Source organism: Zea mays, chromosome 5 (genome assembly GCF_902167145.1).
Source record: "Zea mays cultivar B73 chromosome 5, Zm-B73-REFERENCE-NAM-5.0, whole genome shotgun sequence".
NCBI lineage: Eukaryota > Viridiplantae > Streptophyta > Magnoliopsida > Poales > Poaceae > Zea > Zea mays.
The window spans coordinates 166,352,315-166,423,411 of NC_050100.1; the positions used below are offsets into that span (position 1 = coordinate 166,352,315).

The 71,097-nt window shown below is 48.5% G+C and overlaps 3 protein-coding genes across 3 annotated transcripts; 2 read left to right on the forward strand and 1 right to left on the reverse strand.

The window, feature by feature from the left end:
* Positions 1-31,258: 31,258 nt before the first annotated feature.
* LOC100282133 (60S ribosomal protein L35) lies at positions 31,259-33,040 on the forward strand. The gene is made up of 4 exons (NM_001294264.1): positions 31,259-31,330; positions 31,412-31,547; positions 31,637-31,793; positions 32,833-33,040. The coding sequence occupies exons 1-4, from the start codon at positions 31,327-31,329 to the stop codon at positions 32,905-32,907; spliced, it is 372 nt and encodes a 123-aa protein (NP_001281193.1). The 5' UTR covers positions 31,259-31,326; the 3' UTR covers positions 32,908-33,040.
* Positions 33,041-33,430: 390 nt separating this feature from the next.
* LOC100274506 (uncharacterized) lies at positions 33,431-38,228 on the reverse strand. The gene is made up of 11 exons (NM_001360603.1): positions 38,042-38,228; positions 37,554-37,696; positions 37,298-37,351; positions 35,956-36,036; positions 35,803-35,848; positions 35,627-35,721; positions 35,501-35,533; positions 35,292-35,426; positions 35,116-35,209; positions 33,801-33,883; positions 33,431-33,712 (listed from the first exon to the last, which is right to left on the reverse strand). Exons 1-11 carry the CDS (start codon positions 38,181-38,183, stop codon positions 33,680-33,682), a joined length of 939 nt encoding a protein of 312 aa, NP_001347532.1. The 5' UTR covers positions 38,184-38,228; the 3' UTR covers positions 33,431-33,679.
* A 261-nt stretch (positions 38,229-38,489) lies between these two features.
* Positions 38,490-41,923, forward strand: LOC103627183 (leucine aminopeptidase 2, chloroplastic). Its single transcript, XM_020538538.1, has 10 exons — positions 38,490-38,829; positions 39,064-39,493; positions 39,568-39,762; positions 39,842-40,070; positions 40,136-40,262; positions 40,446-40,541; positions 40,653-40,730; positions 41,033-41,093; positions 41,237-41,430; positions 41,535-41,923. Exons 1-10 carry the CDS (start codon positions 38,755-38,757, stop codon positions 41,664-41,666), a joined length of 1,617 nt encoding a protein of 538 aa, XP_020394127.1. The 5' UTR covers positions 38,490-38,754; the 3' UTR covers positions 41,667-41,923.
* The last annotated feature ends 29,174 nt before the right edge of the window (positions 41,924-71,097 follow it).

The window sequence follows — 71,097 nt, forward strand, 5'->3', positions numbered from 1 at the left end:
ATGCCAACACAACATAAAGCAACTAGAACAAGTGCAAAATCACTTCAAATAAAAACTGACTTTGAGTTTTATTCAATTTTGACATATATGGATCATCCTTTGCCACCACTTGGTTTGTTTTTGCAAATCAAACTCAAATCTCTATCTCTAAGTCAAACACACATATTGAAGCATAAAGAGAGTCATTCCAAAAGAGATTGACCAAGGATTTCAAAAACTCCCCCTATTTCCCATAATCAACACTTCTCCCCACAAGAAACCAACTTTTGACAATAGAGACAATAAGAGACAATAAAGGCTTTTGACAAAACAAAAACTCTATTCTACTATTTTCAAAATCTCTCAAGTGGTAGCTGATCCATTTATCACTTTGGCCTTTATTTTCTCCCCCTTTGGCATCAAGCACCAAAACGGGATTAATCTTGGCCTTTTTAACCCCATTGCCTCACCAAAGTCTTCAATTAAGAGCAAATGGCAATAAGATTTCATGAGATGAACTTGGAATTAGTTACCCTCTCATCGGAGTGCAGTGGAAGTCTTTCATGGTCCAAGTCCACCTTTCCCTTTCAATTCACCGTCGAGACTAAATCAAGCAAACTCAAGCAAATGGTTAGTCTCAAAGGGTCAAGTTGTAACACATCTCCCCCTAAACATGTGCATCACTTTGCAACGGACTTGTTAGGTCCAGGGAGTGTTTGTACAACTTGAGCACCACAATAAGCAACAAAATGCAGAATGAACCTGATCGAATGCATAAGTACATGTATGCTACAATTCAATCCAGGTTCCGCGAATCTAAGACATTTAGCTCACTACGCAACCTGCAAAAGGTCTTCTCATCTAGAGGCTTAGTGAAGATATCGGCTAGCTGGTTCTCGGTGCTAACATGAAACACTTCGATATCTCCCTTTTGCTGGTGGTCTCTCAAAAAATGATGCCGGATGTCTATGTGCTTTGTGCGGCTGTGTTCAACAGGATTTTCTGCCATGCGGATAGCACTCTCATTATCACATAGGAGTGGGACTTTGCTCAGATTGTAGCCAAAGTCCCGGAGGGTTTGCCTCATCCAAAGTAGTTGCGCGCAACACTGACCTGCGGCAACGTACTCGGCCTCGGCGGTGGATAGGGCAACGGATGTTTGTTTCTTAGAGTTCCATGACACCAGGGACCTTCCTAAGAATTGGCACGTCCCCAATGTACTCTTCCTATCGACCTTACATCCAGCATAGTCGGAGTCTGAGTATCCAACTAAGTCAAAGGTAGACCCCTTTGGATACCAGAGCCCGAAGCAAGGCGTAGCAACTAAATATCTAAGGATTCGCTTCACCGCCACTAAGTGACACTCCTTAGGATCGGATTGAAATCTAGCACACATGCATACGCTAAGCATAATATCCGGTCTACTAGCACATAAATAAAGCAAGGAACCTATCATTGACCGGTATGCTTTTTGATCAACGGACTTACCTCCTTTGTTGAGGTCGGTGTGTCCGTCGGTCCCCATCGGAGTCTTTGCGGGCTTGGCGTCCTTCATCCCAAACCGCTTTAGCAGATCTTGCGTGTACTTCGTTTGGGAGATGAAGGTGCCGTCCTTGAGTTGCTTCACTTGGAACCCAAGGAAGTAGTGCAACTCGCCCATCATTGACATCTCGAATTTCTGCGTCATCACCCTGCTAAACTCTTCACAAGACTTTTGGTTAGTAGAACCAAATATTATGTCATCGACATAAATTTGGCACACAAACAAATCACCATCACATGTCTTTGTAAAAAGAGTTGGATCGGTCTTCCCAACCTTGAAAGCATTAGCAATTAGAAAGTCTCTAAGGCATTCATACCATGCTCTTGGGGCTTGCTTAAGTCCATAGAGCGCCTTAGAGAGCTTACACACATGGTCGGGGTACCGTTCATCCTCGAAGCCAGGGGGTTGCTCCACGTACACCTCCTCCTTGATTGGCCCGTTGAGGAAAGCGCTCTTCACGTCCATTTGGTACAACCTGAAAGAATGGTGAGCGGCATATGCTAGCAAGATTCGAATTGACTCTAGCCTAGCCACAGGAGCAAAGGTCTCCTCGAAATCCAAACCTGCGACTTGGGCATAACCTTTTGCCACAAGTCGAGCCTTGTTCCTCGTCACCACCCCGTGCTCGTCCTGTTTGTTGCGGAACACCCACTTGGTTCCCACAACATTTTGCTTTGGACGAGGCACCAGTGTCCAAACTTCATTGCGCTTGAAGTTGTTTAACTCCTCTTGCATGGCCAACACCCAGTCCGGATCTAGCAAGGCCTCTTCTACCCTGAAAGGCTCAATAGAAGAGACAAAGGAGTAATGCTCACAAAAATTAACTAATCGAGATCGAGTAGTTACTCCCTTGCTAATGTCACCCAGAATTTAGTCGACGGGATGATCCCTTTGAATCATCGCTCGAACTTGGGTTGGAGGTGCCGGTTGCGCTTCTTCTTCCATCACTTGATCATCTTGTGCTCCCCCTTGATCAAGCGCCTCCACTTGAGGTACCTGTTCGTCATCTTGAGGTGGGGGTAACACCATGGTCGAGGAAGAAGGTTGATCTCGTTCATCTTGTTCCTGTGGCCGTACTTCTCCAATCGCCATGGTTCTTATAGCGGCTGTCGGAACATCTTCTTCATCTACATCATCACCATCAACAACTTGCTCTCTTGGAGAGCCATTAGTCTCATCAAATACAACGTCGCTAGAGACTTCAACCAAACCCGATGATTTGTTGAAGACTCTATACGCCTTTGTATTTGAGTCATAACCTAATAAAAACCCTTCTACAGCTTTGGGAGCAAACTTAGAATTTCTACCCTTCTTCACTAGAATGTAGCATTTACTCCCAAAAACACGAAAGTACGATACATTGGGTTTGTTACCGGTTAGTAGCTCATACGACGTCTTCTTGAGGAGGCGATGAAGGTAGACCCTGTTGATGGCGTGGCAAGCAGTGTTAACGGCTTCCGTCCAAAAGCACTCGGGGGTCTTGAACTCTCCTAGCATCGTCCTTGCCATATCGATGAGCGTCCTGTTCTTCCTCTCTACCACACCATTTTGCTGTGGTGTGTAGGGAGCGGAGAACTCGTGCTTGATCCCTTCCTCTTCAAGGAACTCCTCCACTTGAAGGTTCTTGAACTCGGACCCGTTGTCGCTCCTTATCTTTTTCACTTTGAGCTCAAACTCATTTTGAGCCCTCCTGAGGAAGCGCTTGAGGGTCCCTTGGGTTTCAGACTTATCCTGCAAAAAGAACACCCAAGTGAAGCGGGAAAAGTCATCAACAATAACTAGACCATACTTACTTCCCCCTATGCTTAGATAGGCGACGGGTCCGAAGAGGTCCATATGCAGCAGCTCCAGGGGTCTTGAAGTGGTCATCACATTCTTGCTGTGATGCGCTCCTCCTACCTGTTTCCCTGCTTGACAAGCTGCACAAGGTCTATCTTTTTCGAAATGAACATTGGTTAGACCTATCACATGTTCTCCCTTTAGAAGCTTGTGAAGGTTCTTCATCCCCACATGTGCTAAGCGGCGATGCCACAGCCAGCCCATGCAAGTCTTAGCCATTAAGCATGCATCTAGACCGGCCTCTTCTTTTGCAAAGTCAACTAAATAAAGTTTGCCGTCTAATACACCCTTAAAAGCTAGTGAACCATCACTTCTTCTAAAGACAGACACATCTATATTTGTAAACAGACAGTTATATCCCATATTGCACAATTGACTAACAGATAGTAAATTGTAACCAAGAGACTCTACTAAAAACACATTGGAAATAGAATGCTCATTGGAAATTGCAATTTTACCTAACCCTTTTACCTTGCCTTGATTCCCATCACCGAATATGATTGAATCTTGGGAATCTTTATTCTTGACGTAGGAGGTGAACATTTTCTTCTCCCCCGTCATATGGTTTGTGCATCCGCTGTCGATAATCCAGCTTGAACCCCCGGATGCATAAACCTGCAAGGCAAATTTAGGCTTGGGTCTTAGGTACCCAACTCATGTTGGGTCCTACAAGGTTAGCACAAATCTTCTTAGGGACCCAAATGCAAGTTTTATCACCTTTGCATTTAGCCCCTAACTTCCTAGCAATTATCTTTCTATTCTTTCTACAAATTGCAAAGGAAGCATTCAAAGCATGATATATTGTAGAAAATTCATTTACTACTTTCCTAGGAGCATTATGAACTACATTTTTCCTAGGCATTTGGTGAACAACATTTCTTCTATCATGCATAACATGAGAACTAGAAGCAGTCATAGCATAAGAGTCATAGGCATGTGAATCAAAAACATCATTTCTAGTATGTCTTCTTTCATGATACAAAAAGGCATGGTTCCTCTTAGCACTAGTAGCCATAGGGGCCTTCCCTTTCTCCTTGGCGGGAATGGGAGCCTTATGGCTTGTTAAGTTCTTGGCTTCCCTCTTGAAGCCAAGTCCATCCTTAATTGAGGGGTGTCTACCAACCGTGTAGGCATCCCTAGCAAATTTTAGTTTTTCAAAATCACTTTTGCTAGTCTTAAGTTGAGCATTAAGACTAGCCACTTCATCACTTAATTTTGAAATGGAAACTAAGTGTTCACTACAAGCATTAACATCAAAATCCTTACACCTAGTGCAAATTGTAATATTTTCAACATACGAGTTACTTGCTACTTCTAGTTTAGTAGTTAAATCTTTAATTTCACCTTTTAAAGAAGAAATGGTTTCATTACAAGTAGAAAGTTCACAAGAAAGTATTCCATTTCTTTTAACTTCTAGAGCAAGTGAATTTTGAGCACTAACAAATTTATCATGTTCTTCATATAAGAGATCTTCTTGTTTCTCTAAGGTTCTATCCTTTTCATTTAAGGCATCAATCAACTCATTAATCTTAGCTATCTTAGTTCTATCCAATCCCTTGAATAAGCTAGAGTAATCAATTTCATCCTCACTAGATTCATCATCACTAGAAGAATCATAAGTATTAGCATTACGAGTGATTACCTTCTTTTCCCTTGCCATGAGGCAAGTGTGATGCTCGTTGGGGAAGAGAGCCGATTTGTTGAAGGCGGTGGCGGCGAGTCCTTCATTGTCGGAGTCGGACGAGGAGCAATCCGAGTCCCACTCCTTGCCTAGATGCGCCTCGCCCTTTGCCTTCTTGTAATGCTTCTTCTTTTCCCTCTTGTTTCCCTTTTCCTGGTCACTATCATTATCGGGACAGTTAGCAATAAAATGACCAAGCTTACCGCATTTGAAGCATGATCGCTTCCCCTTGGTCTTAGTCTTGCTCGGCTGTCCATTGCGACCCTTTAGCACCGTCTTGAATCTCTTGATAATGAGGGCCATTTCTTCTTCATTAAGACCGGCCGCCTCAATTTGCGCCACCTTGCTAGGAAGCGACTCCTTGCTCCTCGTTGCCTTTAGAGCAATGGGTTGAGGCTCGTGGAGTGGACCGTTCAATGCGTCGTCAACGTATCTTGCCTCCTTGATCATCATCCGCCCGCTCACGAATTTTCCAAGCACTTCCTCGGGCGTCATCATCGTGTACCTGGGATTCTCACGAATATTGTTCACGAGATGAGGATCAAGAACGGTAAAGGACCTGAGCATTAGGCGGACGACGTCGTGATCCGTCCAACGCGTGCTTCCGTAGCTCCTTATTTTGTTGATAAGGGTCTTGAGCCGGTTGTAGGTTTGAGTTGGCTCCTCTCCCCTTATCATGGCGAATCGTCCAAGCTCGCCCTCCACCAACTCCATCTTGGTGAGCATGGTGATTTCGTTCCCCTCGTGAGAGATCTTGAGGGTGTCCCATATCTGCTTGGCATTGTCCAAGCCACTCACCTTATTGTATTCTTCCCTGTACAAAGATGCTAAGAGAACAGTAGTAGCTTGTGCATTTCTATGAATTTGTTCATTTATAAGCATAGGGCTATCCGAGCTATCAAATTTCATTCCATTCTCCACAATCTCCCATATGCTTGGATGGAGAGAGAATAAGTGACTACGCATTTTGTGACTCCAAAATCCGTAGTCCTCCCCATCAAAGTGTGGGGGTTTGCCAAGAGGAATGGAAAGCAAATGCGAATTCGAACTATGTTGAATACGAGAATAATCAAATGAAAAGTTCGAATTGACCGTCTTTTTGTAGTCGTGGTCGTCGTCCTTTTGGGAAGAAGAGGACTCATCGCTGTCGTAGTAGACGATCTCCTTGATGCGTCTTGTCTTCTTCTTCTTTCCATCTTTTCGCTTGTGGCCCGAGCCCGAGTCATTGGACTTGTCATCCATTGGCTCGTTGACGAAGGACTCCTTTTCCTTGTCGTTGATCACAATTCCCTTCCCCTTAGGATCCATCTCTTCGGGCGGTTAGTCCCTTTCTTGAAGAGAACGGCTCTGATACCAATTGAGAGCACCTAGAGGGGGGGTGAATAGGTGATCCTGTGAAACTTCAAAACTTAAGCCACAAAACTTGATTAGGCGTTAGCACAGTTTATGCCAAGTGGCTAGAGAGGAGTCAAAACACAATAACCACAAGAAAGCAATCACAGAGTTGACACGGTGGTTATCCCGTGGTTCGGCCAAGTACAAAACTTGCCTACTCCACGTTGTGGCGTCCCAACGGACGAGAGTTGCACTCAACTCCTCTCAAGTGATCCAATGATCAACTTGAATACCACGGTGTTTTTCTTTCCTTTGATCTTTTCCCGTTTGCGAGGAATCTCCACAACTTGGAGTCTCTCGCCCTTACAATTGAGTTCACAAAGAAATGCGGAGTAAGGTGGGAATGAGCAACGCACACAAGACTCGAAAATCAGAGCAACAACACGCACACAAGTCGCAACAAGAGCTCGCAACGCAACACAAAGAGTTCACAACTTCACAAGAGCTCTATATGCTATCACAATGAAACGAATGCGTGAGATTGATGTCTTGGTGCTTAGAAGAGTTGTAGGAATGCTTGGTGTACTCCTCCATGCGCCTAGGGGTCCCTTTTATAGCCCCAAGGCAGCTAGGAGCCGTTGAGAGCACATCTGGAAGGCTATCCTTGCCTTCTGTCGTCGGGCGCACCGGACAGTCCGGTGCACACCAGACACTGTCCGGTGCCCGATTTGTTTCCTTAAACAGCGCATCCGACCGTTGCTGTCTGAGTCAGATCTGCGCACCGTTGGCGCACCGGACATGTCCGGTGCACACCGGACAGTCCGGTGCTTCCTTCCGACCGTTGGCTCGGCCACGTGTCGCGCGCCGATCGCGCGGCCGACCGTTGGCCCGGCCGACGTTTGGCTCACCGGACAGTCCGGTGCACACCGGACAGTCCGGTGAATTTTAGCCGAAGTCGCCGGAGAAACACCCGAGAGCGGCCTGTTCGGCCGAGGCAGCCTGGTGCACCGGACACTGTCCGGTGCACCACCGGACACTGTCCGGTGCACCACCGGACAGTCCGGTGCCCCAGACCGAAGCAGTCCCTTGGCTGTACACAGCCAAGTCTTCCCTTATCTTCTTCTATCTGTATCTAACACTTAGACAAATATATTAGTACACAAAACCAATGTACTAAGGCTTAGAAACATACCTTAACTTGTGATTTGCACTTTGTTCATCCATGGGCATATTTTCACATTTAAGCACATGTGTTGACACTTAATCACCAAAATACTTAGAATTGGCCCAAGGGCACATTTCCCTTTCAATACCTCACTCATCACCTTCCGCGAAAAGTAACTCACGCTCGGATAAGCGATCCTGCTACCGAACAAGTCCTAACGCTCGGGTAGAAAACGACTTTCGTGCATTTTTTTTACTATAACGATAGCAGAGTCCTATGAACGGGTGAGAGAGCACGTAAGTGGCAAGGCCGACCGAGCCGAGGGACTCCTATACCGCCGGGATACGGATACCTCACTCATCACCTTTCGCGAAAAGTAACTCTCGCTTGGATAATGCGATTCTGCTACCGACGAACAAGTCCTAAATGCTCGAAACAAGAGGAAAGAAAACGCAGCTTTATAGTTTGAATGCTAAATATGTTTAGGCCTCGGTGGCCGCAAAAAATATACGCATACTTCAGACGAACTGTTCATGCAGGCTCAAACATCAGCAGGGGGAGGAGCGGCACCCTCGGCGTCGTTTCCACCCTCGGCAGAATCTGGCCCAGCCTCAGACGACGAAGCGAGTAGGTGCCTCGGTCAGCCGCTCCGAAGCCCTAGCTAGCCGTCCCCCGAGGATCTCAGCCCGGCTCACGGTTTCGGCGGCTTGGCTCCGGGATTGGCCCTGCTCGCAGGTGATCTGGCCAAACCCCAGCTACCGCTGCTGCACCTTCCCGGCCTGGGAAGCCACCTGCTCCCACGCCGAGAAAGCCTCTGTCCGAGCCGACATCGCCTCTGTCCACGCCACCGCTGCCTTCAGCTTCGGCTCATCGCAGAGCAGACGAAGGTTCTAAAACCGAGCAAGAGAGGCTTTAAGCGGCAAGGCCGACCGAGCCGAGGGACTCCTACGCCTCCGGGATACGGATACCTCACTCGTCACCTTCCGCGCAAGGCAACTCACACTCGGTTAAGTGGTTCGGCCACCGACAGGCAAGTCCTAGTGCTCGAAATGAGGAAGAAACACAGCTTTATACTCGAATACCCAAATGTTCAAGCCCCGACAGCCACGAAGAACAAATACATATGCTGGGGGTAACTATGCTACATAGACTTAGACGCCGGCAGGACCCTCGGCGGTTCTCCCGGCCTACGACAAATGTCTAAGTCCTTGAAGCAGTTACATTTTGCTCAGGCAAAAACCTAGTATATTCCCCCTACAAACGGGACTCCGGTTCCAATCCCGCAGGTATGAACAACCTCCACACCAGGGGGCCCGCGGGATAACAAACTCCAAGCGGCTCGCCGACGACCTCTGCAACAGCAGAGACAACGACCTCCACCTCGGGCGGCTAAACAGCAGCAGCGATGTCCTCAGGACAGACGCTGCTGTGAAAAGGCCCTCGCCCACGTCCCCACACGAGGGGCGAGGACAAGCCGTTGAGGCCGAAGAGTCGGAGGGAGCCGTCCGTGGGGATCGAACCCACCGACACCGCGCCGGCGAACAGCGGCCGCCCCAAAGCGCACCGGCAGGTCCTCACTCCCGTCCTTGCCGAGGCCGTCCCAGAACACGAGTACCGCCCTCGCGGTGTACGATGTGCTGAGCGACACCCCAGCGCAACTGACGGTGCGAGGAGGACCTGGACGTGGCCGGCCCACGCGCGGCACGACCGCCGCCCGGGTGGAGGACGGAAAGCTGCACCCTGGCCAGGGAGCAGCAGTTCGCCTTCCCCCGCATGGCTGGAGGACGCCTCCGCAGGGCTGGAGGATGCCCTTCTCCCCCGAATGCTGGGGGAAGAAAAGGGTCACTGACCCACGCGGAGGCGACCCCCCACTCGGTGCGCTCCTCCGCCTCAGCCCGGATGACGAAGATCCTTGAAGCTGAGGGCGGGGCGAAGGTCGCAGCCCAGCTTGCTTCTCCCCACCACCAGACTGGTGATCATCCCTACGAATGACCATTGGTGAGGGAATGCAGCCGGGCTGCATGACGAAAATCCTTGAGGTCGAGCGGTGGCTGAAGAGCGCCAATCTCCACGAGGCCGCGCTCCTCCAACGACAGCAAGAGCAAGGCGACGCTGGTGCGCCCCATCCGAGGGCTCGAAAGGTGGAAGGGCGCAACACATGAGGGGAGAACGAAGGCATGGCCACTGCCCGGGGGATCGATCCCCTTTTATAGGCAGATCTCCTAACTTGCACCCCTTAGCGTCGCGGGCAAAGTCTCCACCGACGTGCTCCAGGGTTCTCCCCCTACGACACGGGGGTTGGGCCCCACACGTCGTGTGAGCTGACCCAAGACGCGAAGGAGGCAAACCGCCGCACGAAAGGCATGAAACCGCCCTGCGGTTATAAGCGTTCCCTCATCCTCGCCGGAACCAGCGGACGAAGGGGCGAGCCCCCACGCAGGGAGCATGCAACCGCACCACGGTTATGCACCCTTTCAGCTTCATCACTTCCGATGGACCAGCACGAAGGCTCGGTCCCACCTACCATGCAATCGGCGCGACGGTCACTACGTGCGAGGAAACTGCACCGCCACCTGCGCCAATGCCGCGTCTTCTCGACTGCGGAACCAGTGCCGTGACTCGAGGCGGCCCCAAACGTGACCCAACAGTGCCAATTGGGTGCAGCGGTCACGGGTCAGTCAGCCGCGGCGATAGGCACGACAATTGATGTGGCCAAAAGCGGACCGGCAATAACTACAGTAGCAGACGAGCGGAATCAGCGGTCAGATCACCCCCAGGCTCACGTCTTTTCCTGAAGCAGCGGGGGAGCCCTCTCCCACGGCGTAAGAACGACGCGCTCGTGCCCCGTTCCTCGAACGGCCCGCGCACGCGCAACAGACGCCCCGCGAATCGCCCGTCCCATCGCATTAACTCCTTGGCAGAGCTAGCGACACCATTGGCAGGCGAAGCGAGCAACGTTTCACCTCCGCCATAATGGCCGCGTCAAAAAAGGTGCACCACGATTTTTAAATTCATATCCCTTTTCCGTTTCCTCTCTCTCTTGACACAGGGACCGAGAAAGGGGATATTTTGAAAGGGATCCTTCCCCGCGAGGGAAACGGGCCCCCGAGCCCTCCTACTGATCAGGGGTTCGAAGGCTGGCCCCTCGGAAGGGTTCGACAGCCGCCCCAGAGCACCTGGACTCCGCGCCCATTACTGATCAGGGGTTCGAAGGCTGGCCCCTCGGAAGGGTTCGACAGCCGCCCCAGAGCACTCGGGCTCCACGCCCATTACTGATCAGGGGTTTGAAGGTTGGCCTTTCGATAGGGTTCGACAGCCGCCCCAGAACACGCAGAGTGAGGGATGACCCTGGGTACGCCCGATACATGGTCGAGGCTCGGTCTATGCTCCTGAGGTACCCTAGGACATTTCCGAGACCAGCGGGAACGACTCGTAATGGAATCCCACCGGAGGGAGGCATCGAGCCCTTGGACCCTGTCGAAAAGGGTCCGGGTCCAGCGAATCACCTGCAGGTACTTTTGGAGCGCGCCTCTGGGCCACTAGCCGACCCCTAACGAACGGGGCACGTGCGTCCACTCGGATCACCCGTTAGCAGCTCACCGGAAACACCATGATCGGTGCCCTCCGAGGGTAACATGGCGCTTTCCCCCTTCCTCCTTGTGGAAAGGCGACGAAGGGGCGTATAATAAAAGTCGAGACAGTCCTTGATCGTCCTCTCGCTCCGTGCAGAGGCTCGGGGGCTGCTCTCGCACCCGGCTACGGCCAAACTGTTGACAGCGTCAACAAACCAGCTCAAAAACTCGGAACCTGATCGAGCACCCGGGCTATGGCCAGACCGCATGAGGGAACAACAGGACCGGCCGAGGCATCAGGAAAAGCGTTAAGACCTCAGAGGAGTCAAACCACTCCTCCGAGGCCTCGGGGGCTACACCCGGCGGGTGCGCTCGTGCGCACCCGTCGGAACAAAGTATAACCGAGAAAGGCCGGTCCCCTCACCAAGAATGCGGTAGAGCCTCGAAGCAAGCATCACCACTCCCCTCGAGGCTCGAGGGCTACTATCGGTGTGACGGAACCTCCCAAGTAATTAGGCCCACCTACAGTTGTCCTTGTCCAACGGACATCAGACAACCCTGTAGGTGCCCCTGAACTACTTGACAAGTTCGGTATCTTTCCTTACCTCACCAGGAACGTCTCACCCATCTTGTAGACATTACAGAACATCGGAGATAAAGAAATGCGGAAGTGAATTACATAATCTTACATTTATTTCAAAAGCAAGCTTGAGTTATGTTATTACAGACCAAACTAAAAGTGAGTGCATAGGAGTAATATTATACAAACCAGGGAGGCACAAACTCCTCCCGAGAAGCTAAAAGCAAAAGTTCTTAAGTGGAGGACCGAGTCCTCCCGCACTTCAGTCTTGATTTTCTTCTTTTGGAACCACCTTGGCACAGAAGCAGCAAAAGTCTGCTACTTCCTCACCTAAAAACAACGAAGGGATAAACCCTGAGTATGGAATACTCAGCAAGTCTTACCCGACTAAAGAAAAGACTCTCAAGGGTATGCTGGTTATGTGGGAGTCAAGGTAAGGCTTTTCAATATTCAAAGACTCTGTTTTGCAGAAATGCTTACTAAAGTGGATCCTTAAAAATCCAGTTTTAATTTGTCAAGTTAAGTAAAATCACCTGCACTAGAGTTCTTTCTACCCTAGTTCAATCACTGGTCCTGCACTAGCCAATTTTTTTTACAAAAGCCCATTGTCTTTAGTGGAATGCTACGTGTAGGGCAGTGACCAAGTCTTCATAACCGCGAAGGTACGGCGACCTGAATCGATTATACTCAGCTGAGGATCTCCAATCACACGACATATGTAGCACTTAACCCTTGCATATGTCAACCCGCCACCGGGGTTCTTAAGACCGGATCAGGTTCACGCAAACCGAGAGCACAGCTACACCACCGTCCAGCCTCTTGCCACGGAGGGTACACGCTACTCTCGCCACCGCTCCACGCCCATTTCGTGTTATCTTATTCCGGCCTTAGTCTGCCCGAGGCAAGGCTTACCCATGACGAGGCATGTGACCAGTTAAAGGGTCCTCGATCATCAAGCCTACATCGAGACGGTCCTTAATCGACTCAGACGGAGACACTACACCGAGACTCTCTTCTCGTGCAAGTCACCCGCCCGGTCTCAGCTTAATCATTTCAAACCCAAAGTTGGTACCTGGCAGAGGTACATCCTTTCCGATGTTGAACCTATCAAGGCCTTTGATAGATCCATCATCAGGTTTTATTTTCGAAAAACATCCCACCCACTTTTGCCACATCATATTTTGTAAAAACAAAACCTTTTGTTTTTCTAAAGCAAAGCTAAGCATCAAAAAGCTTTTGTAAAACAGGTGATCAAGGAAGGTAATCAAATTCAAGGAAGGTAATGCAGGAATGGTTTTATCAAGCAACTCCTAACACCTAATGCAGCAATCAAGTGAGAAAGATTTTGAAATAGCAAGGGAGGTGGCAAATGCACCGGGGCTTGCCTTCGTTTACAGGTGATTCAGGCTCGGATCCACAAATGTCGAAGTAGAAACTATTCCCGGCCTGAGTGTCCAAAGGTGGTTGTACTTGCTCTTCAGTGACTTCTATCTCTTCTTCACGTTCTAATCATAATCATACACAAGTATAAGAATGGATGCCATGGGATGCTCATGAGGATGCAAAGATAACATAAACTTATTATTTATGTCTTGAATACAACTTGCCTTCACGGAGTTCCGGGAACTTAGGGTTTCCGGAGTCGGTAAAGGAGTTCATAGGGCAGGGGGGTGTTTTGGGGTTTGGTGATCAAACAAGGTCCAAATCAATTCAAACTTTACCCAAGGCTTCTCAATATTGAATAACACTCATATAAAAATTTTGGGCATTTTAGGACCTATCAATTATTTTCTAAAAATCTATAACCAAGACTTTTAACTACTTTAAATACCCTAAAATTTCTTACTTCCACTAAAAATCACCAACTTATTTTTATTAAATACTATAGAAAATAACAAACCTAGGAAAATTAGTTTCACAATTTTAGCATTTTTCTACATTTTTCTACATATTTTTGAATCTCTGCTGAAAAAGAAAAGGGAAAAGAATTAATAGGACTGGGCCGGATTCAGCCCAGCGGCCCAGGTCCAGAGGGAAAGCGCCCGCGCGCCCCGCCCGCTGTGGAGTTTTTGCAGAAGGGCCCTCGGGTTATAGACTAAATGGATACACGTTCGTTTACTGTTTCCCCACGTCGCTGACATGTTGCAAAAAGACCCTCGGTCTTCTATTCTTTCGCGCGACGGGGTCCACGACGGTGCTCCGCATGGGCGACACAACTCCAGCGAGTTAGACTGGCCGGGGAAGATCGAGACCAGTGCTCAGCTTCGGATTAAACCGGATTCGTGACCTAAAGAGTATTTTCCCTAACTTAATTGCACAAATAACCAACCCCCGAACTCTGGCCACGGTGACCGAGAGCAGAGCGGCAAGATCGCCGTGTTCCCGGCGACCAGAGAGTTCCCAGCTCACTTACATGGGTCGGCAAGCATCACTAACATGCACAGATGCTAGAACGGGAACAAAGAGGGTATGAGCAGACCTGTGGAGGGCTGGCCGCGGTGAGGTTGATTTCGGGTGGCGGAAACTTGATTTGGGGGAAAACCGAAATTCAAGCGCACTGGTGCACGATTGCTAGCGATTCACGGTGGCTAGGTGGGTGATGATGTTGCGAAGCTAGTGGGGGCTTCAATTTATAGGCGGAGTGATCGGTGGCCGCAAATTTTGGACGAGCAACGCGGCGGCCGGAGGGGAGGAAGAAGCCTGGCGCGGTGAATACGTGGCTATTGCCGTGGCAAGCTCCCCGGCGACGATGGGACGGGTAGAGGGAGTCATGGCGACGCTGTAAAACGGCTAGGCCACGTGGCGCACGGTCGGGAAGCGGCGGTCGACGGCGAACTTATCGTGCCAGCCGCAAAGCAGAAAGGAAGACAGGAGAGGGGGTCGTCGGAGTGGTGGCCAGCTCACCGGCGGTAAGGATCTTTACCGAGCTGTGCATAACCGATGACCACGACGCACGAATCACGACGAGCAGGGATCAACGGTGATGGACACCGGCGGCGAGCAGGGGGGGTGAACCTGCGATCTTCTTCAGTTTGGAACTACTGTACCATGGTGAAAACCTGATTCAGTCGCCTGACAGAGCACATTGGAGCCACTTTCTCTCTCAATTTTGAATGGTAACTTAACCCAAGCTCTGCATCAAAGTTGTAATGCTACTTACCAGCTACAACTCGACTATAAGGTTTAAACTTATTTGAGCACTGGATCTTAGTCTAGATGTCCCTTAATGTTGGATCAAGGTCACTGTCCAACTGAAGTTCAGTCTCTACCAGCCTGACAGTCCAACTTCAGGAGTGATTATCTTCAGTTTTTCCTTAACAACAATGCTCACACCTTTAAGCAAAGTTGTTCTCCTATAGTTGAGCTTCAATTTTGATGTGGTGACCTAGGGCAAAAACCCTATGCTTTGACAGTTACAAGGGCTCAAAGTTGTGCTCACAACACTAATTTCAGACTTAGGCCATATAGAGGTCAAGTGGTACTTTTTGCAAATAAACCCAAAACTTAGGGTTTTGCTTTCAAGTCCACATATTTGTGAACCAAAGGACTTAAGATACTTATTTGGCTTGGTTTTTGCACTTTAGTCCAAAAGTGGACCAATTTTGCATATAAGCCCCTAGGGTTTGGTTTTAGGGTTTTCCAGGGTTCCAATTAGGGTTTCTGGTATCTCATGGGTATAAAAGTGATTCAAGCTTATTCTTAGGGTCATTTTATGACTTTTACCCTAAAGTATTTAGGTTTTCTTAACTTGGGTTAAGTTTTACCCCTTTAACCACTATTTAGGGTTAAGTCCATTAACCAGGGTTCCATTTGCAAAAACAGTAAAACAATACAACTTGTTTGAAATTTTTGCCTAGTGAATGCACTCTAGGTGTGTCACACATATGCAATGTCAATGCTTATGATGTTATGCTCAAGTTTTAGTTATAGTAACACCAGGGGTGTTACATCCTTCCCCCCATAAAAGAATCTCGTCCCGAGATTAAAAATCCTAGGGTAGGGAATGGTAAAGGAAACACATCACATTTTTATGTCTTTAATTTTGGTACAAGGCAGGGGTGATGTGGGGGTTACTTCTTCATTACAACCGCTATACAGACTTTACAATTTACATGAGGCTAGGAAGCCTGGAAAATTCTTATTTAAAAAGTCTTGGGTTTCCCATGTAGCCTCATCTTCCGAATGCTGGTTCCACTGTATCTTGTAGAACTTGAGAGTCTTTCTTCGGATGACCCTGTCCTTTTGATCCAGAACTCGAATAGGATGTTCCGAGTAGGTTAAATCTGGTTCCAGGACAACATCAGTTATTTCAACGGTTCGATCAGGAACCCGAAGACACTTCTTTAGTTGCGATACGTGGAACACATTGTGCACAGCAGACAAGGTTTCGGGGAGTTGGAGTCGATACGCCACTGGCCCATATCTTTCCAGAATAAGAAAAGGACCAATATATCGTGGTGCAAGTTTTCCTTTAACTCCGAAACGCGATACGCCCTTCATTGGTGATACCTTCAGGTAGACATAGTCCCCTTCAAGAAAATATAAGGGCATTCGCCGTTTGTCTGCATAACTCTTTTGCCGTGCTTGAGCTTTCTTCATATTATGGATAATTCTCTGAACCTTTTCTTCAACCTCTTTCACCATATTAGGTCTAAAGAAGTATCTTTCTCCAGGTTCAGACCAATTTAACGGAGTTCGACACCGACGTCCATATAAAGCTTCAAAAGGTGCCATCTTGATACTTTCTTGGTAGCTATTATTATATGAAAACTCCGCTAAAGGTAAACATTCATCCCATTTCAGTGAGAAATCCAGGACACATGCCCGCAGCATATCTTCAAGTATTTGGTTCACTCTCTCAGTTTGTCCACTGGTTTGAGGATGATAGGCCGAACTGTGGAGCAGTTTTGTACCCAGGAATTTATGAAGTTCTTCCCAGAATTTAGATACGAATTGAGGTCCACGATCCGACACTATAGTCTTTGGAACACCATGCAAACTGAGAATACGGGTAATGTATAACTCCGCATAGGTAATGACGGGATATTTAACTTTGACCGGGAGAAAGTGGGCGATCTTTGTAAGTCGATCGATGATAACCCAGATGGAGTCAAAGCCTTTTGCGGTTCTGGGCAATCCCACAATGAAGTCCATGCTGATGTCTTCCCATTTCCATGTTGGGATTGGCAAAGATTGTAATGGACCAGCAGTTTTCATGTGTATGGCCTTGACACGTCTGCAGGTGTCACACTTAGCCACATAGCGTGCAATTTCAATCTTCATTTTTGTCCACCAGTAATGTTGCTTTAAATCTTGGTACATCTTAGTGCTTCCGGGATGAATAGAATAGCGACTAAGATGTGCTTCATCAAGAATTTGTTGGCGAAGCTCTTCATTCTTTGGCACAACTATGCGATTTTTAAACCATATCACACCTTGATCGTCTTCTTTGAAACACTTGGCTGTTCCAGCCCTTATCTTTTCTCGTATGTGCTTCATACCCAGATTATCCTTTTGAGCATCAATTATTCTTTGCAAAATGATTGACTCAAGCCTTAACTGATTTAGAGTCCCTTGTTGGATGATCCCCAGGTTTAGCTTTTCCATTTCCTGACACAAAGTGTTCTCGGAGGTCTTCGCCATAAGACAGTGGCAGGAAGTCTTACGACTCAATGCATCTGCCACCACATTGGCCTTGCCTGGGTGATAATGGATCTCCAATTCATAATCTTTGATGAGCTCAAGCCATCGTCTTTGTCTCATATTCAACTCTGACTGGGTGAAGATGTACTTCAAACTTTTATGATCTGTATATATGTGACAGATATTTCCCAGCAGATAGTGACGCCAAATCTTTAGGGCATGAACCACAGCAGCTAGCTCCAGATCATGAGTTGGATAGTGCTCCTCATGTCGGCGCAACTGCCTTGAAGCATACGCAATCACTCGGCCCTCTTGCATTAGTACACAGCCGAGCCCACTGCCAGATGCATCACAATATACGTCAAAAGGTTTAGTGATGTCCGGTTGAGCTAATACCGGAGCAGTGGTCAATAATGTCTTCAGTTGCTCAAAGGCTTCATTGCACTTAGAAGACCAATTGAACTTGATGTCATTCTTCAACAAACTTGTGATTGGCTTCACAAGCTTAGAGAAATCTGGTATGAATCTGCGATAATACCCAGCTAGTCCAAGAAAACTCCGGACCTGGTGAACAGTTGTTGGGGGTTTCCACTCCAGAATATCTTTGACCTTGCTAGGATCTACCGCAATTCCTTTAGCCGATAATACGTGCCCCAAAAATTGAATTTCTTCCAGCCAGAACGCGCACTTGCTGAACTTGGCATATAGCTGGTGTTCCCTTAGGCGCGTCAATACAATCCGTAAATGATGTGCATGGTCTTCTTCATTCTTGGAATATATCAAGATATCATCAATGAAGACTACCACGAATTTGTCCAGCTCGGGCATGAACACCGAGTTCATCAAGTAGGTGAAGTGGGCAGGAGCATTTGTGAGCCCGAAAGACATTACCAAGTATTCAAATAATCCATATCGCGTAGTAAACGCAGTCTTCGGTATATCCTCGGGCCGAATACGGATTTGATGATAGCCCGACCTGAGATCAATTTTGGAAAATACCCTCGCCCCAGTCAGCTGATCAAATAAGATGTCGATCCTTGGAAGAGGGTACTTATTCTTGATAGTGACCTCATTTAGGGGTCGATAATCCACGCACATTCTCAAGGTTTGATCCTTCTTCTTAACAAAAATGGCGGGACAACCCCAAGGGGACGAGCTTGGCCGGATGAATCCTTTATTCAATAGATCTTGCAATTGAGTCTTCAGTTCCGCCAATTCATTAGGGGGCATACGGTACGATCTTCGGGAGATGGGAGCCGTACCGGGCTTTAGCTCAATTACGAATTCTACATCTCTTTCAGGGGGCAGTCCAGGCAAATCTTCCGGAAATACATCTAGAAACTCACATACTACCGGAATGTTCTCGATCTCCGGTACAATGGCTTCATAGACTCTACCAGAAGCTTTGGCTGGATTGGTTGCGGGGAGAGTCAAAAGAATCTCTTCTTGGTTATAGCTCAACCTGACGGTTCTGAGTTCAGTGTTGAGAATTGCTTTGTGTTGGGTTAACCAATTCATACCCAAGATTACATCTATATCCTGGCCCTTCAGAACAATCATGTTAGCAGGAAAGTTCCGTCCGGCCATTGTTACTGGCACTCCATAGGCCACTTCTCTAGTATAAATGTGTTCCCCAGGTGAATGAATTTTAAATCCCTCCTTTGATTCATGGTATGCAATATGATGTTGTTCCACAAACTTCTTGCTAATGAATGAATGTGAAGCACCAGAATCAAAAAGAATAATTGCTGGGTGACTGGCCACAGGAAACGTACCCATCATCACCGGCTCTCCTTCCGGTGTGGTAGCCACTTGAGTGTAATATACACGCCCCGTTTTCTTCATATTCTTCCCCATAGCATTTCCTTTAGGCTGAACTGATTTCCCCGATCCTTGCGAAGCATTAGATTGATTTTGCCTAGGATATGGGCAGTCCTTGATAAAATGTCCTGATTTGCCGCAATTAAAACACCCAGTTGAAGAACTAGGCAAGGCAGGGAATCGAGTGCCTGGGGCACCCGGCTGTTTTGGGGTAGTGGGAGTATTGTTGGGGCGGATAATAATGGGCTGTTTGAAGGGAAATGAAGGTGGACGAGAAAAAGGGCGATTCTGATTTGAGGGTCGAATCACAAACCGTGGTTTCTTTGCCTGGCCCTGATTAGGCCGCTCACCACCAAATCCCTTATTCTTTCCAGAATTTGTGTATTTGGCTTCAACAGATAAGGCTGTGCTGACAGCCTTTCCATACGTGAGGTCTATGCATGTGGCCATTTTCCTTTGTAGCCGATCATTCAGTCCCCGCATAAAACAGTTCTTCTTCTTTAAATCCGTATTCACCTGGTCGATAGCATATTGCGACAGGTGATTGAATTTGTTGAGATATTGAGTAATGGTATCTCCGCCTTGTTGTAACTTCATAAACTCCTCTTGTTTCATATGCAGCACTCCCTCAGGGATGTAGTGTTCACGGAAAGCTGCTTTAAACTCATTCCAGGTGACTTGATGATTGTCAGGTTGAATAGCCATAAAATTTCCCCACCAGGTACTGGCAGGACCACGGAGTTGTTGTGCGGCAAACAACGGCTTCTGCGTCTCTGAGCATCGGAGAAGACCAAACTTTTGCTCGATAACCCGAATCCACTCGTCAGCTTCTAAGGGATCTTCTGCCTTGACGAATAGAGGTGGACGGGTTTCCGAGAAATCCAGATAAGTGGTCTCACGGGGACCCTGCGGATAACCTCTTCCCGCCTGCTGCTGGAATTGTTGCTGACCCGCCATTTCCCTAAGGAAGCGGGTATTGTCGGCGGTGGCATTCACCAAGGCGGCAATCGCCTCGGCTAACGTGGGAGGAACTGGAGGTGGATTTGGGGTAGCATCCCGTCCCCCAGAAGTTCCTGCTGCATCCTGTCCTCGAGTCCTGGTCGGCATCTGTGGCAAAAACATTTGAAGTAAACATAATGTGCCAGAGAAAACCTTCCATTTTACATTACTATAAAAAGTAATGATACAGACTCGATATTACATAACAGGATACAATACCCATTATACAAAGGTTCAACCTATTAACAGGATACAATACCCATTATACAACAGTACACCCTTTAATACCCTACCATACACTACTCTACTTCTATTACACCTTTATTCCTGCTTGCCATTACTCCTGGCGGCCTCATCGTCAGGTGTGGGAGTCCAGACATCAACCAACCTCAAGGAAGGAGGAGGCTCAAAAAGGTCTAACTTTCCACCCAGCGCACGTCCCGCAACGTGAGATGGTCCAGCTTCTGCCTCAGCAGGTGGTGCAGGCTCACTTGGGTGTAGTTGTGAGTATAATACATGGACTTCCTCGTGCAACGTATTGCAGTAAACCTGCAGGTCATCGACAGTCGAGCTAAGTTCTTTAATTCGGGCCTGAGCCCTTGCTTCCTTAGCACACATTAGCAAACGAGACTGCACGGCCCAGTCAAGTGCTAAGTCTCGATCAGCGAGTTGATCCTGCAAGTGTCGGATGTCCCTTCTCAGTTCATTGATTCTATCTCCGTCAGCGACCCAAGCATCAGTCCTTTGTTGCAGTGCTGCCTGAAGTCGACTCACACGAGCTTCAAGGTCTCCGATGGGGTCGTTACTTCCACTGCTGCTGCTTTCATGTCGGGGAGCCAATTGATGCCGAGGCACCCCAATTGGTCCCGTAGACTTGCGTGCCGTTAGCCTGGTGCGTGGTGGCATCTTTTCTAAGGGGGAAAATGTTATTAGTATAATTCTTAGCATGATGCATGTATAATTACAGAATCAACCTTAGTTGATTCAACCTTCTATATGTTGCACTCTTCCTATCTGGTCTTTAAGATAGACTCTTCAGAATACTTAGGTAAGAAGAGAAAAGAATTTCTAGGTAATACTTTTGAAAATTCTTTTGAAAATGCCTCATAATACCTGCCAAGAAGGGCTACGCTCCGATACCAGCTGTGACGGAACCTCCCAAGTAATTAGGCCCACCTACAGTTGTCCTTGTCCAACGGACATCAGACAACCCTGTAGGTGCCCCTGAACTACTTGACAAGTTCGGTATCTTTCCTTACCTCACCAGGAACGTCTCACCCATCTTGTAGACATTACAGAACATCGGAGATAAAGAAATGCGGAAGCGAATTACATAATCTTACATTTATTTCAAAAGCAAGCTTGAGTTATGTTATTACAGACCAAACTAAAAGTGAGTGCATAGGAGTAATATTATACAAACCAGGGAGGCACAAACTCCTCCCGAGAAGCTAAAAGCAAAAGTTCTTAAGTGGAGGACCGAGTCCTCCCGCACTTCAGTCTTGATTTTCTTCTTTTGGAACCACCTTGGCACAGAAGCAGCAAAAGTCTGCTACTTCCTCACCTAAAAACAACAAAGGGATAAACCCTGAGTATGGAATACTCAGCAAGTCTTACCCGACTAAAGAAAAGACTCTCAAGGGTATGCTGGTTATGTGGGAGTCAAGGTAAGGCTTTTCAATATTCAAAGACTCTGTTTTGCAGAAATGCTTACTAAAGTGGATCCTTAAAAATCCAGTTTTAATTTGTCAAGTTAAGTAAAATCACCTGCACTAGAGTTCTTTCTACCCTAGTTCAATCACTGGTCCTGCACTAGCCAATTTTTTTACAAAAGCCCATTGTCTTTAGTGGAATGCTACGTGTAGGGCAGTGACCAAGTCTTCATAACCGCGAAGGTACGGCGATCTGAATCGATTATACTCAGCTGAGGATCTCCAATCACACGACATATGTAGCACTTAACCCTTGCATATGTCAACCCGCCACCGGGGTTCTTAAGACCGGATCAGGTTCACGCAAACCGAGAGCACAGCTACACCACCGTCCAGCCTCTTGCCACGGAGGGTACACGCTACTCTCGCCACCGCTCCACGCCCATTTCGTGTTATCTTATTCCGGCCTTAGTCTGCCCGAGGCAAGGCTTACCCATGACGAGGCATGTGACCAGTTAAAGGGTCCTCGATCATCAAGCCTACATCGAGACGGTCCTTAATCGACTCAGACGGAGACACTACACCGAGACTCTCTTCTCGTGCAAGTCACCCGCCCGGTCTCAGCTTAATCATTTCAAACCCAAAGTTGGTACCTGGCAGAGGTACATCCTTTCCGATGTTGAACCTATCAAGGCCTTTGATAGATCCATCATCAGGTTTTATTTTCGAAAAACATCCCACCCACTTTTGCCACATCATATTTTGTAAAAACAAAACCTTTTGTTTTTCTAAAGCAAAGCTAAGCATCAAAAAGCTTTTGTAAAACAGGTGATCAAGGAAGGTAATCAAATTCAAGGAAGGTAATGCAGGAATGGTTTTATCAAGCAACTCCTAACACCTAATGCAGCAATCAAGTGAGAAAGATTTTGAAATAGCAAGGGAGGTGGCAAATGCACCGGGGCTTGCCTTCGTTTACAGGTGATTCAGGCTCGGATCCACAAATGTCGAAGTAGAAACTATTCCCGGCCTGAGTGTCCAAAGGTGGTTGTACTTGCTCTTCAGTGACTTCTATCTCTTCTTCACGTTCTAATCATAATCATACACAAGTATAAGAATGGATGCCATGGGATGCTCATGAGGATGCAAAGATAACATAAACTTATTATTTATGTCTTGAATACAACTTGCCTTCACGGAGTTCCGGGAACTTAGGGTTTCCGGAGTCGGTAAAGGAGTTCATAGGGCAGGGGGGGTGTTTTGGGGTTTGGTGATCAAACAAGGTCCAAATCAATTCAAACTTTACCCAAGGCTTCTCAATATTGAATAACACTCATATAAAAATTTTGGGCATTTTAGGACCTATCAATTATTTTCTAAAAATCTATAACCAAGACTTTTAACTACTTTAAATACCCTAAAATTCCTTACTTCCACTAAAAATCACCAACTTATTTTTATTAAATACTATAGAAAATAACAAACCTAGGAAAATTAGTTTCACAATTTTAGCATTTTTCTACATTTTTCTACATATTTTTGAATCTCTGTTGAAAAAGAAAAGGGAAAAGAATTAATAGGACTGGGCCGGATTCAGCCCAGCGGCCCAGGTCCAGAGGGAAAGCGCCCGCGCGCCCCGCCCGCTGTGGAGTTTTTGCAGAAGGGCCCTCGGGTTATAGACTAAATGGATACACGTTCATTTACTGTTTCCCCACGTCGCTGACATGTTGCAAAAAGACCCTCGGTCTTCTATTCTTTCGCGTGACGGGGTCCACGACGGTGCTCCGCATGGGCGGCACAACTCCGGCGAGTTAGACTGGCCGGGGAAGATCGAGACCAGTGCTCAGCTTCGGATTAAACCGGATTTGTGACCTAAAGAGTATTTTCCCTAACTTAATTGCACAAATAACCAACCCCCGAACTCTGGCCACGGTGACCGAGAGCAGAGCGGCAAGATCGCCGTGTTCCCGGCGACCAGAGAGTTCCCAGCTCACTTACATGGGTCGGCAAGCATCACTAACATGCACAGATGCTAGAACAGGAACAAAGAGGGTATGAGCAGACCTGTGGAGGGCTGGCCGCGGTGAGGTTGATTTCGGGTGGCGGAAACTTGATTTGGGGGAAAACCGAAATTCAAGCGCACTGGTGCACGATTGCTAGCGATTCACGGTGGCTAGGTGGGTGATGATGTTGCGAAGCTAGTGGGGGCTTCAATTTATAGGCGGAGTGATCGGTGGCCGCAAATTTTGGACGAGCAACGCGGCGGCCGGAGGGGAGGAAGAAGCCTGGCGCGGTGAATACGTGGCTATTGCCGTGGCAAGCTCCCCGGCGACGATGGGACGGGTAGAGGGAGTCATGGCGACGCTGTAAAACGGCTAGGCCACGTGGCGCACGGTCGGGAAGCGGCGGTCGACGGCGAACTTATCGTGCCAGCCGCAAAGCAGAAAGGAAGACAGGAGAGGGGGTCGTCGGAGTGGTGGCCAGCTCACCGGCGGTAAGGATCTTTACCGAGCTGTGCATAACCGATGACCACGACGCACGAATCACGATGAGCAGGGATCAACGGTGATGGACACCGGCGGCGAGCAGGGGGGGTGAACCTGCGATCTTCTTCAGTTTGGAACTACTGTACCATGGTGAAAACCTGATTCAGTTGCCTGACAGAGCACATTGGAGCCACTTTCTCTCTCAATTTTGAATGGTAACTTAACCCAAGCTCTGCATCAAAGTTGTAATGCTACTTACCAGCTACAACTCGACTATAAGGTTTAAACTTATTTGAGCACTGGATCTTAGTCTAGATGTCCCTTAATGTTGGATCAAGGTCACTGTCCAACTGAAGTTCAGTCTCTACCAGCCTGACAGTCCAACTTCAGGAGTGATTATCTTCAGTTTTTCCTTAACAACAATGCTCACACCTTTAAGCAAAGTTGTTCTCCTATAGTTGAGCTTCAATTTTGATGTGGTGACCTAGGGCAAAAACCCTATGCTTTGACAGTTACAAGGGCTCAAAGTTGTGCTCACAACACTAATTTCAGACTTAGGCCATATAGAGGTCAAGTGGTACTTTTTGCAAATAAACCCAAAACTTAGGGTTTTGCTTTCAAGTCCACATATTTGTGAACCAAAGGACTTAAGATACTTATTTGGCTTGGTTTTTGCACTTTAGTCCAAAAGTGGACCAATTTTGCATATAAGCCCCTAGGGTTTGGTTTTAGGGTTTTCCAGGGTTCCAATTAGGGTTTCTGGTATCTCAGGGGTATAAAAGTGATTCAAGCTTATTCTTAGGGTCATTTTATGACTTTTACCCTAAAGTATTTAGGTTTTCTTAACTTGGGTTAAGTTTTACCCCTTTAACCACTATTTAGGGTTAAGTCCATTAACCAGGGTTCCATTTGCAAAAACAGTAAAACAATACAACTTGTTTGAAATTTTTGCCTAGTGAATGCACTCTAGGTGTGTCACACATATGCAATGTCAATGCTTATGATGTTATGCTCAAGTTTTAGTTATAGTAACACCAGGGGTGTTACAATCGGGTACCGTAATTAGGGGTACCCCCACCACTCCTAATCACGGCTGGTAAACACCTTTAGAGCATACCGCGAAGACTGATGGCTCGAGTCAAAATCAAGGCTTCGTCTACCAAGGGACGCGGTCTCACCTCGCCCGAGCCCGGCCTCGGGCGGAACAGTGGTCTCGGACGAATCCACGCCTCGCCCGAGGGTCTCTGTAGCATCCCAAAAAGTCAAATTCTGAAATTTTCTCAAACTCGCCCTAAATTCAAAATGAATTTCAAATTTCATTTCAAAATGTTTGTTTGCGAGTTGATATCAACAAATAAAGTATAGTGGTCTATATTCTCTCTAAAATCCTCCTCAAAATACCCTACAAATATTTCCTCAGTGATCCCCCTCAAATTGTTTACAGAAATACTGCCTAGATATTTTCCTAGTGATCCTCTTCAAGTTCTTTCCAGAAATACTGCCCAAATATTCCACCGATATATCTCCAGATATTTTCCTCCTGAGAAATACCTTCAGAATCATTTTTCAAGTCCCTATAAATATTTTCTTCATAACTTTCCTCATGCTCATACGTATACGTATGCCTCCAGTGTCATACGGTGAGCTCTACAAGCAAATCTCACTTATACAAGACAAATACATGCTAATCTCCCACTAATCCTCTCATCCTCCCACTAATCCTCTCATCCCTCCCCCTAATCCCCCCACCATGGCTATAAATAGAGGGGCAAGGGCCTCCTCTCATCCCACCCCAAGCCATTTCATGGCAACTCTCCCCCCCCCACACACACCCACTCCATGTTCCACACAAGCACACACTAGCACAAAGATCGTTCGATCGTTCTTCGATCGTTCGTCCCCTGTTCTTAGTTTGTTCGTTCGTTCGTCCGATCGTTCGATCGTTCGTCCGATCGTTCATGGTTCGTTCGTCCGTTCATCCGATCGTTCGATCGTTCGTCCGTTCGTTCGTCCAAATAATCTTTTTCCTACCGTTATGCTGCCGAAATTCCGATCGTTCGTTCATTCGATCATTCGATCGTTCATCGTTCGTTCATAGTTCCTATTCATCGTTCATCGTTCGTTCATAGTCCCTATTCATCGTTCTTCCAGATAATCTTTGTCCTGTCGTTATGCTGCCGAAATTCCGATCGTTCGTTCGTACGATCATTCGATCGTTCGTCCGTTCGTTCGTCCAAATAATCTTTTCCTGCCGTTATGCTGCCGAAATTCCGATCGTTCGTTCGTCCGATCATTCGATCGTTCGTTCGTTCGTTCATAGTTCCTATTCATCGTTCATCGTTCGTTCATACGAACTATTCACTATCACTATTCACCATTACTATTCATCGTTACTATTCACATACACTATTCATCATCGTTACTATTTATCATTACTATTCATCATTGTTACTATTCATCATCGTTACTATTCATCGATGATATCTATAATTTCTTTTCCATCGCCACTATTCATCGTTACTAATCATCGTTACTATTCATCGGTCATCTAGTCATCCCAAATTTCAACTACTCATCCATCATGCTGTCTAGTCCACCTAAGACCAGCCAGACCCATGTTCCAATCATACGAACTCCGGTGACTGTGGTTTTCCTTCCAGTGGGAACTTCCCATCTGGTCACCCATCCCAAGTTTCCCCAAGTTGAGCACGCTTGACTTTGAGATTCCTTCGAACCAGGCTTCCAAACTCAGATTCCAATAATTCTTGTTTCTAAATTCTTATCAAACTATTCCCTATCCAACCATGTCATCTCTTAAGCATGGTTCATATTCCAGAAGACTCCTAAAATACTCTTGTCCCATATTCTGCCTATAACTCTCTTGTTCATACTAAGTCAGACGATTCATTCGTCACTATTCTCACCAACAGTGAACTTCACTGTGCTACACCACATACACCCAGCTATAAATACATCCAACTACCCTCTCCCTCTCCACACACACTCAACACCCTCAACCAAAGCAAACACCCCACCCACTCAGTTACTCCGCTCTGCCGACTACACGCATAGTGTCGCTTCGCCTCCAGTCCACCCTCCTGGTAAGCACCTCCACTCCACCATCAGTAATATCACAACACCACATGACACAGATTCTACTCAAGACTCTACCCATCCATATATCGCTATTCTGACCACTATACTAAATATTTGTTGGTATACTTGCTGGTTTGTATGTTTGCTTGTTCATGTTGCATAGTTATCGGAGCGTTCGTGCCGTCTCGTGGAGGCCAGATCTGCAAGTCTACGCTAGGCGGTGGAGCCAGAAGCCAGTTCCGCGAGCTCCCCTTCCCCCTTCGCCGAATAAGCACGGCAAGCTCACTGGATCCCTTTGATGCATAAATTACCTATGTCTTTCAACCACAACCCTCAGCCTGTTATTTTATGCATGATATGATTTTGAGACAAGTTATTATGGCCACCCAGCCGCTTGCCGCAATCAATCCTTGATATATTTGTTACAAATGATTTGGGGAAAGGTGTGAGTTTTCAAAAGAAAATGCTTTTCAAAATGTGTATGATGAAGGGTTTTCACCCTTATCACCTTTGAGTAGGGATGATCAGGGACTCCCTGGTTTAGGGGAGGGCCTAAGGTGATGGCTCAGCTGGTTTAGGCGTGAGCAGAAGGATTGTCCCCTCATATAAGGACCGGTTTGTCATCTTCACTACTTGTACTCTTTAATAGTGCAACCACTCGAGACTGTGTGGGCAGTCACTCAATCTGAACTCGTGCGGTCCGACCCCAGGGTTATGAAGGCTGGGGAGCACCAGGAGGATAAGGAGGGGGAAAGTTTTGTCCGGTTTGGACATGGTGGTGGCCTGACTCCTTCCGGATAACCGTTAAGGTTAGGACGTGCGGGGAAAGAAAGAGATTCGGATTCGGGTCTCACTAGCTATGAGATCGCAGAGCCGGACTAGTGGGTAAAGTGTACACCTCTGCGCAGAGTTCAAACCTATTCGAATAGTCTGTGTCCACAGGAATGGACGAGTCTGGTGTGGTATGGCAATTAGTGTTTGGTTTTTCCAAAAAAAAGGGTGTGTTTGAGAAAAGTGGTTTTTAAAAGGACCGGCGGTTGAGCCGTGAGCTATGGTGGACGGGAAGTCTAATAGCTGTTTTTGAAAATGAAAACCAGTGGGAAACTGCTGAGATACCTGGATGGTTTAGTCCAGGGGATTTTGTTATAATACTGAAAAACTTCCTGCTCCTTTTGGAGAGGATGCACTTTGCAAAATACAAAATGTTTTCAAAACAACCCTGCATAAAATATTGCTGTTTCTGCAAATATCCTGAGCTCTACATATTCCATGCATTATATCTGATTTCCCCATTCCGCGGGTGAAGGTGGGCTGCTGAGTACGTTTGTACTCACCCTTGCTTATTTGTTGTTTTTTCAGAAAAAGGAGATCGGGTAAGAGTTACGACTGTTCCCAACCTTGCCTGTGGCTGTTGGACCGCTGAATTGCTTCGCTGCGTATATTGGGCTGCTTCAGCCCCACTCTGATGATATGTCCCGAGTTGTGGACCAACTCTTAAAGTTGTTCGCCACCTTTGTAGGTTTGTCTCGTTTAAGCAGATTTGGTATCATCTGATGTATAAATGTGTTTACTAGCCTCCTGGGACTAGTAATTGTATCACATTTGAGTCCCAGAGGATTCGGGACGCTTCAGTCTCCTCAGACAGTGAGCGCACCCTCGGCTCAGGCAAAGGCAAGCCTTGTCGTGCAAGCGACTTTGGCCAAATCGCCTTACCAGCCGACTGTGTTGCATGCGCATTTAATGCTGGGGTCGCTTGACACCTTATCCTGACACGCGCGCCTCAGTCGGCAAGGTTGAAGTGACCGCAGTCACTCCGCCCTTTCACTGACCGATCTGACAGGAAAACAGCGCCGCCTGCTCCGCTCCGGCTGCTGTGCCAACCACCCGGGCGAAAACCGACAACGGTCGAGTTCAGCCTCGGACGCAACAGGAAGCTCTGCCTCGCCCGATCCCAGGGCTCGGCCTCGGGAGGAAATCTCCGCCTCGCCCGACCCCAGGGCTCGGCCTCGGCCTCGACCTCGGGAAGAATCACGTCCTCGCCCTACCCTGGGTCTCGGCCCCAGCCTCGGCCTCGGAGGAGTCGCCGCCTCGCCCGACCTCAGGCTCGGATCAACCGCGCCACGAGGGATGCATCATTACCCTACTCCTAGCTAGCTCAGGCTACGAAGGAACAAGACCGGCGTCCCATCCAGCTTACCCCGGTAACAGGCGATGGTGGTTTCCTGCATGCAACCATGACATCGGTGGTTCTCAAGCCCCCTACGGAAGCAAGGAGACGTCAGCAGGATCCATACAGCACCAACAGCTGTACTGCTACAGGGCTCAAGGCACTTCTCCGACGGCCACGATACTATCCCTACAGGACTCGAGGCGTCCCCCCAATGGCCACGTTGTTATTTGTACAGGGCTCAGGGCACTTCCCTGCCAGCCACGTTAGCTCCCAGCTACACCCCATTGTACAGCTGGGCATCTCCTTACATCTATAAAACGGGGTGTCCAGGGCCCCACAGGGGGGAAGAGGATAAAAAAAGGAGGACGAAGGGACGAGCATACGAACATACGAACATCCGAACGCACGACGGGAGAAGACGAGCGGGGGCCGGACCCTCTCTCTCTCTCGCTCTCTGCTACTCGCTCCCTCTCGCCCTCGCCCTCGCTCTCTTACAAGGCTTGTAACCCCTACTACAAGCACCCCGGTGCAGGATAATACAAGGCTCATTCCCCCACTTGTGTTCTATCTCGCACCAACCCATCTGGGCAGGGGCACGCAGCGACAAATTCACTCGTCGGTTCAGGGACCCCCCGGGTCCGAAACACCGATAGTTACCTATGTAAACTATCTACCAAAAAATTTCAAGATTTTTTATTGATTGTCTCCGCTCTCTGTATAATATTTTTTATTTAGCTAACTGATGTTATTGTTTACTCCATCCAATATGTCTTGGTGCAACACAACAAATGAAGTGAGCGATTAGAAGAAAGTTCACAACGACTGACTAAACGAACAGAGATTATAAAATAACATAATTCTACCATACAGAGACCAAATAAGAGTAAGTTTGTGAGCTCAAGTTTCTAAAATAAGTCACATGAACTCAAACTTATAAAAATTGGATGCACTCCATATAAGTTATGCTACGTCGTAGCAATTACTAACGTTTAAAACCAACAAATAACCTTTCATTTTATTGTTAGTGTGACAAATCATTGTTGCTCCATCCAATTCAGCAACCTCAAACATCATTGAGTCCATTGCGCCAATGTGGTCTTAGAAATGACCTAATGCTTGCAAGAGCCAAGAACGACGTGACGTGCTTGGGCTGTAGCCTCAGTCCGTAGTGCTGGCCCAGCTCGACACGATTATATATATTTTTATTTTACAAAAAATGTATATACATATATACAATTTATATTCAATATTAAAAACATTTGAGCATGATGTTCTACTGGTTAGACAACTTCACCTAGTGTCTCCTGTCCTTCTTCCATCAGGGCATGTGTTCGAACCCCACCTCGGCATAGTCAGTAGGTCGGCATGATATGCCTGGGCTAGAGTTGTGGCCCACAGGCGTCTGGCCTGTGCCGGGCCACCGTTTGGTCATCTTTAGACGTGCATAGGGTTAATTTGAAATAGCCGTGAGGGATTGTTTGTAAAAAAATGACGCGGGACGACCGTTGAAACTGACGCTTTAAGTATAGTATAGATAAAAATATTATAAAAAGGGCTTATTGATTTCGACGCTAAAGCCCAGTCACGCACTTAGGCCCAGTCAGCCCACGCAATTCAGCCTAGGGTTTTGTCTCCGCTACACCCTCCTCCACTCTTATATAAGCCTCCGCCGCCGCTAACATTCCTCTTCCCCTCGCGCACCGCTCCTGAGTCCTGTCCACCCTGCCACCGCCGACGCCGCGCCGCCGCAGCAATTGTCACCGTCGCTATGGGTAAGCCACCTCCAGGCTTTCATCCCAATTAAACTTCGAGCTGATCTGACACCCGTTTTGTTGTGTGGCGATGACTGGCAGCCCGTATCAAGGTGCACGAGCTCCGGGGGAAGAGCAAGACGGACCTGCAGGCGCAGCTCAAGGAGCTGAAGTCTGAGCTCTCCCTCCTCCGCGTAGCCAAGGTCACCGGCGGCGCACCCAACAAGCTCTCCAAGATGTGCGTACCTGCAATCTCTATTTTCTCCTGTTATTCTCTGCTCCTGAACTCGACTGAATCGATTCGAATTGTATCCGGCCCTTCTTCAGCAAGGTGGTGCGCACCTCGATCGCGCGCGTGCTCACAGTGATCTCGCAGAAGCAGAAGTCGGCGTTGCGGGAGGCGTACAAGAAGAAGAACCTGCTCCCCCTCGACCTCCGCCCTAAGAAGACCCGTGCCATCCGCCGCCGTCTGACCAAGCACCAGGTATACATGCCATACTCCTACGACTACCATTGCTCCTAGTTCAGTAGCGTTAGATCTTCTGTTATAACTTTAATTCGATACTAACATCATACCATGGCTAGTCATATGGGGCTCAACTTTCAGTATAGTATTCCAATGGCAATTGGAATGTAACCTTGAGTATATATTATCCAGTGTCACTTATATCTGATAATCTGTTAGTAGTCAATGTGCAATTTGATTATCTTGTTTAGAATAAGTGGTATATAAGTTTATGTTTCTTCCATGATGGGCAACTTCAAGAGCATTTATATATCCTTTCAAATTCTGATAGTGTGCTGTGTCATCAAGATGTGATTTTATTGGCTCGTGTCAATAAGTGGTATATAAGTTATGTTCATTGCTGGATGAAGCATTAATAGAGCAACGAATGATATTTTTTTGAAATTCCTCTTAGCTTTATGAGCCAATATATTTTGCGTACGGATGCAACTGTAGAAAGTGAGTAATGTTTGATGACTGACTATGTGATCTGAATAATGTTACTTCTCATTGTTGTGCAAAATCAAGGTGAAGTGTTTGTTGTTAATGTTTTTTCGTCAATCTGATCATATATGATATTAAGCATTTGCAAGATACCTGATAACCCTCTCCATGCAGAGCTCAAGTCTGAAAGAGCACTAATATTTGCAGCCCAGGTTTAGGTTTTAGGATTATAAGGTGTATGCAAGCATTAGCCAGTTGTTGGGCCTGTTTGGTTCCTGGCTAACTGTGCCACAACTTGCATAAGGTTAGCTGGCCAAATTGAATCATTAACCTTAGGCAAAAAAAAGTTAGTCGAATTATGGCAAGTTAGATAACGAACCAAACAGGCCTGTCATCTTTCAATTGCTATGACTATGACATCGCACAAAATGGTGGTATACAATCAGTTTCTGAATGTTTGACACGTGTCCAAGTGACATTTGAAATTGCATGGCATATTTCTTTGAGTGATTGCTCTTTTGTGTTGGTTTTTTAATCATAGATGGCCTGACATTTTGCTCTGTCTGTCCTGCAGCTCTCTCTGAAGACCGAGAGGGAAAAGAAGCGTGAGAAGTACTTCCCCATGAGGAAGTATGCTATCAAGGCCTAGGTCAGAACTGTGAGATGCTGCGCTTAGCATATCATCGGCTGTGTTTTAATTTTTGGTTTGTATGGACATTTGCTGTGGGTCGGAAGTACGATGTATTCCTCCATTTCCATAAATGGCTAAATTGGTTTGACTGGCAATTCGTATTGGCGTTCATATTTGGTGGCAACTTTTCTTTGTATTCTTCTAAACTAGATGTTTGCTGTTCATTATATTTGTGTGACCGTTGCTCATGGTATGTACTCCGTCCCAGAAACAGAAGTTGAGCCGAGGCTCGACAGTACTGGAGTGTTTGGTTTGAGGAATGATGTAGTCCATCATCTTCTCCCTCATTTTTTGTTTGGTTTGTAGAATGGAGTGAGTTAATCCATCACCACCTCATTCTTCATAGTTAGTTGTTTAGTACTAATATGTGGAATGGAGTTATCCCACCAAATTTAAGGAATAAATCCATGATATACCGTTTCATTTTGAATTTTGAATAGAGTGATTCATCAAACCAAACACTTTATAAGACTTTATAAGGGAAACGGAAACGAAGACTCAGGGAAAGAGCGTTCCAATAACATGTTTGGAGCAATCGGCCAATCGCAAAGAAATTAAGCTAACTATACGTGTGCAAATTTCTAGTATCAACTCTCCCTTCGAAACAAACTGTACTATACCACAAACCGCTGCGGACAAAAGAAACCACCCCTTAAAAATGACACTCAAAAAACTGAATTACATTTTTTTTCTGCGACACATTAGAGGCCAGCGGCACAGATTCGAAGCCTTACATTACCATTCCTCCATCGATGGTGAGGACCTACACCACAGGGCAAAGGAGCTCGGTGAGAAGGCTCCAGAAGTTTCAACAACCAACAAAAGATAACGCACACCATATGTAACCAGACCTGTCCAGTGATGTAGCTTGCAGCAGGGCTGAGGGCTAAGAATTCCACCAGGCCTGCTACATCCTCTGGCCGACCATAGCGCCCTAGAAATTTGTGTAGAGTACACCAATTAGTTCCAGATGAGTGATGCAATGGGACAATATCCCTATTTTTTCCCCTATATTCACAAAATTGCATCATCCAACACTCATGCAATCATGTTTATTCATAGATCAGAGTACTAATAACTGAGCTTTGTCAAAGGTGAGCACTACACAGTAACAAACATGCTATATAATGCGTCAATCCAATCAGGTACCTTGTCTTCACGATGAACATGTTTGGAAGGTGGATATAGTGAGTCTAGCAGACAGAATTCCTAAGTTCCGTCATGAGTTCATGACACACCATATTTAAATCTGTAGCTGTATTTAATAACAATTCGGTGTATACACACCAGCACAAAGAATGGTGTGTTTCAATTATTTTTCAAAGGGAACAATCTATGTTTAGTAAGCAATGTCGATACATGTTTTTTTGGGCTTGTTGCTGCTTTCTCTATATACATGTCATTTATCTGATGAAATATGTACTATGTAGTAAATAAATCATCATAGTGACTTTCAACATGCAAATTTTCCAAACTCAGTGGTGAATAAAGTTCATAGATACCGTTGGGCAAGCCTTTTCCCGTCTCCAACTTCAACAGAAGTCTCAGATTCAAACCTAGCTTTTCTAAGGGCTAAAACAAGACAGTCCACATTCACGTCAATCTCAAAAGAGCCTACCTATTCAAGAAGTTTTAGGAAGTCCAGTATAACTGACATGTACACTTGGACCTTGAACCTATTAAAAAGTTTTAAAAACTCCAGTCTGACTGACATGAACACTTGGAACAATGAATTCTTTGAGATCAAGGTTCAATATTTTGAAAGAGTTTTGTGCGCGCGCGCGCGTGTTTCCTATCCTTAATGCTCGATATGGTAGTACAATGTATGAAGAATGCACACAATCAATAAATAATAACCACACTGAAAAGATTTCGTATTAATTAATTATATTTTCGTCACTATGAACTAATATAAAAACACAATCTTGGCTGATACAGACTACGTCTCTACATTTTCATAAACCAAATCAGAGACAGTTAACGTGAACTCCAAACATGCACTGACTAGTAATAACAAGAAACAATTAAAAAATACAGACCAGTGCATTGAGTGAAAAGCAGTAAGGAATGAACAGATTAATTAATGAAAAAACTAACCACATTGAATTAGACACTAAGGAATGTTTGGTTACAGCTGAGGATGCAAACGTGTAAGTAATATTATACCTAAAGGAATAGTTGACAGAATTTTCTTCTCTAACTCTTCACCAAGTTCAGCAGTCATATCTGAAGCAATAAATCCAGGAGCGATAACGTTTGCCTATGCAGAGAAATTCAGAAATAATAACTAACTGCAAAACTGAGTAAAAGCTTTGAGACGAAGAATCAAAAGGTGTGCTCACATTAATATTTCTGCTGGCATACTCCCTAGCAACTGTTTTTGTGAACCCAATAACCCCAGCCTTGGCAGCAGCATAATTAGCTTGTCCAGCATTACCAGTAAGACCAACAACCGATGCTATATTGATAATTCTTCCCTGCATTGCAGTATATAAGAGTCTAGTATACAATGCATAACAAAAAATATCAGTCAATGAAAAACACTGCCAACCTTTTTCTTCTTCATCATTACTTTTGTTGCAGCCTGCAAGGTATATGTTGATATAAGATGGAAACAATAACTGTTGAGCAAAATGTGTGTGGGTGTGGGTGTGGGTGTAGGGGGGTGGGGGGATACCTGCGTGCAAAGGAAAACGCCTGTAAGATTCAAATCAATCACATCTTGCCACTGTGATTTCTTCATTCTCATCAACAATGTGTCCCGTGTGATTCCTATTATCAGTTTTTTGCTCCAATTGTTGGAAGTGAAACAAATTGTAGTAGTTGCAAAATAATAATAATAATTGGCATTACCTGCATTATTTACTAGTACATCAATCGTTCCCCATGTATCAACAGCCTGCAAGTGCAAGATTTGCACATGTATATGTCAGAATAAAAAAAGAGAAGAATTTATGTAAGAAATAACAAATTGGTAACTAAAAAAATCACTCACAACTTGCCTACCACTTTTATCATAGATTCAACATCAGCCTCTTTGGAAACATCTCCTCCAAAGGTAATGGCCTGGCCTCCAGATGCTTCAATCTGTAAAATATGGAAATAATATTACGTGTTTAAGTTCAATATAGTTTGGTGCAAAAATTAGACTGAAAAAGTTCTGCTCCCCAAAAAAACATGTGTGTTCTCAGTTGAAATAGTACATTCGTTGACAATCCCTTGAAACACCAGCGGCGTCATGTTATAGTTTATTTATAAATATATGATGCTACACAGATCTCTTGTGTGTTCGAGAAAATTGTTCATTAAATGTATTTTTCTTGCCAACAACCAAAGAATATCAGGCTATAGTTCAACTGTGACATCTGAAAAAAATTGTTTCATTAGTAGCCCTTATTGTTCCCCTAGTACCTAGCACTAGTCCTAATGCCAGACCAGCAGCTAGAAACTGATTGGAGATTAGGCAGGGCTAGGTGATTGCCAAGGGAAACATTGATTACATAAGTAAATATTGAAATGTGACCCATAGTCCCATACCAATGAAACATTCCGTTTTGGTACTTGACAAAAACTCATAAACTACATCCATTAGTATGTATGTATCTTGACACTTAATGTTAGAGGTGGAATGTTATTTACAGTTTAGACTTTAGAGAATGCCAGACATCAGGATTGGATAACAATTCCCTGATAAAATGCGACATGACAGTATCATCTTAATGTGTTGGAGATGGAAGAGCAACTAAGGATAACTTTTAGAATGACAGTTGGATCAACAATGTTTAGTGGAATGCGACCGCTATATTGGTGGGGTCTTTTTTTGAGTCGTGGGTAATAAACTAATACTTGATCATCAAGTAAACTCGTATACACATGTATTTACGAACAACCTACCATGCAAAAAGAGAAAAAAAAATATAAGCAATGAGGTATTTTTTGGTTTTTTGTCATATTAAAGTTGGTACTAGTATAATCAACAATCTTATATCTTATATATTTATTTCCTAATGGATTTTTAATGATTTTCTTTAAGAGAAACATAAAGGATACTTCAGGAAGAAGCAGTAAATATTTCAATAGAAGTCCGCAAACTTTGAGTGGATTGGAAAGAAACTTATCGAGAAATTAATTTATCAGTCACAATATATGTTTAATGTAGATGTCAGCCTAGCAAAATTTAATTTAAACATAGCATCCTGTCATTGGATTTTAAGTCTTTTTTCTGTGCTTAACTCTTGTCTTCCAGGCATTGCTTGATGAGCGCAAAAAAAAAAAAAAACAAGAAGAAGAAAGAAGAGGAAACCAAAGTATTTTATTTAAGAGGCCACTTGCCACAATTGAAGCTTACCTCCTTGGAGACTTCTTCAGCCTCCTTTGAAGATCGAGCATAATTCACCAAGACCTGCAGTTTAAATACAGCTTTCATATTATTCTGATGATAAAACCATTTATCCACTATGCATAATGGTCCATTTAAATTGACAATCTAACAGCTTGGTCTAGCAATGGCCATTGTGGGCTTGAGGTTTGTGCAGAGTTTAAGAGAAGCATACACATTTGATAAACTTCTCTATATTTATAAGCAGATTACTTAAACTTGTAACCTTGCAGCCTGCTTTTCCAAGAGCCAATGCAGTGGCTTTTCCAATCCCCCTGGAAGCACCAGTAACAACAACCACAGGACCTTCCAACTTTGTATCACCTTTTACAATGGCTTGATCAACAGCCGTGACATGAGTTCGTACACCTGTAAATACAAATTATTACTTAGTAAAAAAAGTATTAATTAGTTTATTTGTTGATAATTGAAATGATGTAATGTTCAAACTACAGTGTTTCCTTATGAATAACTAGGCAAGGGCACCATCATACATGCTTTCTTCACACAAGTTACACTGAAAGTTGAGGGAAGCATCCATCACCAAGAGCAGGATCACTAAACCTGTTCTAATTTTCAATACACTGTTCAAAATACCGTGGAATCCTTTTAACAGTAATCGCCAGCAGCTCCCCGACGATGCAGAGCCTAACAACCCACGAAATCAAAGCAAACTACTGCTATGACTCTAGAGATGAGGTCCGCACGCCGTACCGAGGAGGGCGACGGCGCGAGAGCTGCGGTCAGGGCCGGGGCGGAGCGCGGGTGCGAAGCTGACGAGGCCGCGGCGCGCCAGCGATGTGGAGAGGCCCGCCGGGGAGGCGAGCGCGGCGGCGGCGGCTGTGGCAGCGGCCATGAAGGATCGGAGGGCGGCGATGGGCGATGGGGAGGAGTCGGGGAGGGGGAGGGGGAGCCCGCGAGGAAGCCGTTTATAGAGGATGGCGTTGGGGGTTTGGCACGTTTGGTGTGGCTGCCTGCAGTCTGCTTGCTTTGGCAGCTCCGATGGCGACGGATGGCTTCTGGCGGAACGCCACGACGGTGGATGGCAGATCAGGGAAACGGGTGAGAACGGTTGCCTACACGGCTACACGCTACAACTACAACTACAACATACACAAAGCCCTCGCCCGTTCTCCGTTCGAGAGTCCGCAACATCCGTCATCGCGGGCCCCGCCCAAGGTTCAATGAATGAATTAGCCGCCACCGCCATGGCAGGAGATGGAAAATTTATCTCCTGACAACGTTTTTACCCTTTCTATAAAGCCTCGTCCCCGTCTTCTAGCGAGTGAAGTCCACACTCCACAGTGAGCAGCAGGAATTCAGCGCACGCCCTCTCGGCTCTCGCATTCCAAGGGTCCTCGCCACGCTAGCTATCAGTTCAACGCACGCCTCCCACATTCCGGCCGGCACATTTCCTGTTGTCTCCGATGGGTGACGCCGCTACTGCCGCCGCCGCCACTCTCGGCCTGACCTGGCCCAACGCCGCCGTCGAACTGCCTCAGGTGCGCCGCCTGTTTTGTTTCTACTCCAACTACATACGATGCCTTGATTCACCAGGATCGGCCTGTCAATTCCTATATATATGCATCTAGTGGTTTGGTTCGGATTCCCGTACGTGGAAAGCGGAATCGATTCGATCATCCGCCTAGCTAGCACAAGCCATCCGCGACAGTGTTAGTGCTACCGTCGACCGCACGCCGCTCAACCCGCGCGCGCGCTGTTGTCTGTTGTCTCAGATCAGCTTTGCAGCTAAGGACAGCGAATTCTCGGACTGGGACGGCGACATACTCGCGGTCGCCGTGACGGACAAGGACGTGCAGGTGCAGCCCCACGTCTCGGGCTCCGAGTTCGAGAACGCCGTCCTGAGGAGGCTCGACGTCCAGCTCGGCGGCCTCCTGCGGGCCGCGGCGGCAGAGGAGGAGTTCGCCGGCAGGCCCGGGCAGTCGGTGGTTCTCCGCGTGCGGGGGCAGCGGTTCAAGCGGGTGGCTCTCGTCGGTTTCGCCGCCCGCGACCGCGACCGCGACGCCGGGTGCCTGCATGGCCTAGGCGAATCCGTCGCGTCAGTTGCCAGGGCTGCTCGGGCCACCAGCGCCGCCATCCTTGTCGCCGACCCCGCTGTGGTCCGACCGGAGTCCAGGCTGAATGCTGCCGCGGCAATTGCTTCTGGTACTGTAGTACCTCGTGATGCTTTGCTCGCCGGATTAATTGAATTGAATCTGAATTTGAACTGTATATTGCAGGAACTGTGCTTGGACTGTACGAGGACAACAGATACAAGTCCGAGTGGGAAAAGGTGCATCTGAAACAGGTAGACCTGATTGGGCTGGGATCTGGGCCGGAGCTGGACCAGAAACTTCGCCATGCTAACCGTCTTTCGTCAGGGGTCATGCTTGCGAGAGATCTTGTGAACTCTCCTGCCAATGTCCTTACCCCTGGTCAGTAGGTTTGCCGTATCAATTGACGGAGTGGTTCTCCTTCGTCCTTCTGTTATAAAAATCATTCGTTCCATTCCAGGTGCTCTCGCGGAGGCGGCGGCGAAGATCGCTTCGACGTACAGCGACGTGTTCACAGCCACGATACTAGATGCGGCGAAATGCAGGGAACTGAAGATGGGCTCGTACCTGGCAGTCGCAGCGGCCTCTGAGACAAACCCGCCTTACTTTATCCACCTGTGTTACAAACCCCGCGGTGGTGACGTCAGGAGGAAGCTGGCTCTTGTTGGGAAAGGCATAACATTTGACAGGTTCGTATACTTTCAACACCGAATACTTGATTTTTGGATGCTCGATTCACCTCTGTCGTCTCCAGCGGCGGCTACAACATCAAGGCCGTACCGGTCGCCACCATCGAGCTCATGAAAAAGGACATGGGAGGCGCGGCGGCGGTGTTTGGTGCAGCAGAGGTTTTGGGACAGATCAAGCCGCCTGGAGTCGAGGTACTTGGGGGATTCAGTTACTAGTTAGTACGAGTACCAATCAATGAAAGTGAACGGCGAAAGATTCATAGGAGGCGGCTGTTTTTTTTTTTTTGCTTGTCTTAGAATAGAGAATGTGTCGATGGATCAGCTGGTTCAGTGTGTTTTCTGATACAGTCTCAATGGTCCCTTCGTGACTGACAGGTCCACTTCATATCTGCCGCGTCTGAAAATATGATCAGTGGCTCAGGCATGAGACCCGGCGACATCGTGACTGCTTCCAATGGAAAGACCATCGAGGTACATATTTTCTCTTGCAGTAGTAACGCGTTTCAGAACCCGTCATTGTCCTGCTAATTTCGTAGCGTTCATTGTCTTTGTATTCATATGTTAGCACACATGCTTCTTCAGGTAGATAACACGGATGCGGAGGGGAGGCTTACACTGGCTGACGCTTTGGTCTATGCTTGTAACCAAGGTGTTGACAAGGTAACCATTTAGACCGTACTGAGCAGTGTATACTGCAATTTTTATAGAGTGGGATTTGAAATATGATAGGCCGCTGGAAATATGATGAATTCGTTCTCTACTGGCTATGCTTGTCAGTTTGTAGATGCAGACGATGAACCAGAATTGATACTCCCTCCGTACTTACTAATATATAATAATAATGCATATAACTACGTGCTTTTTTTATTTAAGTCCCATAATACAAATATATAAGGCGGACGTTCTTCGTAGCCGATACATAAATAGATTTCGTCTGTAATCATTGTAATCATGGTATGCAGATTATTGATCTGGCGACGTTAACGGGTGCTATTCGTGTCGCGCTTGGGCCCAGCATCGCTGGTAATATGACTATCCTTGACCACCGGTGCTCCACCCCTGGGCCCTGGCCTCCGCTAGCTAATAATTCTACTAGTAAGCATCTGAAAAAGACGACAGCAAGTTTTACAGCATCTATGATGCATGTCTCTCCAAAACAAACTCAGGGATTCTAACGCCAAGCGACGAGCTAGCGGAGGAATTCGCGGCCGCCTACGAGGTCTCCGGGGAGAAGTTCTGGAGGCTGCCGATGGAGGAGAGCTACTGGGAGTCCATGGAGTCCAGCATCGCCGATATGCTCTGCGCCGGCCCTTTGCAGCCCCAGGCCGGCGCTATCACTGCCGCACTGTTCCTCAAACACGTACAGAGAGAGCAACGACCTTCGATTTGCACGAACCTATATTAATATGCTGCTTTGAATTGACTGCTGTTGTGTTCTGCTCTGTTCTGTTCTGCGTGTTGCAGTTTGTCGATGACAAGGTTCAGTGGATGCACATCGACATCGCCGGCACGGTCTGGAGCAACAAGAAGCGGGCGGGTACTGGCTTCGGAGTCACCACCCTGGTGGAGTGGGTTCTCAGCAACTCGTCGTCCTGAACAGACCCTTTGAACAATTCAAATCCCATCCGATCCTTTCTTTGTCAGTCGGAAGTTGTGAGCCCAAAGCGTCGCATGGCACTGCGATAGAATAAGCAAAAAACTAATTAAGCATCATTGGTGAATGCTGCCATGCATGGGCACAACCCGTCATTCTCAGTATTACTAATGTCTTACTAGGGTCGTGCCCGTGCGTTGCAACGGTTTTAATATATCTCATGATAGACCTTTAATAATGATGCATGTTTAAATTTCAAGGACTTGCATTGCTTAAATCTCACAGGAATTGAACAGAGGCAAAAATACCCTAGACTCTAAACAAAATTGTCCCCCCACCAAAAAAGGAAATGTAAACTAAGTGTACAAATTTGTAAGAGTTGCAGATGTCTGTTTATTGAATGTATTAACAATCGAATACGACCGGGCTGCCAGTTGAGCGTCATCAGGTTGATAATCTCCATAATACGACTGTCCTAGGCTCGAAGCAGTTGTATCTGCTGGTGTTGTCAACCTGCAATGACGTGCAATCAACAATAATCAATCAATGTTCATCAGCCTTGATTAATTAAGAAAGAACTCACCAGAGTCATAATTATTATTGGGACTAAACATATAGCTATAATGACATGTATGCATGGCAAGTAGTGTTCTAATTGCTGCACACATGAAAGATTATCCGGGCATTTATTTATCTGGGACAACAATAGAAGCAGATTTTGGGCCATACGTGTGCATTTGATACAAAACAGTTGCAAAAGAACAAGTTGAACATACATCATTGTGCTGGCTTTATTGGGTATACTATCCAGCAATTTATGTACTTCAGTTATGGTTCACTTGTTGCTCCTAACAGTTTGTGTAGTTCCACTTTCCCTTTAATTATTATCGGCATTTCGGACCCGAGGGGTCCCTGGACCGACCAGTAAATTTGTCGCTGCGTGCCCCTGCCCAGATGGGTTGGCGCGAGATGGAACACAAGGGGAAAACGCGGCTCGCATTATCTCGCACCAGGGGGTGCTCGTAGTAGGGGTTACAAGCGTTCGCGAGAGAGAGGGAGTGAGCCTGTTTGTTAGCCCGTCCTTCCCCCACGCGACCCTCCCGCGGGAAGGCCCTGGACCTCCCTTTTATAGATGCAAGGAGAGGGTCCAGGTGTACAATGGGGGGTGTAGCTTATGCGCTAACGTGTCTGGCAGAGAGGTGCCTGAGCCCTGTGTACATGCCAACGTGGCTGTCGGAGAGGTGCTAGAGCCCTGTGTACGCGATAACGTGGCCATCGGAGAAGTGCCTGAGCCCTGTAGAAGCACAGCTGGCGGTGCTGCTGGGATCCTGCTGACGTCTCCTTGCTTCCGTAAGGGGCTGAGAACCACCGTCGTCATGGACGCACGCGAGGAGCCATCATTACCTTTTACCGGGACGAGCCAGATGGGACGCCAGTCTTGTTCCCTCGTAGCCTGAGCTAGCTAGGGGTAGGGTAATGATGTATCCCCTATGGCGCGGTCGGTCCGAGCCCAAGGTCGGGCGAGGCGGAGACTTCTCCTGAGGCCGAGGCCGGGGTCGAGCGAGGACGTGATTCCTCCCGAGGCCGAGGCTGAGGCCGAGTCTTGGGGTCAGGCGAGGCGGAGACCTCCTCCCGAGGCCGAGGCCTGAGGTCGGGCGAGGTTGAGCTTCCTATTGCGCCCGAGGCTGAACTTACTGTTGTCAGCCTTGCCCGGGTGGCTGGCACAACAGTCGGAGCGGGGTGAGCGGCGCTGTTTTCCTGTCAGACCGGTCAGTGAAAGGACGAAATGACTGCGGTCACTTCGACCTTGCCGACTGAGGCGCGCGTGTCAGGATAAGATGTCAGGCGATCCTCACATTGAATGCGCCTGCGATACGGTCGGTTGGTGAGGCGATTTGGCCAAGGTTGGTTCTCGATGAAGCCTGCCCGAGCTGGGCCTCGGGCGAGCCGAGGGTGCGCCCACTGCCTGAGGAGGCCCTCGGGCGAGGCGTGAATTTGTCCGGGACTACTGTTCCTGCCTGAGGCCGGGCTCGGGCGAAGCGAGATTGCGTCCCTTGGTAGACGAGGCCTTGACCCGAACCGTGCCCATCAGTCTTTGCAGTTTGTGCTGAGGGTGGTTACCAGCCGTGTTTAGGAGTGTTGGGGGTACCCCTAATTATGGTACCCGACAGTAGACCCGAGCCTCGAAGGGAGTGTTGGTACTTGCTTGGAGGCTTTGCCGCACTTTTTTGCGAGGGGTCCGGCCTTTCTCGGTTATTCTTTGTTCCGGTGGGTACGCGCGAGCGCACCCGCCGGGTGTAGCCCCCGAGGCCTCGGAGGAGTGGTTTGACTCCTCTGAGGTCTTAATGCTTTTCGTGATGCTTCAGCCGACATTGTTGTTCCCTCATGCGGCCTGGCCGTAGCCTGGGTGCATGGTCAGGTTCCGAGTTTTTCGGCTGGTTTGTTGACGCTGTCAACAGTTTGGCCGTAGCCGGGTTGCGAGAGCAGCCCCCGAGCTTCTGCACGGAGCGAGAGGACGATCAAGGGTTATCTCGACTTTTATTATACGCCCCTTCGTCGCCTTTCCGCAAGGAGGAAGGGGGAAAGCGCCATGTTGCCCTCGGAGGGCGCCGAACATGGTGTCTCCAGTGAGTTGCTAACGGGTGATCCGAGTCGACGCCCGTGCCCCGTTCGATAAGGGTCGGCTAGTGGCCCAGAGGCGCGCTCTAAAAGTACCTGCAGGTGATTTGCCGGACCCAGACCCGTTCGATAGGGTTCGAGGGCTCTATGTCTCCCTCTCGTGAGATTCCGTTACAAAATCGCTCCTGCTGGTCTCGGGAATGTCCTTGGGTACCTCGGGAGCGTAGCCCGAGCCTCGGCCATGTAACAGACGTACCCAGAGTCATCCCTCACTCTGCGTGCTCTGGGGCGGCTGTCGAACCCTTCCGAGGGGCCAGCCTTCGAACCCCTGATCAGTAATGGGCGCGGAGCCCGAGTGCTCTGGGGCGGCTGTCGAACCCTTCCGAGGGGCCAGCCTTCGAACCCCTGATCAGTAATAGGCTCGGAGCCCGAGTGCTCTGGGGCGGCTGTCGAACCCTTCCGAGGGGCCATCCTTCGAACCCCTGATCAGTAGGAGGGCTCGGGGGCCCGTTTCCTTCGCCGAGAAGAATCCTTTTCGAAATATCCCCTTTCTCGGTCACTGTAGCAAGAGAGAGAAAGAGGAAGAGGAAAAGGATATGAATTTAAATAGTGTGGCGCACCTTTTTTGACACGGTCGTCATGGCGGAGGCGAAACGACGCCCGCTTCGCCTGCTAAAGGTGTCGCTTGCCCTGCCGAGGAGTTAATGCGACGGGACGGGTGATTCGCGGGGCGGCCGTTGCGCGTGCGCGAGTCGTTCGAGGAACGGGTGTTTCACCTTTGATTTTGAATTTCACGGCGAGTTCGGGCGAAGTTTTGAATAGATCTCGCCCGGGCCTTTATATACCCAGAAGAGGGGCCGGCGGTGGTTTTTTACCCTACCATTTGCGCTCGCCTTCTGCTTTGGTTTTCGCAACCTAAGAGAATAGCCAGGGAAAAGAAAACCGCGCACCTCATCACCTCCGCCTCCACCACCTTCGTTCGGCGATGGCTGACAAGGTGACTGTCGTTCTGTCGTGCGACCCGTGGCCTTCCTCCACCGTCGTTGTGGGGGATCTGGAGGCCCTTGTTGCCGATGGTTTGCTCCGTCCCCTCTCCGGTGGGCCGCAGTCGGAGTGGATGGCCCCTAGCGAGGCTGACCCGACTCCGCCGCCGGGGTACGTGGTCAGCTTTATCCCCTTCCATGAGCGGGGGTTTGGAGTGCCAGCGAGCCGCTTCATGCGAGCGCTCCTGCACTATTACGGGGGTGGAGCTGCACAACTTCAACCCCAACTCCATTGCGCAAGCGGCCATCTTCGCGGCGGTTTGCGTGGGTTTTTTTGGGGATTGACCCCCACTGGGATCTATGGACCCATCTCTTCTCCGCGGAGCTCTTTGCCTCGACGACGGAGGCAAAGAAGGTCCGTATGGCGGTGCGGGCCGGTGGCTGCACCCTCCAGCTGAGGCCAGGGCGCTTGCAACAGTACATCCCCGCCACCCTTGTGTCTTCGAACAAGGGGTGGCAGCGACAGTGGTTTTATCTCCGGAACGACGACGAGAGGCTCCCGTCGTTTTCTCAACGAGTGGTGACCGCCACCGGCACTAACTGGCGCTGGGGGGCCACACGCGAGAAACAGGAGAAGCTCCAGCCTCTTCTGGATGCCTTGCAGAAGTTAAGAGATGACGGACTCACTGCTGCGGGGGTTGTTGCCGCCATCCATCGCCGGAGGGTGCTTCCTTTGGCGGAGCGGCGGTTGCCGCTTTCGGAGATGAAGTCGGGGGTTGATTTGGAGGGCTCGCAGATGTCCTCGGTTTCCCTCTCCGTCGACGACCTCCGTAGGCGGGTAGCGGGTACGGTAGGGAGGCTGGATGCCGGCGCCCTTACCCAGCCCGTGATGCGTCCCGAGCGTGGGTACGTGTCCCTGGTGAGTGTCCGCTCCTTCTCCTGTTTTGCGCCGAGTTGCCTTTGATTCTTACCGTCGGGATTTCCGTTCGTCTCCAGGGGTTGGGGCTTTACAAGCCCTCCCTGCCACCGGTCCCGGAGGACGCGGTGGACCGAGCCGCGCGGAGGGTCGCCGCGGAGAAGAAAAAGGAGAAGAAGGACACGGAAAAGGCCCGGGCTCGCGAGCGGATGCGGGCTCGGGATGCCTTGGAGAAGCGTCGTCGGAGACAGGAGAAGGACGGGCTCCCGAGGGAGCCGTCGCCGGAGACGCCTGACGACGACGATAATGACGAGGACAACGACATGGCGGCCCGTCTTGGCCTCAGCCCGGATCTGAGGCTGGGCCAGGGGTCGCCGAGCCAGCCTCCAAGTGGGCTGGCGCCATCGATATCTGGGGCTGGGACATCAAGGTCCCGGTCCGAGGAGCGGAGGCAGGCCGATGGGGTACCTGACCCCTTGGCCGAGGTAATTGAGGTGACTCCGGGGAGTCAAGCCGATCCGCTCGTTCCCCAAGAGCAAGCGCCCGTGCCGGCTGCATAGAAGGTTGATCCTCCGGTCGTCGCGACGACGCTTGGGTGGGCCGCCCCTTCGGCGCCTCGGGCGCCCGAGGCAGAGGCGGCGCCGGAGTCGGCAGCGGGGCAATCCTCGGCAGCGCCTGCGGGGACCGAGGCCCGAGGGGCCTCCCCGCAGGCACGACTGGCCCTAGTCCGGAGCGGGTAAGTATCCGAGGATACCTCTGTTTTGGTTTTGTCTCTGTGTGTCTTGATCTTGCTCTTTCTTTCAGCAAGCGGAGGCAGGGCTTGGCTAGTCTGGTCCCCAGGAAGGCCCTCAAGACGGAACCGGCTTCTGCAGCTGGTGCCGCGGTGCGCCATGCCGGTCGGCTGGCCTCCGCGCAAGGTGCCCTCGAGTGGGGGGCCCAGGCGGCGCGACTTGCCATGGGGCAAGCTTCCCAAGCTGACCCCTCTGTCGGGGTGGCCATCGTGCCGGGGGAGACTGCTGACGCGGCCGTGGCTCCAAGCCCGTCTGATCTGTTGCCGGCGCCGGCATCAACTGCCACCGGGGCCATCGCTGATTCGCCCGCGGAGCCGCCCGTCGCTTCCGACGTCGGGATGGTTGAGGTGCCACCGCTCGTAGTTGTCCCCGACCTCCCCGTTCTTGGCCACGAGGAGAGGGCGACCACCGTTGCAGAGGTCGGTGATCGGAGGCCCGCCACCTTAGCTGGGGGAAGGCCCAGTACGTCGACGACGATGGTGTTCGACACGTCGACTGCAGGGGGACCCGACGCCTTAGTGGAGGGGCGCGCAGAACCGCGGCCCGTCTCGGGGAGCAGCGGCCTTATCCCTGCGCAGCGCAACCCCAATGAGTGGCGTGGGCAGCCGTTCCGGTTCTGAAGCCGCGACGCCTCGGAGCTCCTCCTTTTTCTCAACGATGAGCGGGAGGAGCAGTCTCGGAATGAGCTCCGTGAGCATGCCGAGGCGACGATGAGGTCACTTCGGTTGACCATGGAGGTCCTTTCCAGGGACGTTCCCAGGGTCTGCCGGGTAAGGATTTAGGCGTACACCTTATGTGACCGGGGCATTCTTTGTAATATCCTGTTTTCCTTCCTCAGGAACTTGCGGATATGAGCACCGCCAAGTCGCTGTTCATCCGCCGTGAGAGCGGCGTCTAGGGTTCGCTGTGGTCCCAAAAGGCCACGCTTGCCGAGGCTAATGAACGCCTCGCCCAACGGAGCGCCGAGGTGGCAGACCTTCGGCTGCTCTATGATGAGCTTAAGTCGGAGGTAGCGGCGGCGCGGGTAGAGGCGGCGTTGGCACGGACGGAGATGCAGCAGCAGCAGCTGGAGCTTGGCCAGGTCATCGGTGAGCGGGACCAATCTCGGAGCCAAGCTGCCGAGGCCGTGGGCCGGGCTGAGGCCCTTAGGGGTCAGCTGGCCGTAGCCGTCGGGTCTGCCCAGTCCGCCCAAGTCGTGGCCTCGCAGGAGCGTGCCAGGGCCGAAGGTATGTTTTGACCGCTTTGTGACTTCGATTCAGCTTCGTTCTTCAGCTCGTGTCTGAAGAATTTTGTTCAGCTTTCTGCAGAGTTCGAGACGGCTCTTAACGAGTCCGTCAAGGCGCTTGCTTAGGCGGCCGAGCAGAAGGAGGCCGACCGCACGGCTATGTCCGAGGCCATCTTGGACTTCTGCCGGGCCTTTGGCCTCGACGACGTCCCCTCGGGTAGCTCCCCCCAGAGTCACCTGCGGGCCTTGGGCGGCCATGTGCGCAGCAGATTACGCGGGGCGCTACACCACGGCGTTAGGCGGGCCTTCGCCGTGCTCGCTTCCCACTACGACGTGGATCTGGAGCGGGTCAGCGAGGGGTACTGCCTACCCGACGAAGATGAGGCTGCCTTAGCCGAGGTCCAGAGGCTTGACACGGCCGTGGCAGGCCCAAGCGCGGTGCTGGCGTCCTCCTTTGAGGTGGAGATCCTTCCGCTCGCGTCGCCGTCTGGGGCCGGGCCAGATCCTGCCGAGGGTGGAGACGATGCCGAGGGTGCTGCTCCTCCCCCTGCCGATGTTCGAACCTGCAGGAACAGTTTGTCTATAGTATTCGTATGTTTTTTGCGGCCGCTGGGGCCTAAACGTTTTAACGCCGGATTATAAAGCTCCGTTTTCTTTCTTCTTGTTTCGTGTGTTAGGACTTGTTTGGTAGCAGAATCCCTCGTCCGAGCGTGAGTTACTTTTCGCGGAAGGTGATGAGTGAGGTATCCGTATCCCGGAGGCATAGGAGTCCCTCGGCTCGGTCGGCCTTGCCGCTTACGTGTACTCTCGTCGTTTTTAGGGTTCTGCTATCGAAGCAGTCGAAACGGCATGAAAGTCATTCTGACAGAAAAGTTTTTGGGCGTTAGGACTTGTTCGGTAGCAGAATCGCTTATCCGAGCGTGAGTTACTTATCGCGGAAGGTGATGAGTGAGGTATCCGTATCCCGGAGGCGTAGGAGTCCCTCGGCTCGATCGACCTTATCGCTTACATGTACTCTCGTCGTTTTTAGGACCCTGCTATCGAAGCAGTCGAAACGGCACGAAAGACGTTCTGGCAAAAGACTTTTTCGAGGAAAATTTTGACGCAGAGGGGGTTCCCCCCTTCTAGCCCCCGAGGGAGGGTCGGGCTTTGCCGAGGCAAGGCTGATCCTTCCTTGACGGTTAGACTTTATTTATGTATGTAAAGAAAGCGAGGTATATGAACGACTTGAAAACATCTTAAGGGTAGAAGCGACGTAGCTGTTGGATGTTCCAAGCGTTGTTGTAGACCTCGCCTTGTTCATTGGCCAGCTTGTATGTCCCGGGCTTCAACATCTTGGCGATGATGAACGGCCCTTCTCAGGGAGGAGTAAGCTTGTGGCGCCCTCGGGCGTCTTGCCGCAGCCGAAGTACCAGGTCTCCCACCTGGAAGCCTCGGGACCGGACCCTTCGGGCATGGTAGCGTCACAGAGACTGCTGATACCGTGTCGAGTGTAGTAAGGCCACGTCCCGAGCCTCCTCTAGCTGGTCCAAAGAGTCTTCTCGGCTGGTCTGGTTGCTTCGCTCGTCGTACGCCTTTGTCCTCGGGGAACCGTATTCTAAGTCTGTGGGTAAGATAGCCTCGGCCCCATAGACTAGAAAGAACGGCGAGAAACCCGTGGCTCGGCTCGGCGTCATCCTCAGACTCTAGACCACCGAGGGTAGCTCTTTCATCCACCGCTTGCCAAACTTGTTGAGGTCATTGTAGATCCTCGGTTTAAGTCCCTGTAGGATCATACCGTTGGCACGCTCCACCTGCCCATTCGTCATGGGGTGAGCTACGGCGGCCCAGTCCACATGGATGTGGTGGTCCTCGCAGAAGTCCAGGAACTTCTTCCCAGTGAACTGTGTGCCATGTCGGTGATGATGGAGTTCGGGACCCCAAAGCGATGGATGATGTTTGTGAAGAACACCACCGCCTGCTCGGACCTGATGCTGGTTAAGGGTCGGACCTCGATCCACTTGGAGAATTTGTCGATGGCGACCAGCAGGTGCAAGAAGCCCCCGGGTGCCTTCTGCAAGGGACCGACAAGGTCCAGACCCCACACGGCAAACGACCAGGTGATGGGTATTGTCTGTAGGGCCTGAGCGGACAGGTGTGTCTGTCTCGCATAGAATTGACACCCTTGGCAGGAGCGTACAATCCTAGTGGCGTCGGCCACCGCGGTCGGCCAGTAGAAACCTTGCCGGAAGGTGTTTCCCACGAGGGCTCGAGGTGCTGCGTGGTGACCGCAAGCCCCCGAGTGTATCTCCTGCAACAGCTCTTGTCCTTCGGCGACGGATATGCATCGTTGGAGAATGCCCGAGGGGCTGCGGTGCTAGAGCTCCTTTTCATCACCCAGTAAGACAAATGAGTTGGTGCGCCAAGCTAGTCGCCGGGCTTCGACCTTGTCGAGGGGTAGCTCTCCTCGGTGGAGATATTGCAGGTACGGGGTCTGCCAGTTTGGGTTTGGTGTGACCCCATTCCGCTCTCCCTCGACGCGCAGGGCCTCACCCTTGGCGGCCGAGGGTACCTCGGGCTGGGCCGAGGCCTCCTCGGGCTCGGGCGTGTCGTCGATCTTGACAGAGGGTTGATGTATGTCTCTGGAGAAGACGTCCGGGGGAACCGTTGTCCACCCCGAGGCTATTTTCGCCAGCTCGTCCGCAGTCTCGTTGTATCGTCGAGCGATGTGGTTGAGCTCCAGCCCGTAGAACTTGTCTTCCAGGCGCCGAACTTCGTCGTAGTAGGCCTCCATCTTCCGATCGCGGCAGTGGGAGTTCTTCATGACTTGGTCGATGACAAGCTGCGAGTCGCCACGAGTGTCGAGGCGCCGAACCCCTAGCTCGACGGTGATGTGCAACCCGTTAACCAAAGCCTCGTACTCGGCCATGTTGTTTGATGCCGGAAAATGGGGGCGCAACACGTAGCGCATATGTTTCCCGAGGGGTGAGATGAAGAGCAGGCCCGCACCTGCTCCTGTTTTCATCAGTGACCCATCGAAGTACATGGTCCAAAGCTCGGGTTGGATCAGAGCTGTCGGTAATTGGGTGTCGACCCATTCAGCCAGGAAGTCTGCCAAGGCTTGAGATTTTATGGCCTTCCGAGGAGCGAACGAGATTGTCTCGCCCATGAGTTCCACTGCCCACTTTGCTATCCTACCCGAGGCCTCTCGGGACTGGATGACCTCCCCCAGAGGAAAAGATGACACCACAGTCACCGGGTGAGACTCGAAGTAGTGTCGCAATTTTTGCCGCGTCTAAATTACTGCGTACAGTAGCTTCTGGATTTGTGGGTAGCGGATCTTGGTCTCGGATAGCACCTCACTGATGAAGTAGACCGGCCTCTGGACGAGCAGTGCATGCCCTTCTTCTCATCTCTCGACTACGATCGCGGCGCTAACCACCTGAGTGGTTGCGGCTACGTAGATCAAGAGGGCTTCTCTCGCAGCGGGGGGCACCAAGATGGGCGCGTTTGTAAAGAGCGCCTCTAAGTTTCCGAGGTCTTCCTCGGCCTCAGGGGTCCAAGTGAAGCGCTCGGCCTTCCTTAAAAGGCGGTACAAGGGTAGGCCTTTTTTGCCAAGGCGCGAGATGAAGCGGCTCAGAGCCGCAAGGCATCCCATGACCCTTTGTACTCCTTTCAAATCTTTGATAGGCCTCATGTTGGTGATGGCTGCGATTTTCTCCGGGGTTGGCCTCGATGCCCCGCTCGGAGACGATGAACCCCAGGAGCATGCCTCGGGGGACTCCGAAGACACACTTCTCGGGATTGAGTATCACGCCTTTCGCCCTCAGACACTTGAATGTCGTTTCAAGGTCGAAGAGGAGGTCGGAGGCTTTCCTCGTCTTGACCACGATGTCATCCACGTAAGCCTCGACCGTTCAGCCGATGTGCTCTCCGAACACGTGGTTCATGCACCTTTGATATGTTGCACCTGCATTCCTCAAGCCAAATGGCATAGTAGTATAACAGTACATGCCAAAAGGTGTGATGAAAGAAGTCGCGAGCTGGTCGGACTCTTTCATCCTGATTTGGTGATAACCTAAATAGGCATCAAGGAATGACAGGGTTTCACACCCAGCAGTGGAGTCCACAATTTGATCGATGCGAGGCAGAGGGTAGGGAACCTTCGGACATGCTTTGTTTAGACCAGTGTAGTCTACACACATCCTCCACTTCCCACCTTTTTTCTTTACAAGAACAGGGTTAGCTAACCATTCGGGATGGAATACCTCTTTGATGAACCTGCAGCCATCAGCTTGTGGATCTCCTCGCCTATGGCTCTACGCTTTTCTTCGTCGAAACGACGCAGGGGCTGCTTCACGGGTCGGGCACCGGCTCGGATGTCCAGTGATTGCTCGGCGACATCCCTCGGTATGCTGGGCATGTCCGAGGGACTCCACACAAATACTTTGGCGTTTGCACGAAGAAAGTCGACGAGCACTGCTTCCTATTTGGGGTCGAGCTCGGAGCCAATCCGGACTTGCTTGCAGGCGTCGTTGCTGGGGTCGAAGGCGACGAACTTAACCGCCTCAGCCGGTTCGAAGTTGCTGGCGTGGCGCTTCGCATCAGGCACCTCCTTGGAGAGGCAATCCAGGTCGGCGATGAGGGCCTCGGACTCGGCGAGGGCCTCAGCATACTCCACGCACTCCACGTCGCATTCGTACGCGTGTCGGTACGTGGATCCGACGGTGATGACCCCGTTGGGGCCTGACATCTTGAGCTTGAGGTACATGTAGTTGGGGACGGCCATGAACTTGGCGTAGCACGGTCTCCCCAGCACCGCGTGGTAGGTCCCTCGGAACCCGACCACGTCGAACGTGAGGGTTTCTGAAAGAGAAATGTGCCCTTGGGCCATTCTAAGTATTTTGGTGATTAAGTGTCCAACACAAATGGTTATGTGTTATACTATGCAAAATGGTGGACAAAGTGCAAATCAATACAAAGGTATGATTCTAGACCTAGTACATTGGTTTTTGTGTACTAACATATTTCTCTAAGTGCTAGAATCAGAGAAAAGACAAATGGAAAAGACTTGGCTCGAGCAGCCAAGACTCTGCTCAGTCTGGGTGCACCGGACTGTCCGGTGGTGCACCGGACAGTGTCCGGTGCGCTAGGCTGGCTCTGGTGAAAAGGCCGCTCTCGGCATTTCGTCGGCGGCGTATGGCTAAAAATCACCGGACTGTCCGGTGAGCCAACGGTCGGCCGCGCAATCCGCGCGTGACGCGTGGCCGGGCCAATGGTCCGATGGGGGCACCGGGCTGTCCGGTGTGCACCGGACAATGTCCGGTGCGCCAACGGCTCCTAAACTTCAACGGTCGGCTGCGCCAGAACAGGAAGCAGTGTCCGGTGTGCCAGGATGGCTCTGGTGAAAAGGCCGCTCTCGGGATTTCGTCAGCAGCGTACGGCTAAAAATCACCGAACTGTCCGGTGGTGCACCAGACTGTCCGGTGAGCCAACGGTCGGCCGAGCCAACGGTCGGCCGCGCAATCCGCGCATGACGCGTGGCCGGGCCAACGGTCTGATGGGGACACCAGACTGTCCGGTGCGCCAACGGCTCCTAAACTTCAACGGTCGGCTGCGCCAGAATAGGAAAGCAATCAGCACCGGACAGTGTCCGGTGGTGCACCGGACTGTCCGGTGCACCAGTCGACAGAAGGCAAGAATTGCCTTCCTGGATTGCTCTCAACGGCTCCTAGATGCCTTGGGGCTTTAAAAGGGACCCCTAGGCGCATGGAGGAGAATACCAAGCATTCTTTGATAATCTCTTAGCACCAAGACATCTCTCTAGCGCATTTGATTCGTTGTGATAGCAATTTGAGCTCCTCTTGAGTTGAGAACTCCGTGTGTGATCTTAGAGCTCAAGTTGTGACTTGTGTGCGTGTTTGTGCTCATGCTTTGAGGCTTGTGTGTGTTGCTCTTCCCACTCTTACATCTGTGCTTCTTTGTGATCATCTCATTGTAAGGGCGAGAGGCTCCAAGTTGTGGAGATTCCTCGCAAACGAGAAAAAGTAAAGAAAGAAGAACACCGTGGTATTCAAGTTGATCATTGGATCACTTGAAAGGAGTTGAGTGCAACTCTCATCCATTGGGACGCCACAACGTGGACTAGGCAAGTATTGTACTTGGCCGAACCACGGGATAAATCCTTGTGTCTCTTGTGTTTGTTCTCACTGTGTCAATTGTGGTTCACAAGAGCTCTCCTTTAGCCACTTGATTTCATTGTGCTAACTCTTAATCAAGTTTTGTGGCTTTAAGTTTTAAGTTTTTACAGGATCACCTATTCACCCACCCTCTAGGTGCTCTCAATTGGTATCAGAGTCGTTCTCTTCAAGAAAGGGACTAATCGCCCGAAGAGATGGATCCTAAGGGAAAGGGGATGGTGGTCAACGACAATGAGAAGGAGTCCATCTTCAACGAGCCAAGGGACGACAAAGCCAATGACTCCGGCTCGAGTCAAAAGAAGAAGGATGGAAAGAAGAAGAGGCGCATCAAGAAGATTGTCTACTACGACAGCGACGAATCTTCCTCTTCTCTAAAGGACGACGAATACGAGGAGAAAAAGAAAACGGTTAACTCGAACTTTTCTTTCGATTATTCTCGTATTCCGAATAATTCCAATGCTCATTTGCTTTCCATTCCACTGGGTAAACCTCCCCACTTTGATGGAGAGGACTACGGATTTTGGAGTCACAAAATGCGTAGCCACTTGTTTTCTCTTCATCCAAGTATATGGGAGATAGTAGAAAATGGGATGCGATTTGATAGTTCGGATAACTCCATGTTTATCAATGAGCAAATCCATAAAAATGCACAAGCTACTACTGTTCTTTTAGCATCCTTGTGCAGGGAAAAGTACAATAAGGTGAGCGGCTTGGACAACGCCAAGCAGATTTGGGACATCCTCAAGATCTCGCATGAGGGGAACGACGTCACCATGCTCACCAAGATGGAGTTGGTGGAAGGCGAACTAGGAAGGTTCGCAATGATCAGGGGAGAGGAGCCAACTCAAACGTACAATAGGCTCAAGACCCTGGTCAACAAGATAAGAAGCTATGGAAGCACGAGATGGACGGACCACGACGTCGTCCGACTTATGCTAAGGTCCTTCACTGTCCTAGATCCTCATCTTGTAAACTCTATTCGTGAGAATCCTAGGTACATCAAGGTGACGCCCGAGGAAATACTCGGGAAGTTTGTAAGCGGGCGAATGATGATCAAGGAGGCGAGATACGTTGATGAGGCGTTGAATGGCCCAATCTACGAGCCTCAAACCGTTGCTCTCAAAGCAACAAGTAGCAGGGAGGCGCTACCTAGCAAGGTGGCACAAGTTGAGGCGGCCGGGATAAATGAAGATGAAATGGCCCTCATCATCAAGTGCTTCAAGACGACGCTCAAAGGTCGCAAGGAGCATCCCAACAAGAGCAAGACGAAGGGGAAGCGCTCCTGCTTCAAGTATGGTAAGGTTGGTCACTTTATTGCTAACTGTCCTGATAATGATAGTGACCAGGATCAAGAAAAGAAGAGGGAAAAGAAGAAGACTTACAAGAAAACGAAGGGCGAGGCACACATTGGCAAAGAGTGGGACTCGGATTGCTCTTCATCCGACGGCGAAGGACTTGCCGCCTCAGCCTTCAACAAATCATCCCTCTTCCCCAACGAGCATCACACCTGCTTCATGGCAAAGGAAAAGAAGGTATGCACTAGGGATACTATTACATATGCTTCTTCAAGTGATGACGAATCTAGCGATAAGGAAATAGACTATGCAAGTTTATTCAAAGGTTTAGATAGAACTAAAATTGATAAAATCAATGAATTAATTGATGCTTTGAATGACAAGAATAGATTGTTAGAAAAGCAAGAGGATCTTTTGTACGAAGAGAATGATAAATTTGTAGATGTCCAAAAATCTCTTGCTTTAGAAGTTAAAAGGAATGAAATGCTTTCTTGTGAATTATCTACATGCCATGAGACTATCTCTAGTTTAAAAAGTGTTAATGATGATTTAAATGCTAAGCTAGAAGTAGCAAATAGATCTAGTTCTTGTGTAGAACATGTAGTGATTTGCAATAGGTGTAAGGACTTTAATGTTGATGCATGTGTTGAGCACCTTACTTCTATTGCAAAACTAAATGGTGAAGTGGCTAGTCTTAATGCCTAACTTAAGACTAGCAAAAATGAATTTGATAAACTAAAATTTGCAAGGGATGCCTACACTGTTGGTAGACACCCCTCAATTAAGGATGGACTTGGCTTTAAGAGGGAAGCCAAGAACTTAACAAGTCATAAGGCTCCCATCTCCGCCAAGGAGAAAGGGAAGGCCCCTATGGATAATAGTATTCAAAAGAATCATGCTTTCATTTATAGTGATAGAAAATTCTCTAGAAATGCTTTTAGGAATTATTCTTATGATTCATATGCTATGCCTGCTTCTAGTTCTTCTATTGTGCCTGATATGCCTAGGAAAAATGTTATTCATCATATGCCTAGGAGAAATGTTGTTCATGTACCTAGGAAAGCAAGTAATGAACCTTCTACAATTTATCATGCTTGCAATGCTTCCTTTGCAATTTGTAGAAAGGATAAGAAAGTAATTGCTAGGAAATTAGGGGCAAAATGCAAGGGAGATAAAATTTGCATTTGGGTCCCTAAGGCTATTGTCACTAACCTTGCAGGACCCAACAAGAGTTGGGTACCTAAGACCCAAGCCTAAATTTGCCTTGCAGGTTTATGTATCCGGGGGCTCAAGCTGGATTATCGACAGCGGATGCACAAACCACATGACGGGGGAGAAGAAGATGTTCACCTCCTACGTCAAGAACAAGGATTCCCAAGATTCAATCATATTCGGTGATGGGAACCAAGGCAAGGTTAAAGGATTAGAAAAAATAACAATTTCATCCGAGCATTCCATTTCTAATGTGTTTTTAGTAGAATTGCTCGGATATAACTTGTTATCCGTTAGTCAATTTTGTAATATGGGGTATAATTGCTTATTTACAAATGTAGATGTGTCTGTCTTTAGAAGAAGTGATGGTTCATTAGCTTTTAAGGGTGTACTAGACGGCAAACTCTATTTAGTTGATTTTGCAAAGGAGGAGGCCGGTCTAGATGCATGTTTAATGGCTAAGACTAGCCTGGGCTGGCTGTGGCATCGCCGTCTAGCACATGTGGGGATGAAGAACCTTCACAAACTTTTAAAGGGAGAACATGTTTTAGGACTAACAAATGTGACTTTCGAAAAAGATAGACCTTGTGCAGCTTGTCAAGCAGGTAAACAGGTGGGAAGTACTCATCACAACAAGAATATAATGACCACATCAAGACCTCTGGAGTTACTTCATATGGACCTCTTCGGACCCGTTGCCTACCTAAGCATAGGAGGAAGTAAGTATGGTCTTGTTATAGTTGATGATTTTTCCTGCTTCACTTGGGTATTCTTTTTGCAGGATAAAACAGAAACCCAAGGGACCCTCAAGCGCTTCCTAAGGAGAGCTCAAAACGAGTTTGAGCTCAAGGTGAAGAAGATAAGGAGCGACAATGGGTCCGAATTCAAGAACCTTCAAGTGGAGGAATATCTTGAGGAGGAAGGGATCAAGCACGAGTTCTCCGCTCCCTACACACCACAGCAAAATGGTGTGGTAGAGAGGAAGAACAGGACGCTTATAGACATGGCGAGGACGATGCTTGGAGAGTTCAAGACCCCTGAGCGGTTTTGGTCGGAAGCCGTGAACACGACTTGCCACGCCATAAACCGGGTCTACCTTCATCGCCTCCTCAAGAAGACGTCGTACGAACTCCTAACCGGTAACAAACCCAATGTATCATACTTTCGTGTTTTTGGGAGCAAATGTTATATTCTAGTGAAGAAAGGTAGAAATTCTAAGTTTGCTCCCAAAGCTGTAGAAGGGGTTTTGTTAGGTTATGACTCAAATACAAAGGCGTATAGGGTCTTCAACAAATCATCAGGTTTGGTTGAAGTCTCTAGCGACGTTGTATTTGATGAGACTAATGGCTCTCCAAGAGAGCAAGTTGTTGATCTTGATGATGTAGATGAAGAAGACGTTCCAACGACCGCAATACGCACCATGACAATTGGAGATGTGCGGCCATAGGAACAAAAGGAGCAACATCAACCTTCTTCCTCAACAATGGTGCAACCCCCAACTCAAGACGATGAACAAGTTCATCAAGAAGAGGCGTGTGATCAAGGGGGAGCACAAGATGATCATGTTATGGAGGAAGAAGCACAACATGCCCCTCCAACTCAAGTTCGAGCGATGATTCAAAGGAATCATCCCGTCGACCAGATATTGGGTGATATTAGCAAGGGAGTAACTACTCGCTCTAGATTAGTTAATTTTTGTGAGCATTACTCTTTTGTCTCTTCTATTGAGCCTTTCAGGTAGAAGAGGCCTTGCTATATCCGGACTGGGTGTTGGCCATGCAGGAGGAGCTCAACAATTTCAAGAGAAATGAAGTTTGGACATTGGTGCCACGTCCCAAGCAAAACGTTGTGGGAACCAAGTGGGTGTTCCGCAACAAACAGGACGAGCACGGGGTGGTGACAAGGAACAAGGCACGACTTGTGGCAAAAGGTTATGCCCAAGTCGCAGGTTTGGACTTTGAGGAGACTTTTGCTCCTGTGGCTAGGCTAGAGTCAATTCGCATATTGTTAGCCTATGCCGCTCACCATTCTTTCAGGTTGTTCCAAATGGATGTGAAGAGCGCTTTCCTCAACGGGCCAATCAAGGAGGGGGTGTACATAGAGCAACCCCCTGGCTTTGAGGATGAACGGTACCCCGACCACGTGTGTAAGCTCTCTAAGGCGCTCTATGGACTTAAGCAAGCCCCAAGAGCATGGTATGAATGCCTTAGAGACTTTTTAATTGCTAATTCTTTCAAGGTTGGGAAAGCCGATCCAACTTTATTCACTAAGACTTGTGATGGTGACTTATTTGTGTGCCAAATTTATGTTGATGACATAATATTTGGTTCTACTAACCAAAAGTCTTGTGAAGAGTTTAGCAGGGTGATGACTCAAAAGTTTGAAATGTCGATGATGGGCGAGTTGAACTACTTCCTTGGGTTCCAAGTGAAGCAACTCAAGGACGGCACTTTCATCTCCCAAACGAAGTACACACAAGACTTGATCAAGCGGTTTGGGATGAAGGACGCCAAGCCCGCAAAGACTCCAATGGGAACTGACGGACACGTCGACCTCAACAAAGGAGGTAAGTCCGTTGATCAAAAAGCATACCGGTCGATGATAGGTTCCTTGCTTTACTTATGTGCTAGTAGACCAGATATTATGCTTAGTGTAAGCATGTGTGCTAGATTTCAATCCGATCCAAGGCAGTGTCACTTAGTGGTCGTGAAGCGAATTCTTAGATATTTAGTCGCTACGCCTTGCTTCGGGATCTGGTATCCAAAGGGGTCTACCTTTGACTTAATTGGATATTCAGACTCCGATTATGCTGGATGTAAGGTTGATAGGAAGAGTACATCAGGGACGTGCCAATTCTTAGGAAGGTCCCTGGTGTCCTGGAGTTCTAAGAAACAAACTTCCGTTGCCCTATCCACCGCCGAGGCCGAGTATGTTGCCGCAGGACAGTGTTGCGCGCAACTACTTTGTATGAGGCAAACCCTCCGGGACTTTGGCTACAATCTGAGCAAAGTCCCACTCCTATGTGATAATGAGAGTGCTATCTGTATGGCGGATAATCCTGTTGAACACAGCCGCACAAAGCACATAGACATCCGGCATCACTTTTTGAGAGACCACCAGCAAAAGGGAGATGTCGAAGTGTTTTATGTTAGCACCGAGAATCAGCTAGCCGATATCTTTACCAAGCCTCTAGATGAGTCAACCTTTTGCAGGCTGCGTAGTGAGCTAAATGTCTTAGATTCGCGGAACTTGGATTGATTTATAGCATACATGTGTTTTATGCCTTTGATCATGTTACTTTATGCATTTTGTTGTTTATGGTGCTCAAGTTGTACAAGCACTCCCCGGACCTCACAAGTCCATGTGTGAGTGATGCACATATTTAGGGGGAGATGTGCTACAACTTGACCCTTTGAGACTAACTGTGTGCTTGAGTTTACTTGATTTAGTCTCAAAGGTGGATTAAAAGGAAAAGGTGAACTTGGACCATGAAAGACTTCCACTGCACTCCGATGAGAGGGTAACTCACTCCAAGTTCATCTCCATACTCTTATTGCCTTTTATTTTTATTTGAATATTTTGGTGAGGCAATGGGGTTTATGGGCCAACAATGATCTCGTTTTGGTGCTTCATGCCAAAGGGGGAGAAATTAAGGCCAAAGCAAGAAATGGATCAGCTACCACTTGAGAACTTTGAAAATAGTAGAGTTAGAGCTTTTGTTTTGTCAAAATACTCTTAGGGTCTCTTATTGTCAAAAATTGGTCTCTTGTGGGGAGAATGTTTGATTATGGGAAAAGGGGGAGTTTTTGAATCTTTGATCAATTTCTCTTGGAATACCTCTCTCTATGCCTCAACAAGTGAACTTGACTTAGAGATAGGAAATTGAGTTTGATTTGCAAAAACAAACCAAGTGGTGGGAAAGAATGATCCAAATATGCCAAATTTGAATCAAAACGAATTCTTGTTCTCATTTGCATTGATGTTGCACTTCTATATATTGCTTTTTGTTGTGTTGGCATAAATCACCAAAAAGGGGGAGATTGAAAGGGAAATGTGCCCTTGGGCCATTTCTAAGTATTTTGGTGATTAAGTGTCCAACACAAATGGTTATGTGTTATACTATGCCAAATGGTGGACAAAGTGCAAATCAATACAAAGGTATGATTCTAGACCTAGTACATTGGTTTTTGTGTACTAACATATTTGTCTAAGTGCTAGAATCAGAGAAAAGACAAATGGAAAAGACTTGGCTCGAGCAGCCAAGACTCTGCTCAGTCTGGGTGCACCGGACTGTCCGGTGGTGCACCGGACAGTGTCCGGTGCGCCAGGCTGGCTCTGGTGAAAAGGCCGCTCTCGGCATTTCGTCGGCGGCGTATGGATAAAAATCACCGGACTGTCCGGTGGTGCACCGGACTGTCCGGTGAGCCAACGGTCGGCCGCGCAATCCGCGCGTGACGCGTGGCCGGGCCAACGGTCCGATGGGGGCACCGGACTGTCCGGTGTGCACCGGACAATGTCCGGTGCGCCAACGGCTCCTAAACTTCAACAGTCGGCTGCGCCAGAACAGGAAAGCAATCAGCACCGGCTCCTAGCTGCCTTGGGGCTATAAAAGGGACCCCTAGGCGCATGGAGGAGAATACCAAGCATTCTTTGATCATCTCTTAGCACCATGACATCTCTCTAGCGCATTTGACTCGTTGTGATAGCAATTTGAGCTTCTCTTGAGTTGAGAACTCCGTGTGTGATCTTAGAGCTCAAGTTGTGACTTGTGTGCGTGTTTGTGCTCGTGCTTTGAGGCTTGTGTGTGTTGCTCTTCCCACTCTTACATCTGTGCTTCTTTGTGATCATCTCATTGTAAGGGTGAGAGGCTCCAAGTTGTGGAGATTCCTCGCAAACGGGAAAAGGTAAAGAAAGAAGAACACCGTGGTATTCAAGTTGATCATTGGATCACTTGAAAGGAGTTGAGTGCAACTCTCGTCTATTGGGACGCCACAACGTGGACTAGGCAAGTATTGTACTTGGCCGAACCACGGGATAAATTCTTGTGTCTCTTGTGTTTGTTCTCACTGTGTCAATTTTGGTTCACAAGAGCTCTCCTTTAGCCACTTGATTTCATTGTGCTAACTCTTAATCAAGTTTTGTGGCTTTAAGTTTTAAGTTTTTACAGGATCACCTATTCACCCCCCTCTAGGTGCTCTCAGTTTCCCTGCGGAAGTTGGAGGGAGTTCCGAAGCAGACAGACAAATCGAGTTGTCCAAGGGGCAGGACGCGCTTTCCGGGGACGATCCCGTAAAAGGGCGCCGCTCCGGCCCGGATCGTGGATAGATCGATCCCCAAGAGCCCGAGGGTCTCGACGTAGATGATGTTGAGGCTGCTGCGTCCATCCATGAGGACCTTGGTGAGCCTGGCGTTGCCAATGACAGGATCGACAACGAGCGGGTACCTTCCTGGGCTCGACACGTAGTCGGGGTGGTCGCCTTGGTCGAAGGTGATGGGCTTGTCGGACCAGTCTAGGTAGACTGGCGCCACCACCTTCACCGAGCAGACCTCCTGGCGCTCCTGCTTGCGGTGCCGAGCCGAGGCGTTCGCCACTTGCCCACCATAGATCATGAAGCAACCGTGGATCTCGGGGAACTCCTCTTCCTTGTCTCCCTCTTTCTTGTTGTTGTCTTGGCCTTTGCCATCTCCCGCCGGGGGCCTGGCCTTAAGGAAGTGGCGCCGAAGCATGACGCATTCCTCAAGGGTGTGCTTGACGGGACCCTAGTGATAGGGGCATGACTCCTTGAGCATCTTGTCGAACAGGTTGGCCCCTCCGGGAGGCTTCCGAGGGTTCCCATGTTCGACAGCAGCGATGAGATCCGCGTCAGCGGCGTCGCGCTTTGCCTGCGCCTTCTTCTTGGCCTTCTTCTTCGTGCCACGCTGGGCGGACGCCTCGAGGACGTCTTCCTGCTGTCGTCCCTGAGGCTGCTTGTCCTTCCAGAAGATGGCTTCGACCGCCTCCTGACCAGAGGCGAACTTGGTGGCAATGTCCATCAACTCGCTCGCCTTGGTGGGAGTCTTGCGCCCCAGTTTGCTCACCAGGTCTCGGTAGGTGGTGCCAGCGAGGAATGCCCCGATGACATCCGAGTCGATGATGTTGACAGCTCGGTGCGCTGCTTTGAAAACCGTCGAATGTACTCTCGCAGGGATTCCCCTGGCTGCTGGCGGCAGCTTCGGAGATCCCATGAGTTCCCAGGGCGCACGTACGTGCCCTGGAAATTTCCAGCGAAGGCCTTGACCAGGTCGTCCCAGTTGGAGATTTGTGCGGGAGGCAGATGCTCCAGCTAGGCCTGGGCGGCGTCGGAGAGGAACAGGGGGAGGTTGCGGATGATGAGGTTGTCGTCGTCCATTCCTCCCAGCTGGCAGGCCAGCCGGTAGTCCGCAAGCCACAACTCCGGCCTTGTTTCCCCCAAATACTTGGTGATGGTAGTCGGGGCCCGGAACTGAGCCGGGAACGACGCCCGTCGTATGGCCCGGCTGAAGGCTTGCAGACCTGGTGGTTCGGGCGAGGGACTCCGATCCTCCTCACTGTCGTAGCGTCCTCCGCGCCTGGGGTGGTAGCCTCGTCGCACCCTTTCGTCGAGGCGGGCTCGATGGTTGCGATGGTGTTGTTCGTTGCCGAGGCGACCCGGGGCTGCAGGCGTCCCGTCCCGCGTGCACCCGGTGTGGACCGAGGCCTCCCGCATGAGTCAGGAAGTCGTTGCGCGATGCTCTGGGGGCACCCTTGCCTTCGGGAGGCAGAGCTTTCGGCCCGTCGGACCGCATCCTCCTCCAGGAGATTCTTGAGTTCTCCTTGGATACGCCGCCCCTCGGTGGTGGATGGCTCCGGCATTGCTCGGAGTAGTATTGCCGCTGCAGCTAGATTCTGGCCGACCCCACTGGAGGCCGGGGGCAGCCTTGCCCTGGCATCGTCAGCGATACGACGCTGGACGTCCCGAGCCCGATGACGTGTTTCTCCGGCGAGTGCTCGGCTTGCCCACTCCTGCTCGATGTTTTGCTGGAGCTGCACAAGTTGCCCTGCTTCCTCGTCGAGCTTAACCTGCATCAAGCGGATTTGCTCAAGCTGTGTGTCCTGACCCCCCTGCAGGGACTGTGACCACAGCTAGCTCCCGCGGGATGTCAACGCGAGAAGCAGGCACAGAGGGATCGTCATCCTCCGGCATACCGAAGTGGTTGCCTTCGTCGTGACCCCCTAGATCGATGTGGAAACATTCGCGACTTGGGCCACAACCCTTGTCGTCAAGGCTGTGGCCATCATCAGAGCAACCGGAGAGGTAGTAGTCACATGCGGTCATGAAGTCTCGCATGGCACTGGGATCACTGAGCCTGGAGAAATCCCAATCGGATTTAGGGTCGTCCTCTTCCTCGGAACCCGGGGGCCCGTAGGTTGAGACGGCCGTCAGTCGGTCCCAGGATGACCACATATGGTACCCCGGAAGGTTAGGGTATGCCTTTACGAAAGCGCTCACCGAAGCGAGGTCGCTTGGTGGATCGAAGCTGAATCTAAAAGGCACAGGGTGGAAAACGGACAGTACCTCTTGGTCGATGGACGGTGGGGAAGTCGTGTCGGGGACATACTGCACCGTCATCTCAGGTACGAGGCTAACGCCCAGCAAGTCCTTCGCGAGAGTGCTGGCATCATCTGTCCGCTTGGGGTCGACACGTCGCGGAGAAACGACATCCGTCGTTGTCTCAGGTGCGAGGACAACGCCCGACATGTCCGCGCTGGGGCACCGGCGTCGTCGACTCGCTCGACAACCGACGAGGTGCCTCCTCCTGCTTGGCCACGGTTGCCCCGTCTCCTCCTTCTGCGGCGAGGAGGGTGACGAGGCAAACCCGGATGCTGCTCTTCCGCCATGGGGGGAAGACGTCGTCGAGTTTGCCGTCGCCGGGCGAGCTGACGACCGTCGTTGTTGCTGTCGCGCTGCGGGGGGAGGAGTACCATGTCGTAGCTGCCGTCGAGGGACATGAACTCGAGACTCCGGAAGTGGAGCACCGTCCCGGACTGAAGAGGTTGCTGAAGACTACCCATCTGGAACTCAACGAGAAGTTGTTCGTTAACATGCAGCAGGCCCCTACCTAGCACGCCAACTGTCAGCGTTTCGGACCCGGGGGGTCTCTGGACCGACCAGTAAATTTGTCGCTGCGTGCCCTTGCCCAGATGGGTTGGCGCGATATGGAACACAAGGGGAAAACGCGGCTCATATTATCTCGCACCAGGGGGGTGCTCGTAGTAGGGGTTATAAGCGTTCGCGAGAGAGAGGGAGTGAGCCTGTTCGTTAGCCCGTCCTTCCCCTGTGCGACCCTCCCGCAGGAAGGCCTTGGACCTCCCTTTTATAGATGCAAGGAGAGGGTCCAGGTGTACAATGGGGGTGTAGCTTATGCGCTAACGTGTCTGGCAGAGAGGTGCCTGAGCCCTGTGTACATGCCAACGTGGCTGTCGGAGAGGTTCTAGGGCCCTGTGTACGCGATAACGTGGCCGTCGGAGAAGTGCCTGAGCCCTGTAGAAGCACAGCTGACGGTGCTGCTGGGATCCTGCTGACGTCTCCTTGCTTCCGTAAGGGGCTGAGAACCACCGTCGTCATGGACGCACGCAGGGAGCCATCATTACCTTTTCCCGGGACGAGCCAGATGGGACACCGGTCTTGTTCCCTCGTAGCTTGAGCTATCTAGGGGTAGGGTAATGATGTATCCCCTGTGGCGCGGTCGGTCCGAGCCCAAGGTCGGGTGAGGCGGAGACTTCTCCTGAGGCCAAGGCCGGGGTCGGGCGAGGACGCGATTCTTCCCGAGGCCGAGGCTGAGGCCGAGTCTTGGGGTCGGGCGAGGCGGAGACCTCCTCCCAAGGCTGAGGCCTGAGGTCGGGCGAGGTGGAGCTTCCTGTTGCGCCCGAGGCTGAACTTACTGCTGTCAGCCTTGCCCGGGTGGCTGGCACAGCAGCCGGAGCGGGGTGAGCGGCGCTGTTTTCCTGTCAGATCGGTCAGTGAAAGGGCGAAGTGACTGTGGTCACTTCGACCTTGCCGACTGAGGCGCGCGTGTCAGGATAAGATGTCAGGTGATCCTCGCATTGAATGCGCCTGCAATACGGTCGGTTGGTGAGGCGATTTGGCCAAGGTTGCTTCTCGACGAAGCCTGCCCGAGCTGGGCCTCGGGCGAGCCGAGGGTGCGCCCACTGCCTGAGGAGGCCCTCGGACAAGGCGTGAATTCGTCTGGGACTACTGTTCCTGCCCGAGGCCGGGCTCGGGCGAAGCGAGATTGCGTCCCTTGGTAGACGAGGCCTTGACCCGAACCGTGCCCATTAGTCTGTGCAGTTTGTGCTGAGGGTGGTTACCAGTCGTGTTTAGGAGTGTTGGGGGTACCCCTAATTATGGTACCCGACAATTATAGTTATGATTACACAAATAAAAATAATTGTAAGGATACATCGTAGCCAAATAAGCATTATATGTAGAAAGAGAACAGACATGAATACAATGATAGGAATTTACCATTAGAATATCCATTTGATTTCACAATTTTCTTTACATGTATGTCATCTGGGAACATTCGACCTGTAGAAGTAAGAACAGACCATTATATCTTGGCAAAATAAAAGTATTTGACTTAAAAGCATCATCATAAGATATCGAGATAATAGAAGAACCGTGGCTAGGAACATATCATAACAGGAGCAAAATAGAAGGATTAAAGTAAAAAAGTCACAAGATACCAAGATAATAGAACTTAGATCCAATTATGTTCTTATCATTAGTTAAAGTATATGTAAATAGGTTAGGTAACTTCTATTTCATTTCAGATTCAGATCATATATAGTTGTGGTCTGCATGGTAATTAGGACATGAGGCTCAACAAGAATGTATGGCGTTGTGGCACACAATAGACAATGCTTGATAATTTACTGTATCAAGATGTATCCACTAAATAACTTATGTATGATCTAAGTCACCATAATAGTTAAATGAAACACATGAATAAAAGTCTGCCAACTAACCGTGTAGAAATGTTTAGCTCCTGCTTTTGCATAGAAAAGTGTTTTGGGATATAACATTTTTGATATGTTTTTGTCCGAACACCTATGCCCGTTCCTGCAGTCAGTACATGCAAATAATTAGCATCTCCACTGCATAGACATCCTTACGATAGATATTTCAAATTGATGAGATATCAATTTCAGAATCACTTACCTCATGAATACATGCAAAACAAAGGACATGTAAAGTCATAAGAGCTCTATAAACTTTAAAGAATCTACATTACGTCACTAATACTTGTGGTGTATCTCAATACAAAAAGAGGACATCCTTTAGCTTATTTAACCCTTGTTCCAACTAAATAATACAAATCCAGTTACTATAACATCAGAACTCCTATTTCTTGATAAACAAAAAATGCACTGCAGAATGCATGACAGTGTTAGTCATATTCTCCAATTTCCAAACTTGATGAAAAACTATTCCCAAATGGGGCAAGTTCATAAACAATCAGTTGTTAGATTGAAGTCTATTCTCTTTTATAGGTTGGACTGGCTTTAGAGAAACTATTTGAGGATGGCGTGGTCAAGCGTGAAGATCTGTTTGTCACCTCTAAGCTATGGTAAGGCTTCTCTTCTCAAGCTTATCTGAAGCAATGATGTTGATCATTGGTTTCTGCTCTAAGATCAGAAACTCTGATTTTTTTCAGGCCAGGTAACCATGCACCTGAAGATGTGCAGGAGGATCTTTGTTCGGCCCTCGAAGATTTGCGGCTCGACTATGTAGATCTGTACCTTGTAAATTCTTGTTCTTGATCTTGGTACCTACTACCAGATAATAGTCTGCCTATTGTTTACCTGCTAAGATCTATCTGGTAATGACCTTACTTTACAGATTCATGGTCCAATCCGTATCCAGAAAGGAACCATGTTTATCCCGGAAAACCTATAAAATCTTGGCAATGAGTTCATAGGAATCTCATAACTTAACTCGTGTATCTACAAATATAAAATGCTACATGCCTTAAATAAAAATAATTAACATCAGAACTATTTTACATCACATTGCATTCGTTTGAATCACTGCAGATGGGGCAAAAAATACAATACCATATACAGGAAACCCAAATATAGCAAACAAGCATTTTTGGATTGGATTGCAATCAAAAGCTCTAATTTTACTCATTTACCTTCAAAATTGGGCGTAACAAGGCAGTTGGTGTGAATTGATAACCCATCAGTTGGAAAAAGACCAACAAGCATCTAATGAACGCACGAATGGGAATGGCAATCTACATAATATATTGGACCCACCTAGGAAAATGAAAAGGAAGGATGAGCTCACCATTGAAGAGGTACAGACAGATATTGCCACGGTTCTTTTTCTTGGAGATGATCTGCGATAGACGGTGCAAAATCATGTTGAAAATCAAAATGATTAATTTAGACAGTTTTTGTTTGTAGGAAAAGCAGAGAGCCAAGGCAAAAGAGAAGCTTGATAAGTGTGTAAAAGACACTCTGTTGGACCTCTGTTGGACCCTTGGTATTCCAACTCCGAAAGCAAACATTAGAAAGGTTTTGTTTTCCTGCCTTATTTTTGAAATCATATTTTGATTAATTCAATACATGACATTCTAACGTAGTTTGGTTAACTCATATAGGAAAATATTGTGTCAAAGTTGTTGGACTACATTGTTGAACCTCACTCTGCAGCTGAATCTTGGGGCTCTGATGACCAGGTTACAACACATTCGTACATTGTGATTCTATTTTCTTATCAACGAGATGTTGTTGTTGATGTTTTATTGTTGAATCAGAATTAGCTTACAAGATTATTCTCTCTACATGCTTTATCCTTTTCCACTGGTCAGGGATCAAATTCTAAAAAACGCAAGAGAGGAGGTGAAAGTGCAAGTAAGACGCCTGATGGCACACCTAGTAGGTCGAGGAAGGTACAGTGTTAAAATTGTCTTGCATGGTGTGTTGAATATGAGTATATAACTGAAAGTTCTGAACATGACTTAAAGCTATGGTGTAGCCTTCCTTGGTGGCTATTTGACCCTAAGCTCAAATGAAGCTTTTCTTGCTTATATCTATTGTGTATTTCCAATGATTATTTCAACACGGTCATGGTCAGTTGGGCCATCCTTCTTTTTATCATTGTATTACCTACATTCTCATTGCCTTTTCTTGATGCAGAAATTTTTCGATGACGATACTTCTAGTAAAAGGCAGAATAAAGCGCTCCAGTATGATACTGATGAGGATGAATCCATGAAGTCTGACAGTGAGGAAAACATAGATGAAGATTCAGATGAAGTTGCTGACAAACAGGAAGGCTATGGATCTAGAAAAGAAAAGGCATGGAAGAAGTTATCGGAGGTAAAAGAATCTTCAGGTAAAAAGAAGTCAAACACAGGGAGTGGCCACAAATTAGGTCCTCCAAATAAAATTATAAAAAATCTGGTAAAAAAAGTATCAACCAAGATTCACGAGGAAAAAGAAAGCCCCGATGATAGTGCCAAGGTTTTTATAAAATTATAAAAAGTATCTACAAATATAAAACGCTATATGCCTTAAAATTATAAAAGTATCTATTTTAACATGCTATTTTTAATTATGCTAATCAATAATCATAGAGACTAAGTATAAAGATCTGGAAATATAGTTGTTCCCATAAGAAAACGAAAAATATAAAGATGTTTTCATAACTGAAAACAGGAATAAGTTTAAGCGACATAGAATAAGGGGAAAGACATAGTTGAAGTATGGGAATACACATTTCATGAAGTCGTAGTTGAAGTGCACTAACCTGGCGGGCCATATAAAAAGTGGAAAACTTGATTTTTGGTAAAATATCCGAAGGACACAATGCTGGTGCAATGACAGATGCTAAATGCTCCACTACTTCACTGTGCAAAGGTATTGAATTACCGTTGGCCTTCCATTCAGGGTTTGTGTACAAAAAAAGGTGCATTAGAAGCTGATAGTTACCTGTTTGTAGCACCTATCACGTAGACACCTTTATGCTGACCATCACCATCAAGTTCGATAAGTAACTGCTAGTAGAAGAGCCACATAACATACATCAGAAAAGCAATGACAAGGAAAACATAAAGTTTTAAGAATGTTCCAAAGCATTCAAACCTGGTTTAGGAGACGTTCAACAACCCCCCCCTCTTTACCTCTTTTTGTTGTCAATGAATCTACCTGTCAAATGAAAGGGGATAAACACTTGAAATATTATACGTTTAAAAACAATCTCACACCCAGCACATGATGCATCCCTACTTGTAAAAAGCATTTGACACAAATTTCACCTGAACATAATATATAGTAAGACGGCTACACAATCCCTTACCTCATCAAAAAAATACAATGCATGGGGCATTAGTACGTGCTCGGTTGAATATTTTCCTAATTTCTGATTCACTATCCCCAACATACTTCTTCAATATATCAGACCCCTGGTTTCAAAAGAAGAGTCTTGTTAGGATTATTTGTGTGAACTTGATAAGGTGAAAAAATTGAAAGGCAAACATCAGTTACCTTAATATGAATAAAATTAGCCCCTGCCTCATGTGCCACTGCTTTTGCTATGAGTGTTTTGCCACAACCCAGAGGTCCAAACAGCAGGAAGCCATCTTGCATTCTCACTCCAAATAACTTAGACATGGAACAAAACTACGTATTTCATCGGTGGTCCTAACTCCATTGTTTCATTTAAATCCCATTGTAGCTTCATAAAGCCTGTAAGAAAAACTCTTAATAGTAGACATTTAAAATAAAGTACTCTATACATGTCAGGCTGACAATTTTGGTCACTAAGATGGGCATCATAAAACCTATGAAGAATCCAAATTGCCCTTGAAAACTGTCCTGATTCAAGATCAACAAACTGTTTGGTTGATTTCTGTTATATAGTTAGCAACTTAGCATTATTTGCTCTAGTTTAAATAGACACTGTTGAATCACATGGAATTGAATCTATAGATCATCATGTCCTCCTGCTTAGTCTTGTCCATGCCATACACAATGGCAACCTTAGACAGATAGGCTCTATTAAAGTTTCCGGTGACAAAATGGTCGATCTATTAGTGTTCTAAATACCCACTAATGCACCATTTTCTTTTTTAGCAGAGTTCAACTCTGCTGCTTTATAGAAAGCGTATAAGAGTACAAACAATGTTTAAACTCACACAAAAAC

Coding starts and splice junctions, on each gene's coding strand:
- LOC100282133 (NM_001294264.1), top strand. Junction 31,548..31,636: donor CCCAACAAGCTCTCCAAGAT/GTGCGTACCTGC, acceptor GCCCTTCTTCAG/CAAGGTGGTGCGCACCTCGA. Junction 31,794..32,832: donor GCCGTCTGACCAAGCACCAG/GTATACATGCCA, acceptor TCTGTCCTGCAG/CTCTCTCTGAAGACCGAGAG.
- LOC100274506 (NM_001360603.1), bottom strand. CDS start 38,183: ATGGCCGCTGCCACAGCCGCCGCCGCCGCGCTCGCCTCCCCGGCGGGC. Junction 35,210..35,291: donor ATGCCAGCAGAAATATTAAT/GTGAGCACACCT, acceptor TTCTCTGCATAG/GCAAACGTTATCGCTCCTGG. Junction 33,884..35,115: donor TCTGTCAACTATTCCTTTAG/GTATAATATTAC, acceptor ACAAATTTCTAG/GGCGCTATGGTCGGCCAGAG.
- LOC103627183 (XM_020538538.1), top strand. CDS start 38,755: ATGGGTGACGCCGCTACTGCCGCCGCCGCCACTCTCGGCCTGACCTGG. Junction 40,071..40,135: donor AAAGGCATAACATTTGACAG/GTTCGTATACTT, acceptor TGTCGTCTCCAG/CGGCGGCTACAACATCAAGG. Junction 40,542..40,652: donor CCAATGGAAAGACCATCGAG/GTACATATTTTC, acceptor ATGCTTCTTCAG/GTAGATAACACGGATGCGGA.